Here is a 60,948-nt window from a genome sequence, read left to right as displayed (position 1 = left end):
CTGCTCATCGTTTTGAAGTGCCTCTTCAGCATGTGAGTCATGGAATTCTGACCGATTCTTTTTCCAAAGTCCTTATTTCCAAAAACAATGATGGGTCAGCCAAGGGGCATGGTGAAGTTTTCATTATCTCTGTCTGTGACAATGACTTCATCTTTGAAAGTATTTAAAGTGAAGGTAGATTAAGACACAAACATGCCCCTATGAGATTGAGACTAGTAATATAAACACTCTACCTAACAAAAGTGGAAGAAAATAGCTACCAACATATCTCCCATCTTGCATTTTTACCTTATGATATGGCTGCTTCTCCGAATGCATACTGTGGTCTGTTTTCCCTTTGATTCTAAGTGGAGCTTTGTGAAGCTAGCTTAGAAAACGCTCTGCCCTTCCACCTTGCTTTCTTGGAATATCTTAGAACTGAGGCACCATATCAGAATGTTTAAACCATTTCATGTGAAAAGAACCCACAATAACTATCATCAACTATGCATGTGAATGCACATGCAGACAATTCTTTCTCAATCATATTAGGCTTCAAGTCACTCCTCTAAAACCCCGATGCCAAGGAACCAAAGATTCCCATGAATGAAACTCCCATGAAGTTCACAAGAGCCGAAGGATGATTTAGTAGCTGGAGCAACAACATTTAGAAATGCTTTTACAGTCCTGATTATGGTTTTCATAGTGAAGGGCATGGATTACAATCATCAAAGTCCATACTGGAGTCAAGGTGAGAGCAGGCATGGGCAACCCAGTGTCTGCCCTGATAGAGCTACGTACACATAATTCAATTCTCTCAGCCACAGTGTGTGACAATCTGATAATATATTGCCAATCAGAAAAGCCAGTGTGAGCACTGCTTGCCAGAATTTCCATTTATAAAGCCACAGAATAAGAGCCTACATGTTCAAACTTACTCAGCCCTTCCTCGCTCAAGATGTCAAATTGATATCTTGTTTTCACACTGACAGTATACACTCCAGTATGGCCCAAGGCTCTTGACAGACAGAGTATCCTGAGGGTTTAGGTATCTTCTAGAAGCCAGTCAAGAGGCTATCTTTTATTTGGGATACACAGGGTTTAAATACCCAAAGTCTGTGTGTTAACCTCCTATGGCAAACAACTCTAGTTCATAAAAATGACACAAACTTCTACCTTGCTCTCTAAAATATGTACTCTTAAGTCATTATCAGACTCCCTTCTCTGAGGAGGTTCAAATGGATTTGCAAAAACACAAAACATATAGAGGCCATTGTCAGAGGTTCTTGCCAATAGTTCTGGTCAACAGCCACCATCAATCAGATATATAAAGCCAACACTAGCTTATTTTAGCCAGCAGCCAAATGACTGAGCCATTCCCAGCATTTAAGACTTCAGCTGACACTCCACAAGTCAGAGAACATTACTTTCTACTGTGCTCTGTCCCAATTCCTAGTCCACACATTTCTAAGCTTTCTTACATGGCTATTTTATGCCACTGGCCTAAGGGTGGTTTGTCAGAAAGTATTAGACCAGTGGTACTCAACCTGTGAGTCTTGATTCCTTTGGGGGTTGTATATCAGATACCATGCATATCCAATATTTGCATTACAGTTCATAGCAGTAGCAAAAGCATGCTTATGAAGTAGCAACCAAGTATTTTTATGGTTGGGAGTCCCCACAACCTGGGGAACTGTATTAGAGAGTCACAGCACTAGGAATGTTGAGAACCACCACATTAGAAGGTCCCTACATTTAAGGAACTAGAAATAGTACCTGCCAAGAAAACCAAGAGAGCAGCAACAGGCAGGACTGAGAAGAACCCCAAAGTGCCTCAAGAATTCTATAGGGAAGTCTAAACAATTTTTAGGAAAAAAAAGTGTCTGCAGAGAAAAAAAATCTCAAGAAGCCTGGCAATGGGAGTTTAAAGTCTGGAAAACATTACAAGGATCTGGAAAAGAAAAGCAATGTTAGACAGCGGCACTTAGTATGCAGTGGTTGTTGTCTGCAGTGATACATGGGACTATTCCACATATCCACATGCCATGTCACCACTTGTGGTGAAATGAGAAAAGAAAGAAGTTAAAGAATGATCTGCTTAAAGTGGAGTACTACTTCCTGTTTCTTTTGTTTGTTTGTTTTTATTTTTGTTTTGTTTTCCAGACAGGGTTTTCCTGTGTAGCCCTGGCTGCCCTGGAACTTACTATATAAACCAGGCTGGCCTTGAACTCAGAGATCAGTCTGCCTCTGCCTCCCAAGTGCTGGGATTAAAGAAGGCACATGGCACTACTGGGTTTCAGACCTGTGACAAACAGCTGAGGTAGATATTTTACATACAAAAGTGGACCTGGTCTCCAGGTTCTCCCAGTATCTCTCAGTCTGTACCTGGCATCCCCCCCCCCACACACACACACCTTCTACCCTGAACTTTCCAGCCTAGGGGCTGGGCTGCCTTTCCCTCTCAGAAGCTCTTCTCTGTAAAATACAGGTACTCAGAGTTTCTTCTCACGCCATACATGAGCTCTCTCTCTCTCTCTCTCTCTCTCTCTCTCTCTCTCTCTCTCTCTCTCTCTCTCTCTCTCTCCCCTTCCCTCTGTGTCCCTCTACAAGAGTCCTCTCCTGGTCTCCTTCCTTGGGACTGGTGAACCAGCCTGAGAGCAGCTTCCCTATAAACCTACCTTTATATATTCTAATCTGCCTTGAATTGGCTCATTTCACTGGAGGCCAAATAAGTTAACACCTAGTATTTTGTTGATGGTGTTGTTTGTTTGCATTGTTTTGGACTTTTGTACTGTTTCTTATGCTCAGTATTTCCTTATGGCAAATGACTTTCTTTAAGTTAGGAATTAAAAAAATGACGTCAGGCTATGAATATTAATTTCGTGAGGAAAGGAGACTAGGGTAGTAGGACCCTTTCTTCCTCCTATCTTGGGGCCCCTTACAGAGCTTCTAGCAGTGCCATGTTGAACCAGAGTATTAGGAGGTTGGCCACTTCCATGGTCCTTCCCCGAAGCCACTATGAGGACAGAGCAGGGAAGATTTTGCCATTTTCAGTGGGAGACAAGTAATGGTTATTAGCTATGACGATGGTGTACTTTGGATCTGGATTTGCTGCTGTTTCTTTTGTAGCAAAGAACCATCTACTTAAACATGAGTATATTTAACTCTTTTCTTTAACTGAATGAAGACTATTTAAGAGATATGATCTGAAGATTGGATTACACTTGAGAGCTATGGATAAAATTATAAGATTAAAACTGTAAATAAACTAATGAGATAAATAAAAATAAACAGTGACTCCAAAACCAAACCAAATCCAGTATGTCAGTTAAAAGCCTTCCTTAAGAAAAGACTAACCCAATATTAACACAATGTAACTCAGAGAGAAGGCATCCCAAGGATCCTGAGTGCGCTTCAGAGAATCTGTGTTGAAAAGAAAGGGTTTCTGAGAACAGAAAGGTTCTCTACGAGTACTGGAGTATTGAATGTGTTAATCCATGGAAGCCTCACACTGGCAACACAACTAAGAAAGGATAATCTGGAAGAGACTTGTGATTGTGACTTAGACCCAGTAGAATTATGTGCAAATACACAAGGACTTCACAAGGTTTCTCAAAATTATAACAGCAAGGACTGAAAGGGACTGACTCACTATGTGAACACAGAGGACTTGGACAAACACCCGACTTCTGAAGTCAGGAAACAAGCGAATGAGAATTGGAGTACTTTTGACAGGCAAAGAATGACTCAGACAGAGGTAGAACGATTCCAGAGGGAATGGATGGCACTAAAGAAATAGTGTCTTCCTGACACAGCAGGATTGATGCACATAAGCGCTCACAGAAACTATGGCAGCATGCACGGGGCCTACACAGGTTAATGCAGACTGCTCCCAGTGTTGACAATGGGTAAGCATATCCTACAACAGTTCCCAACCCTAACCAAGAAGCTATCTCCAGTTGACAACTGTCTGCAAAAGAATGGTTAGTTTTCTCCACTGCACTACCCCCACGCCCAGTAGTAAATGTCCAACATACAATGAACTTTTGTAGATTTTTTTTTTTTGGAATGTTCCTTAGTCTGGGCACTTCTATTGTTTGTCTTATTGGTCTTTTGCTTGTATATTGCGATTTCTGATGCTCTGTTTTATGGCTATTTATTTATTTATTGCCAGCTTTCTGTTTTAGAGAAAAAAAGTCCTGGAGTTGGGTGGGTGGTGAAGAGGGGAGTATCTGGGAGGAGTTGGTGGAGGCAAAACCATGATCAGAATATATTATATGATTTTTTTTCCAATTAAAACAAAAATGCCCAGTAGGTTGAACCAATACCTTGAAGAACACTAAGTTGTAGTAAGAGGTGCTTGAAAGCAGTGTATTGCTTGCTGGATTTCAGAACTGCTACAGAACAGTGATTAATGCACCCTCTTTTGCAAGCAGATTATAGAATTGTGCCACTAGTGTGTGTGTGTGTGTGTGTAAAGGACAGATGATTTTCTCTTTTAATTCAGAGCCTTTCAGATCAAGAATAATCATATTCCAAGAGCCACTGCTAATTAACCACACCAGAGGAGATTCATCTACACCCAGACTCGACTTAGATGTTACATATTAGAATTTGAGCTGTGGAAATGTAAGACACTTGGAATGTAAATGTCACTGTTTTTGACATTGGGGAAAAATAGGAGCTTCTGTGTTCACAGTTGGGGTGGTAGAAGGTCACATCTCACCCATTTCTCACAGTCTTCTCTCTGGGACAGTCATCAAGAAGATTTTGCCTTCTCTCCTTAAATGTGGGCAGATCTTTATGATCATGTCAAGCAATAAAACTCTACAGGTGAGGCAATAAGGGGAGGGGAAATCAGATCCTAAGTGTATCATGAAGTCCACTTCACTTACTCTGGATATTTTCTTTTGAAACCCGGGCAGCAGGATGTTAAGAAATCCCAGCAGCCCTCAGGAACCAGCCCTCAAGCACCACTTGCCAGTCAAGCTGAGTCCTTGTGAGGATCTCCACAGAGTCATGGGCTAATGCCACATACAGACATCTTTTCCTCTTACTGAAGGTTTATGAACAAAACAGATGTTTTTGGTTGCTTAAATCTGCTGCTTAAATTGGTAATACAAAAGCAGAGAAAAGATTCTGGTCTCCTGAACAACAATGTCTCTTTCTCAGTGGGAAATGATGTTGCTTCACAGAGATATTTGGCAGAGTCTGAAGACATATTTAGCTGTCATAACTAGCGTATAATGTTGCGGGCGTCTGGTAAGTTGACTTCAAATACGCTGTTACACATTCTACTATACAAAGGACAGTCCTCTACAATAAATGTCAACTGTTTCAAAGCATACTGATTAATGTTTTCTCTGAAATAATAATAAAAAAAAAGACAGGTAGTCAAATTTAATTCCAGCCAAAGACAAAGATAGATCATTTCTGTATGGCATCCCAAATATTTCATCCTCCAAATGAACTGCTTTTCATAAAGAAAATATCAAATGATTCCTCAATGGAAGATTGTCACAGATAACAACATGTAAGGAAAAACCAACCAGCCACTGACACAAAACTTCAGGGAATGAGAATTCATTGTATCTAGAATGGAAGACCAAGAAACAGCTCTCCTGGAGCTTAAGTCGGCTCTGATGGGAAGAATGGGAATTCTTCCAAGGTGTAATTATGCTGCAGGACAATGTGAAACAGAACCCATCGCTTTTGTTTTTCATATTGAGCTTTGTTTTGTCTGGCCTGCATATTGTTCTGCCAAATAGCAGCCAGTTCATTTGCAGTAGGTCAAATAGCAACCTCCAAAGTTCATAACCAGCCAGAACTCCAGAATGTGACCTTATCTGGAAATAGCCTTCTCAGATACACTTAGTTATGATGAGGTCATACAGATGTGGGTGGGCCTTAAGGCCAATGACTCGTGTGTTTATAAAAAGAGGAAAAAGATTTGACCATAAGCATACACAAAGAGAAGATGACCACATGATGGGGGAGGGACAAATTGGAGGAATGCCAGAGAATGACAGGGATTCCCAGCAGATAGCCATAACCAGGAAGCCTAAGGGACAACTTCTTCCTGGAGTCATCAGAGAAAGGACAGTTCTTTTTACCACTTTGACATTTGCATTGTCAGTTGGTTTACAGAACTGAGAAAATACATCTCTGCTGTTTTAAGCTACCCGGTTTATAGTCATTTATTCTGGCAATATTAGTATAAACTAACACACTCCATTCTGCATTATTTGAGTTTGGGGTATATACTTAATCATTTAGTGAATTATTAGGCCCTGGAGAAATTGCTCATTGTGTGCTTGCCACCAAACCAGATGACCTGAGTTTAACCTCTGAGAGAGAACAGATTCCTGGAAATTGTCCTTTGACTTCCACAAGCACACAGTGGCAAACAATTATAACCAACCCCCCCCCCGCACCCCCCAAAAAACCTAACAAAACTTACATATACAAAAAACAATATTTTTTTTTTTTTTTTTTTTTTTTTTTTTTTTTTTTTTTTTAGATAGTGTTTTTCTGTATAGCCGGGTCTGTCCTGCAACTTAATCTGTGGACCAGGCTGGTCTTGAACACAGAGATCCATGTCTCTGCCTCCCAAGTGACAGGATTAAAAGTGTGTGACATCAAACAGACTCTCTCATATCTACTTGTTTTATTTTATGTTACACATATAAAACCAGAGTGATGCTAGTACTATCAACAAAATGAATACTAAGTACTCTGTTATGCTGTATTCTACATGTTCAATTTCATATGTTGTATTCCCACTTGCTGTACAGACTACCCATATTGTCACGTCATAAGGGGTTAGTGTACTCTTCACTTCTTGTCCGTTGGTCTTGGAAAGTGCAAGTCTTTATGCTTTTCTCTTTCTATAAACATCCCCTCAACAACTAGGTTGTTTGAAGCACATTCTGTACAGATTTCTCAGGAAAGCTTGTAAAATTTTCTTCCAAGTTCTTGGATGATAGTAAAAGGTTTTTATTTTTTTTTTGTTTCTTTCTGCTTTGCTCCTGGTGTGTGTGTGTGTGTGTGTGTGTGTAGAGTTGATCTCCTTTTGTATTTACAGGGGTCCCAGGGATTGAACTCGGGACACAAGGCTTATGTGGCAGGCCTCTACAGCTGAGCCACTACCCAGGCCTAGATCCTTTATGCTAGAAAGTCCATAGCCATACTGAGTCCACAACATCTTGCTTGAATATCTTTGTATTTTCTCCTGCTCTTGAGGGTTGTTGTAGAATACAATGATCATAGTTTCCGTTTGCCTATAAATCAAATGCTTTTTCAAACTATGCAGATACTCAAAGGATTTATTTTTCCCACTGTTCAAAGATACATCCCCATTGTATCTTTGTGGGTTTTTTTTAAATTGATATTTTCAGTTATTTATTGTATTAGTCCAACATCTAGCTTCAAATCACATTATTATTATTATCATTATCATTATCATCATCATCAGTCAAGTTGTCTTGATTTATAGATTGGGTCACTTGTTCTTTAGGTTTGGTTTTCCCTTCCTGGAATTTGGATTATTACCAAACAACCTCCAGCTTGTCTTCTTTCAGTATCTCTTACTTTCTATGGAATACTCTAGCCTTTTAAAAATTTACTTTTATATACATATATATTTTTTTGCCTGGGCTTGGTGCCACAGGTCTGTAACTCCAACAACTTCGGCTTCTTGGGAGGGAGAATAGGAGAATAACAAACTCGAGCTCTTTCTGGCCTATAGAGTAAGTTGAAGGCCACCCTGAGCAAGATCCTGTCTTGCAATAATAGAAAAAGAGCTGAGACCCGGCTCAGTGGTGCAGTGCTTGCCTCATATTTGAGTGTTCTGTGTTCCAATGACTCTCCACAGTTTTTAGATACATGTTTTTATTCCTGTAATCTTTTCACATTGTCCCTCATTTATATAGCACAATTTATGTTTAATTCTTTCCTGAATCTTATCACTCAGGTTTTATAATCATAATTCATATATATCATATATATCAAGCTTTTATATTCTTAGATCTTATTTACAATAACAGGTCACTGGCTGGGAAGATGACTCCACAAGAAACAACACCTACTGCCAAGCCTCATGGCCTGAGCTCAGTCCCAAGCACATAGGAGATTGACACCAAGAGGCCATCTTCTGACTTCACATTTATACTGTGCACCAATACCCATCCTATCACCACCAGCAAAATATGCAAGTAAATGTAAAAACTTTTTAAAATTAAAACAACAGCTCACACTGTCTTGTTCTGTCTCATGGACATAATTTTTGATCTTCCCTCATTATCTGTAGGAATATTTTTCTGATCTCCTCTTCCTCTTCTTCCTCCTCTTCCTCTTCTGATAAATTTGTAGAATTTCTGCCTCCAGAATTTACTGCCACTCATTTTAATGAATTACTCATTTTGTATTTGTAATCAGGCAAGGTTTAGATCTTTTCCATCTTCATAAAACCTAGTTTTAGTTTTTATGAAGCCTTGAGAAATCGAGCTGTGTTTGGGGATTTCCCCTCTTAACCAAGCACATGCAGTGTGATTAGTGTTACCAAGAGGGTAAAATATAAATTTATTAACATTCTTTAAATATTTTAATTAAAATTTAAATAGCCACAGGCAGTTAGGAACTACCAAACAGGACAATGTTTTTTTTGTTTGTTTGTTTGTTTTTGTTTTTCATTTGTCGCTTCTCTGACACTCATCATTGACCTTTCAGTAATTAGTTTCTTATTAGGGATCTTCATTCAAAAATAAATAAATAAACAAACAAAAGGAGTCCTGGGTCCCAACCATCTGCTTTGAGACAGTGTAAGGGCTAGATGCCTTCAACTCCTCAAATTTTCAACTGCCTAGAAAATAAACAGATGAACAATTCTTCATAGTAATTAACCAGAGAACATTGTGGTGAGCTATCCACCAGCACTGCTCCAGCATTTCCTCTCTTCCCTACAGGAGAAATGCTCCTATGTGCTCTGGGCCTCTTGGGACTTTGGCCTCAACTCTGGAATTTTGTTCTTTATGAAATAATTTCTTAACTGATTTTACTGTAAAAACTGTAGATTATTTGTACAAAAATATGCACCTATATAAAAATAAATTGTTAAAAGGCTAGAGTATTCCAGAGAAAGTAAGAGATACTGAAAAATAGACAAGCTAGAAGGTGTTGGTAATAATCAGAATTCCAGGAAAGGAAAACCAAACCTAAAGAACAAATGCCCCAAACTATAAATCAAGAAAACTTGACTGATAATGAGGGAAGATAAAAAACTATGTCCTCGAGACAGAACAAGACAGTGTGAGCTGTTGTTTTAATTTAAAAGAGTTTTTACATTGCCCTGGACTTTTGCCAGCTAGTTGATATGTTTTTTTACACTAGGTCTGTTAATGTACTTTTTCAAATAGATTACGACTTCCCCTGTTACTGGCTTGTCTCACTCAAATGCTTTATATCATATATTATTGAGACAGGGCTTTTACATTAAGGAGCAGATCATGAACATCATGGAATACGTTTTTAACTGAAGGAAGGCTCACCTTGGAGCCCCAGCCAAAGACAAATCACTGCTGACATCTCCTATAGTTCTCTCGCGACCCTTCTCTGTGCATGGTACTTTTATTTTCATGACTGTGACAATACTGGATGCACCACTCCATGTTCTCCTTTTTTTTCCTATGATGTAACTGCTGCAAAAATTGCTGAGTATCGTAGTTTTGCAGCTGTGCTAAACCTAGATGCGGCTCACCCATTCCTCACGAGTCAAGCTCTAGTGTCTGGGGCAGTTTAAAAAACATTCTACATGATGGTTTGTTCTGAGATAAAGGGGGGCCTGTTTTCTATTGAAGAATGTCTCCTATAGGTCAGTCTGCAATGTTATTCAGGCTTCTAATGAGTTACAATAGCCATAGCAGGCTCCCATAAGCATTCTCATGACAAGTGTTGAGAAATGTTTGTCTTCTCCGAGGAGGCTTACAGAGTCCACATTAACAATGGAAGACAAAGATGTAGTCATATTTACCTGGAAATCTCACCTCATCAAATACAGAAACCTTTCCAATAATACCTTTCTATATTTATGATGTGTTTGACACATATTTTATTATATGTACACATGTGTGGAATAGTTGCGCACAGCTGTTGGATCCAAATTCAGGCTCTCTGAAAGCAGCAAGTGGTCTGGATCACTCTTCCATCTTTCCAGCCCCATATGTATCTATTTTGGTGCACATGGGCCTGTGTACATATCTTCTGTATCTTCAGGCCCTGACCTTCCCTCTGGTTATTAGACCCAGATTCTATTTGCCTTGCAAATTCGTTACATATAAAACTGAATTCATTGGCTATCTCCAGCTCCCCTGCCTTGCCCTCTTGTTTCATAGAGAAGGAAGGTGTAAGGTCTAGACAGCTGCAATAATACAGCACTGTCCTAAGATGTGAGGAGTCCTAAGAGAGTCTAACAGATTTCTTTGCCTCCTCAGTCCAACATTACCTCCTCTTTAACATCACTGGCAGGTCCTTCTAACTCTCCAGCCCCATCACTGCCTCATTTGGCCCTCAACCTAATTCATGTACATTCAGCTTGGATGACTTATTCAACCTCCCCTTCTACTGGTTTGCCTTGGGAAGTGTTTGGAAACTCCTCAATCCTTCCTTCCTGTGAGATCTGCCCTATCACTCACTCCGGACTTCAGATGGTGTGTCCGGCGGAGGCCTCTGCACTGGCATCCGCCCAAGTGAATTAGATCAGAGGTCTGAACTCCCCCAAGTTGGGACAACAAGAATCTTTCTATCACCTGGTTTGGAAGCCCATTTCTGGGTCTTTTGTTTGAATAAAGAAGATACCAACATGAGAGCTGAGATGTCAGAATGTGTAGAAGACAGTTCTAGGAGGAAAAGCACCAAGGCTGGTGTAGGAAAAGCCATGAGACGAGAGTCTGTATGTCTCCAGAGAGGAGCTTTTGACTTCTGGGGTTATGTAGTGCCTGCATCTACTCAGATACATTTTAGCTGTTGAGTTTTGCAGGACACTTGTCTCCTGAAATTGCTACCTTGTTATTAATTTATCAAACTAGCCCATCTGGATTTCTGTTACTTGCAATCAAAAGGTTTAATTACAACACAAGATTCAACTAGATGAAATCCTGGGATGGGAAGGGAGTAGGTGGGTACACATCCCGCCACTAGCTGATGAGCTATTGGCATCTGATAGCTTCTGGGAGAGGAAAACTCAATTTTCTTTAAGGATGTGATCCCTGGTAAGTCTACCACACGCCAAAGCTCTACTCCTGAGAGTAGCTGGAAAACACAAGGCCGACTCTATGGAGAGGGTTAGAGGTGACAGTAATGAGAGGGGTGGGGGAAGGAAGCATGGATATTTGACTATTTTCAAAATACATTACATGAATGTTTTGAGGAATTAATAAAAAAAAAGTAGTGTTAAGTAACACTTATTAATCTTCAGCCAAGGAATATTCTTCTGAGAAGTTTTGAGAAACAGCCATAGCACCCCCTCCCCTAACCTTGCTTGTGTGCCTTCTATGTCTACAAACTCATTGTCTTACAGGTCTACCTCTCTGTCTGTAAACAGCATTGCTCACCTATACACAACATAAGAACAAATGAAACTCCCTAGACCTGTTTACATTGCTCAGGGCCCATGACAGCACAGAGACCCAAGAACGAGTCACTCCATTCCCTGACCAGAAATTGTAATTAGACAATCTACTGCCTACATTTAAGCACAGAAAATTACATATTATTATTGTAGTACATATTGGTCTACAAGAATTTTTAGTGTGTTTTGTGTGTGTGTGTGTATGTGTGTGTGTGTGTGTATAAAATCTAGTATATTTGTTTATTTTTCTAAGGATAAAGACATTCAAAACAGAACACTGACATCTCTATTTGATTAATTTCTCCTCTGCCAGAGAAGGTCATGTGTTTGGCTGATTTTCCATTAGTTTTGGGGTGGAGCCAAGTGAAACATTCACCACAGAACTCCAGGAGGCACAAAGGAAGCTCTAACTGTTAAGCAGCATGTGCTGCACAACTCACCAACCACGCACTCCCCAAAAGTTCGCAGTGACTTCTGCTAAGTGCACCTCACACCTCATCCCTTTCTCTCATTTCACACTGTGGCTAACTCTCCTTGGAGCTCCTTTCTTTGCTATATGGCTTTCATTCCTTCACCCTGGTCTTCTCTCCTCCTTTGACTAGCTTTTTCACCTCCCTTCCATGCTGGTCCTGTCCAGCCTGGCTTATTGGTTGTCATCCAGATCTTCTAGTTTACCATCCTCCAAGCTGTTCTTGTTCCCACCCGTGGCTTTTAATTGATGCAGGTGGGAAGTTAACTTCCCCAAGTCACCATTCCAGCATAGGCTTAATCTCTAAGCATTGTAGTGTGGTGTGTTGACATCCCAATTTCAAGCCAAATGTATTCAAAACGATACCTCTTACCAATCCATCTTTGCAGAGACAAATGCACAGCTATCTAAGACCCTGCCCTGTTCCACAGATTCCTTTTTTCTCTAAATCTTCCAGAGATAATGATGCTAGAAATGCTTGTGTCTGTCTACACATCTACCATGGACTCTATTTAGTCATCTAACCATACCAGTTCTAGCTCCTGACATCCCTGCTAACACTTAATGACTTGATAAAAGACTTCAGTTCAGTTCTCCTACCATTGATCTACCCTCTTTTATTTTCTATAAATTATCTACAAATGGATGATAATAATCCATAATTGGCAAGATGGAAACTCCAGTTAGAAACCACTAAATTCCAATGTCTGCCAATGTTAATGCTACCCACACAAAGTGGTACCGGGAAGGCTTGCAAGGAAGAAAAGGAGGAAGACAAACTTGATGGAAAAACAAAACAAAACAAAAAACTAAAAAAACAAACACTAGCACTTCCATATCATTTTTTTTTCTTGTTGTCATCTCTGCTATTTCACAAAAAAAGGGCCCCAGGCTTATGTCACACTTGCTTAATGGCTATTTTAAACTGATTTTCTGGATATCTTCTATCTGTTAAGCTTTCTGGAAAAGCAGAAATCATACCAGATCTCATCAGGGTGTATTAACACCTACAAGGGGAAGACTCTGTAGGCCCAAGTCTGTTGGGTGATTTGGGAAAATGCCTTAGAATACTTTATTTCAATTGAATGCAAAGATATATATGTATATATCAAGCTATTTTGATCATTCCATTAAGTGGATACTGAAAACATACGTATGTTAAACCAATGCTCTGTTAAGCAGTATTAAGTTCTCAAGTAAAACAGTGTAGAAAGTGTTGGCTAAAGTGTACTTTGAAGTGTTTTAATTACCAAATTTCCAGGTGTGAAATGAAATGACATCTAGACCCAAGTATCTGCATTACATGGAGATTTTATTTTTACCATCACATGTATATATAGAAAGACATACATACATATGCATATGTAGATGCTGGACTAGGAGGCCAATAACATTTTCTATGTAGTAGGAACTGAAGAACATTGCTTGGGGCTGGAGAGATGGTTTTATTGTTAAAAGCTCCTGCTGCTTCTGCACAGGTCCTGATTTCAATTCCCAACCTGCAAGTCAGGAGCTACCCGGAACTCCAACCTCAGAAGATGCTACCTATTCTTGACTCTAAGTGAACCTGCTCTCACAAGTACACATGCTCACACACAGACACATCATTAGCTCCCCCCACCCTCCCCCCCAAAAAGAACATGCTTATTTGCCTAAACCAAAATGCTTCTTTTCCTCAGTTCCACATCCTGGAAAATTTACTGGGACTCAAGCTCTGTTCCAAATGTGCTAAGGTATTTGAGAGGTACCAGTACCTCAAGACCTACAGATCCCTGCAAGATGTATGAAGTAAATTAATCCCTAGAGTCTGCCATGTCCCAACAATCCAAAGTGAAGTTCTTCATCGCAATAGCTATTGAAGGAAAGGATAGATTGGGCTCTTGGTGGCCCAGGCTTTTGTGAGACCAGAGTTTGAAACTAGACTTCTCCAGAAGCATGAGCCGTCTCCCCTTATTCCACTTAGTTGGTCTAAAAGGCAACCCTGTTTCCCAAACAAGGACACCACTTACTTCTACAGTAGTTCCTGTGAGCGTCACCTTCTAGTGTTGAGTGCTCACAAAACAATGTAGTGGTAGTCTTCGTTGACATTAATGTGAGAGAAGATTCCTTGGCAGTGTTCAGACCCTGGAGAAAAGCATTTGAGAAACCGGTATCTCTAACATTCAATAATGAAACCAGGGCCCAGTGCTCATTTCAGGGATGCCTGATGTGCTATATGTCTTCTCTTTGCCTCCAAAACCGGCCAAGAAGTTGGTATTGGGAAGATCACTCCTCTTGGCCTGCACGGAAAGTCCTCGGACACACAAGTCCAACTACCTACCGAATTGTAAAGGTCTGGGCCTACTCTTCAGCTGGAGGAAAGGGTTTCCCTGCCCAAGTCCCGTGCTAGGCTTTGAAGAAACTAAGTCCCGGCGCACAGGTCACTCCGCAGGGCCCCGCCCCTTCGCGGCCCCGCCCCTCACCTTGGGCTAGCGGCTCGCTCGGGCCGCGAAGGTGCGTGCGGCGCGCGGTGATTGGCCGCTACCCGGCGCTGCCCCGCTGCCATTGGCTGCCAGGGCCTCTTTGTTCCAGGTCCCAGCAGCAGCCGAACCGGGCTGCGGAAGTTCGAGGGCGCAGGGTGAGTAGCTGAGGCAGCGACGCCGGAGTTCCCGCAGCGGAGATCGCGGACGTGGGATTGAGCCCCTCCGACGCTCAGCATGGACCTGGAAACCAAAATGAAGAAGGTGAGTGGAGCGGACGGCGGGCGTGGTCGCCTCACCTGAGCGCGGGAGCTGGCCGGGGTTCCGGGACCAGATCCGGTGGGTGCGGCTGGAGGATGACTCCGCTGACCCCGATCCCTTGGGTGACTGTCTCTGCGGAGCCGGACCCTGCGACTCGCTGTCGCTGCGCCTGAAACTTTTCTCAAAACCTTTGGGCCACGCCTTCCCCCAAACCCTGGGTGAAGTCTAGGCGAGGTGGTGGCTGACACCGCTTCCTGCCTGGGGAAGCTGCGCTCTGGAGAGCCTGTGTTATTCAGTGATGTGGCTTTGACATCCTCCTCCCCGGCAGTCTGGCTGCCCCAGGCTCTCTTAAGTGGCTGCTGACTAGTGACACTTCCTTCACACCCGCGCCTGCTGATAACTTCTGAAGTGATGACTTTTGGGGGAGTGTGTGTGTTTCACTTGTGGATTGAGTGCCAAAACACTGTCTCCTTCTTGCGGAGTTACTTCTCAAAGAAAATGTTGTTTGGCCGCCAGCCGCGAGCAGCGGTCATTGCAGGTGCTCTGCGGCCCCGCCTGCGAAGCACCCTCAGGACTCTTCCTGGTGTCCAGGCTAAAGGCCCTACCTGAGAAGCTCCGAGATTAGGTCTCTCAGGTCGCCTGGGAGAAAGGGGTGGGGAACCAGTCTATGACTCAAAAGAATGCTGACGTCACATTCTATTGTAACATTCGACCTTAAAGGTCTTGTTCTCCGGAATTGCGCCTGTTTACTTTGAAGTAGATTTAAGTTAGTGGCCATTTATCAAATAAGGAAGGAAGTTGTGCAGAATAAGAAAGACAAGTTGAGAAAACTTTTGTCTGTTGCTGCTTAGCTGCAAATAATCATCTTCTAAGAGAGAATTTCTATTTTTGTGCCAGAATTGAATTTTTCAAATCGTATGGAAATGTAAGGTATGAGGTTAGGAAGCTGTTGATCAATAAAAATTTGAAAATAGGAAACAGTACCTTGGTCCCTTCTGATTAAAATCAACACTCAGAAGGGAAGGGAAGAACAGGAAATAGAAGATGCTTTCTAGTCTCTTCCTGTTTGACATTTATTCTTTTAACATGTTTTTTCATTACCTGTGCTTGCCACTTAGAAAACATCTGATGTGCTGTGTGGTCTTCCGTTGATGAACACAGTGAGCTAAATTGAGTTTTTGTATGAGAACTATTGTAGGCGTTTGTCCCAAATGGGAGAGTGTCTTTGCTTAGAAATGCTGTTTTGAAAACTGCTTTGTAAAAGCAGGAATTCCTTGAAGGGAGGGATGGATAAATAAGCAAATCAGAGGATTGTTAAGATAATGACGCTATGATTCGGGATACTATCTTGGTGGATATATCTTACTCACATGTTTGTCAAACGGCACAGGATGTAGGATAACAAAAGTGCAGTGTAATCTGGAATTTGAACTTGGGAAACAGTGATATGCCAATGTGTCTCATAAATGGCGGCCTCTGAAACACAGTGTTGATAGTGAGGGAGCAGGCTGGGTACGTGAAGACAAAGACCTCTGGGATCTTCATGCCTCTGCTCAGTTTTGCTGTGAACCTAAAAACTTTTTCTTTTAAAGTACTCTAAACAAAACAAAACAAACTCTTTGAGACAGTAATTCTTAGAGAAAAGTCCAAAGTTAAGAATTAAATGGTTTACAAGAGTTAAAATACATGCAGTATTTATGAGTAGTTTTCTGAAGTCTTGTCTAATAAATAAATCTTTTCAAATGTGGCATTGCTGTCCTCCTCCATTACGCCTTTACTTTAAAAGGATATCTTTTCACCCAAGAACCTTTACTGTATCTGTAAGCTTACAGCCCTCCTTCCCACCTCAAGAAAAAAAAAAGATTTCAGAAATTTAAAAAACATGTGACACTGTTAATAAATCCTTGTTTTATGACACTGTCATTTCTGGTGATTCTCAGAAGGGTTCTCTATCAGCAAATGACTAAGAATCCCAAACAGTGACCCATTTGACTGCCAGCTATGCCCTTGATTTACTTTCCTAAGCTGTGTGTGTGTGTGTGTGTGTGTGTGTGATGGATAAAAGGTTCCCTAGTAGAAAGCGGTTTGAAGATTCTGGGAGTACATTAAACCATAATCTCAAAAGAAATATGCATTTAGGAATTGCTTTTACTTATAAGTTGCTTTCTAACACACTTAAAGAAATATTCCAAGACTTTCTGACTCACCTCCAAGGCTTTTTCCCTCTGCTTTTGAATCTAAATAGTTGTCAGATCCTCTTAAGGACACAAGAAAAGCCATAATTTGAATGTACAGTTGAAAACAAAGGCAGTGTGGAAATGGAAATATAGATGCATTTAAATCAAAATCAGTTTGACTTGTAGCTTGAGATGTGTGGTTATTTTCCCCTTCCAAAGCCTTTACATTTTATTGTTGATTTCAGAAGGAATTTTCTCCAGGCAGATGGAAAATCTTATTTATTTTCCATTTCATGTCCTCTAATAAAAGAATTAAAGAGGGCAGTCTTTACCTTTCAGTGACCTAAGTGGGTTTTACTATTGTAAGAATTTTGGCTGATAAAAGGGAAGATTTCTCCGTGTACCCACCCTGGAGTGGATTGGCAATTATCACAGGCGCTGGCTTTCGTAATTGCTGTTTTTCTGTATTTTGTTTTGTTTGAAGTAAGTGAGCTGTTGGAAGTGAGCATGTGGAAGCTGGTTTGTCTGCACGGAGTTTTGTTTCAACAATATTTTAGGGAAGAATTTGACTTTTATGTTCATACCATATCCTTTGAAGCACTCAGCTGGACCCTGTCCCTGTATCTTGCATCCCTTTTACTTTGTATAAGTAAAAAAAAAAATCTGCATCTGATTGCAGAAGTAAACAATGGCTGAGAGGTAGAAACAGCCTCATTTTTTGTGGTGAATGGGAAAGCATGCCGCATCAACAGCTGCTTTCCCTCAGAGCTACTCTCTCTGAGAAAATGAAATTTTATTCTTCAAAATATACCCGAGAGAGAAACTCTAGCGGTTTCCATTATGCTGCCTAGAGTTGCTTCAGGGCTTTCATCTTCTGTGCTAACATCTAACATATTTTTCTTGAACTTCTTTGTTTCTTTAACTTTACTTTAGGAAGAATGAGATGCATCTTAAATATGAAAGGCCACTAACAACCACAAAAAGTCCCTCTCTGCCATTCGGGTTTATTTTAAAAAACCTTTAATTATTACCCAGAAATGGATAGGAAGTCCAAATGAGTGGCCTTGGAAAAACTTCAGAACCACAGAGATTATTGCATTGGATAGAGAAAGAGCCTTTTCTTACAGGTAGTCCCTTAATTAAGCGGGGGGGGGGGGGGGGAAGCAAGTAGGTAGCAAGTAGGTAGAAATCTGGGTCATCAAATCTAGTTAGCATCTCTGCATGGATCCTTTCTTGATGTAGAAAACTGTTGAAGCAAAAACTACAACTCTCATCTTAAAGAAAAAGAAAGGAGAGAAGGAGGGAGGAAAAGAGGGAGAGAAGCAGAAAAGGAAAGAAAGAAAGAAGGGAGGAAAAGGAAAGGAAAGGAAAGGAAAGGAAAGGAAAGGAAAAAGGAAAGGAAAGGAAAAAGGAAAGGTAAGGTAAGGTAAGGTAAGGTAAGGTAAGGTTAGGTTAGGTTTATTCTGGAACCATTTTGAGTGACCATGGCTGAGGAACCCAGATTTAAGTCACCCTTCATTCAACATTCTAATGTGGAAGCAATTTTATGATGTCTTATAATTTTATAGAGCAAACAAAGTCATAACAAAAAGCAGTCACATCAAGATGGGGAGAAGTTTCCTGTAGGCCCAAGAAGCAAGATGCTGTCCTTAGCTTGTGAGTCGCTGCGAGATAATAATCTGCTAAGTTAATAGATTTCGAAAGGTTTCAGTTTATTAGGTGTCAGATCAGACTCAGATGGGCTGGGAATGGCTGTTCCAGAGAGCTAGAACTAGCCCAAGATAAGGTACCTTCTGGGCCTTCATTCTGCCCCTCCTACTCTCTCCATTGGTACTAAAATTCCAGTCACTCAGTCACTTTGCAAACACAGCTTGTTTCCAGAAGTTTTTCTTCAGAACACACTGGAAACACATTTTCTTCAAGAGTCATTGACTCAAATTAGAGGAGAGGGAGGCCTTGGCTTTAGAGGTAGATGCTTAGACTCAGAAACTCAGAAGAAAGGAAAACAGCTCTTAGCTAAGCCCCTGTTTCTCTTCCTGTTGCTGTAGTAAACTACCTCAACAGAAATAACTGAAGGAGAAAGCTAATAATAGCTCAAGAGTACAGTGCATCATGGTGGGGAAGTCAAGGTGTTTGGAGCTTGGTGGGACTGGTCGTAGCAAATCCGTGATGATAAAACAGACAGCCACAAGTATACACTGCTCTTCAGCTCCCCTTTTCCTTGTCTACAGACTAGGATACAAGCGTAGGGAGATGGTGCCACCTTCCCATCTTAATTAACCAAATAAAGGTGACCATCCACTGGCCTACTCAGAGGCCCATCTCCCAGGTCATTTTAGATCTGCTCAAGCTGACAGTAAACACTAGTAGTCACAACTATATACTCCTTCATACATAACATTGTGTAGCGTTCGTATTTCAAGTTCACTACTAAATCTTACACTTCAAGATCTGTCTTACTGTAACTAATGTACCCTCTTCTAGGAAATCTCCCATATTCCTACCTACAAGAAAAACCAACTGATTCTAAATTCCCAAGCATATTTGTTCTAACTCTTAAGATAGTCAATTTGTAGATGACAGATACACTTATAGCTTCAATTTTTTACCCAGATATTAAGCTTGAGAGATAAATTCATATTTTATAGCACTTTGATAATGTTGGTTCTTGTTTGAAACTGTCTTATGAGGGCCATAGTGTCATTTTTGAGGAGGAAGAAACCCCAGTTCAGATTACTTAATCTGAAATTGGAAGAGCCTTACTATGAACTTGAACCATAACCCTTAGAATTTATCTTCCTCTTATCATGCAGTCTACCTTTGGAGTCTTTTATCACTCGGCTTATTCACTATGCTGAAGTAACTATGTCATACAAATAAAGTAGGATGCATTTGTATATTTGTACTCGATTATTTAAAGAAGTTATGTTTGAAGAAGTGGTTTCTCTATCAGTAAATTTACCATCTTAAACCCTATCTTCCCTGCTGGGGTTTGTACACTTAGTCTACATTTAAGGCATACCTGTTAGTGTAAGTTGCCAGATGGAAGTCTACAAAAGTGAAAACCTATGAAAAGAAATTGCCGGGAGATGTTTACAGGCAAAGAAACTCCAATAGCATCCCTCGTTATATCTTCTAGGATTCTTCCAACTTCTCAGTTTGTGTTGGAAGCAGAAGAGCAATGCTCCCTTGTCCGTATTCAATGTGGTCCTGAGCAGTATTGAGCCTGTGTTGGGCTTTCTGCGGTAGGATGTCAACCATAGCATCTGCAAAGGTCCTGGCTAACTCTGGAAGTTCTCTACCTTCTGAACTTCATAGTTGGTAGAAGTCTCCACATTTTGTGGGTAGGAAATGTGTTTTTCAATGGCAGATGCTCCAAGTTTTACTGGCATAATAGACCAGACAGCTAACAGCAGAGAAGAAAACAAAACAAAGGAAAACACAAGACGCCCTTATGTTGAGGAAGCTATTACAGTTCATTTCCCTCCTGCTTACAAAAACTTTGGTTCAAAAGCACTGAGAAACACTAAAATGATGAGCTGTCCCTTGAATTTGTTATGGAACTACTCAGTAGATTTAATATTGGGGCCGTCACTGTGTGGGAAACAGTCACTTAGTAGGAATTTCTTGGAGTTACCCTCCACGTTCTTTCTCTGAGAATTAGAATAGTGCGTAGCTTCATGATAAAATCTGAATACAAGGTCTTTGTACAAACCAAAGTATACACTGTGCTTAGAAATTAGGAAAAGTCAGTAAACATGCATGACATGTCTCTATCTGGAAAGACTGTGTATTGGACGTAATCCTTTGATTTTTCTCAGCATACCTTTCACTTCATACGAGGCTGTAATAGATCTGAATCTAATCTACTATTTGTTTTCATTATGTTGGTCACCTTGGATCTCAATTTTTATGTTCAGAAAAACTCAATAGGTGAAAGAGATTAATTCTAAGGTTCAAAAGCCCATGGCCCTGGCTCTGAAAAGTCATTGCCAGCAGTCTACCAAGTAGAGTACTCCGTGACAGTTAAAAATCCCACAGACCACAAGTGTGCATGTGAATACATATGCACATGCACACAGAAAGGGCTAGAGTGTGTAACTTTTATATATCAGTGAATTCCAAAAGGAAACTAGTGACATGGGACAAATGAGATTACATGGGAAGTGTTACTTTCTTTTGCATATGGAGAAATGAAAAACAAAAGATCACCCACTGTTTTAAGCATCATGTCTCAAATAAGATTTGCCTCTTAAAAAATGTTTTTAAAACTTTTATCTGGGGCTGGTGCAGTCTGTGATACTATAGGACTGAACAAGAAAGGCATGGATTTTACATTCATGAAAGAGTAATAGAGCAAGAATAAATAAAACTAAATGACAGATGTCAATCAGCAGAGCTAGGATTATAACCTCCTGTCAGCCTTTAAAAGTCATCAGTGTCCTGATCTCTAACACCGTGGGGAGTTTGGGTGCTGAGTCTTGGGCATCATTGCTAATCTTGCAAACTTTGGAATTCTTGTTTTCTTTGTCTTAAAGATTGGCCACTGGGAGAGAACTTAGTAAAGCAGTTTCCTATACCAGAATGTGGAAACACCCTTAATGAAGTGAAGCAGTAGTCATTATATCCTTGCACTTCTGAAGTAGCCACATTCAGTCTTCTTGATGACAAATGCCCCGTGAGGAGAGTCAGTCTTGGATTCCTGTTTGCTGTGCTCAGAAGGTTTTGTTTGGCAACTACTGCCATGGTAACTAATATGATTTTTATTTTTAAAAGCCCATTAGATCATTAATGTTCAAGGCATATAGGAAACTATTTTTTTTTTATATAAGGTGGGGAAACATTCAGAGAAATTATATGAATTGTGATTAAGGAAATCACAAAGAAAAAAAGCCCCACAAAAATACAGAAACAAGACTAATCAAATGAAAAACAGGTCACAAAACAGCTTTTTCAAGATTTAAAGAAAAGCAGTGTTGCTGTCCTTGGAGTAAATAATAAGCATTCAAGCCCTGTGCTAGAGACTGGAACAGAATGTAAAGATTAAGTTTTTCAGTAACCCAACTACAGCCTTTGGCTCTTCTATAAAACAGCTACCTCTGATTTTTATTTCCTGAGCTTCTCATCCACTTAACTTCCTGTTTAAATAATTACCTAGAGCAATAAAAGATATGGGAAATCATAATGCTTACTGCTTTTATTTGGTCCCCAAAGTAAAAGGGATTCTTTACCATCTTCAGTTTTTCTGATCCTACCCCAGTCTGAGGTTTGACCGGGTTTGGGCAAGGCTTCAGGGTGGAGTGTTTGGTTTAAAGCTAGCCCATGAGAGACTGAAGAGATGGTGGCTTCTCAGAGACAGAAAGATTGGATGAAGCACTTGACTCATCCTCAAACCAGGAGTGATTCAGCTTGTGTGTGTCTTTAAAAACTATAAAAAGGAGTTTCCAGGAGTTTATTGCATAGCTTCTTATCTGAACAGTGGCAAGCTGAGCACAGAAAACTGGGCTGGAGGCCTCGAATGCTTCTGTGGAGAGTCAGTAATAAGTCAAAGCCACAGGAACTTTTTTTTTTCTTTGTCTGATGATAAAGTGATATTGTGTTTCCCTGCGAATAGAGTGACATTGTGTTTTATTGCAGAATGGTCAGGCAGATGTTATGGTAGACTTTTGGTTTTATATGGACACATCATCCTGATAGCCTGCTAGAATGAGTCACTGTGATGGAGGGTGTGTATTTTTCTTTTATAAGGTTCTGGCCTCTAGTAAAAGTAACTGGGACTCCTCAAAAAGTTATGCTTTGTTTTACATAGAGGATATTTAAAGTGGTTTACATTTAAGATGATAGACTCTAAACTAGGTTTTCATCCACATCACTTGTTGAGTTTATGTAGTCTAGAATACTAGGGTGTAAGCACTGGGAAGAAAAAAAGGGTCCGGAATAAGGGGGAAACAAGACAAATATGTAAATTTACCATAGTGCTAGCTAGGCTGGAATGAATTGAAATAATAATATTTCTTTGATCCGGTAAGGAACAATATTTTAAAAAAAATCTATCATGGGCTGACTTGCTAAAAACAACAACACTGAGTTACTAAAATAAAAACACACTAAGCTACTAAGCTGTTTTTAAAACATTGTTAAAAGCTGTCTAGTCTGAATAGGAGAAGATCAGCCTAGTCCTACTGTAACTAGATAGGCTAAGGTGGATTGATCCATGGGAGGCCCCCTCTGCTTTGGAGGAGAAAGGGAGGAGGGAATGAGAGATGAGGGGAAGTGAGAGGAAGAGGAGGGAGGGCAGCCTTGGTCAGGATGTAAAGTTAATTAATTAATTAATTAATTAATTAATGGGAAAAGGTTGTTAAAGGCAAATATATAAGACTGTTTAAGTGCTTAGTGGCTCCTGTAGTATGTGTCATACCACCGGTGTGGACTAGTATGGACTGGGGAATCATGGTGTGCCAACCGCCACATTTTGAAGAGCCCTGCAATAACAGGAATGCAGACACTTAACTGAGTCCCTGGACAACAGTAATTAACTTTCACTGGGTAGACTGGGAATATCCTGTTGAGGAAATTAAGTCCTGTACAACAAACACAGTTTCATTAGTCAAAGAAGGCGTTTCACAGGAAGACTAAGTAGCATGACACAAAGGTGCTGGGCGGGAAAAGTCAGTAAGTAACTCCCTTGCTTGGAGTTCACCCTGTTTAACAGCTTCTAACTGACCCTTTGAAAGTCATGGAAACTGCAACAATTTGTAATTTTCTGGGGGTCAGGTTTTAATTGAGGCTACATTAGGTTGAGCTGCAGCATCCTAGCCCACTGCTGCGGGTCTCTGTCTCTTTGCTCTAACGTTGATTTATTTGCTAAGTTATTTCCATCTGCTGGTTAAAAAAAAGAGGGCACTCCAAATCGGCCTTGGCTGGACTTGGCTTTCAGCCGTGGCTTGGCATCACTCTGCCACTAAGCTTTTGTCTTCATTATATCTGTAACCAACTAAGGGCTTCTTTGCTCTTCAAAGACCAATAGGCAAAGTAAGACTTAGATTTCAGCAGCTCTGAGCTGGGGTGTTAGCATCCACAACTTACAATCTTAATCTTCAGTGTGAGAGCTCTGCCAGGGGTCAAGCATTGCCAGAGACCGAAGAGCTAGTTAGCCAGTAAAGAGCATACCAGCTCCTCAGCAGCGAAGGTAGTAGCTTTCAATGGCTTTCTAGAACTTTCCCAGTGGCGAAGACCTACAGCCCTTCTAGAGTTTGGCTTTTCACAACCCTTCATCTTTGCAGCCAAAGCTCTCTGTACCTCTTCTTAGGCTAAGTTTCTCTCAGTTTTTGCCCCCTGCTTGTTGGTAACTCTTGAGCTGATCTGCTTATTGGTAACTCTTGAGCTGATCTCAAATTCTTGGATATGCCTGAGGCCAAAAGCCTGTCCAGTTGTCCAAGTAGTGCATTCTACCTGCAGTGAAGACCACAGGTGGACTACCAAATACTCTTTATGAGGTTTTATCGAGGTCTGGGCTGCAACATCAGTGGGTAATCAAGGGTTCTCCTGGATCGTCCATGGACCACTGCAAGGGAAGGAAGAGGGGCGAGCAAATCCTGCACACACACTGTCATGGGTGGGCTAGTTGCTTCTCTCAGTAGGACAGAGGACTGACAGAAGATGCCTCAGTGTTCTGAGCAGGGTCATCTGAAGCTTTCACAACAGAATCAAAGACTCCTGAAGCAAAGGTGCAGTTGGAGAAGCTGGCAAGAGATTTGCAATACTCCATGTAACTGGAACAATATGTACCTTTGCCTAGTTGGGTTTAATTTCTCTGGGTCATCAGACCAGTTGTAAGGAGAAGCCATGAGGGTGTGTTTTTGTATATGTGTCTAGGTTTGTTTTGTTTTGTTTTGAGGCAGAGTCTCACTCTACTAGGCTAAAACTCACTACACACTTCAAACTGGCCTTGAATTCAGGGCAGTCCACCTTTAGCCTTCTAAGTTCTAGATATATGAACAACGCTGCTTGATATTTTTAAGATAGGCTCTTATTGTAGCCCATGCTGGCCTTGAATTTTTTATGTAGTCAATAATGACCCTGAACACCTATGATTCTCTTGCCTCTACCTTCCATGTATCAGAAGCCCAGATGTCCTCCACCATGTCATGTCTAGCTTTTAAAACAGCTACACCTGTTAAGACAGTGATTTGAGAACCTTCTTATAGGGTCTGAATTGGAGTTGAGTAGCTGTGGTGTCACCTGAACATGGTGGGACTGCCATTGTGGGTGCCCTATGTAGCCCTGTAGGCCTCCTGGACCATCAGTCCAGGCAGGCTGTGGAACAATGGACAGCATAGAGCTTCCTCCCTAGGTAGCCTTCACCTCTATCCCACCTGGATTACTTACTCGGTTCTGTACCAGCATCACTGAGACCAGAGATATGAAAATAGTCTGACAGCTGTCAATCAAGGGCCCATTAAGCAACTGAACTGCCTAAGTCCCACAGCCTTACTGATAATGAGGAAGACCATCAGGGCATAGTTAACAAAGATCTTACACAAAATTAAATTTATGTAACAACTTCTAACTTCTGGCTAAATCTCCTTAAAGAGGGTTGGCACCTTCTGATCTGCCTCACATAGATCAGCCAGGACAGTAAAGGGCAAGCAAGAACACCATTAAGCCTTCCTTGTGAGAAGGTAGCTGCTTATCTAAGCCCCAAATGAAGGGAGAAAGAAGTCCAGGCAAGCAACGGTAGATGCTTGTATCTATCATTGTAGATGCAAGTGGTACATCTTTAATTCAACATTGGGACTGAGGGTTCATTTCTGAAAATGTTTCCTGTGTTGAGAATCTGCACTGCAGTAGTATCCCAGGCAAGTACTGACCACTGCTCTTTCAAATCAGATAGTCTTTGGGCCTTTGTTTCCAAAAAGAAATTAGCCCAATGTAAGGGAAGGGCAGAAAAGACATATTTACCCCAACGCCACATTCTTACAGTGCCATACACAAGGCAATAGAACTGTTCTTTCTTGTGACTTCTTAGAACCTGATGACATCAGTACATTGACCATTGCCTGCCGTACTCTTCTGTAACACGGGCATTTAAAGGAAGCAACCTGGAGCTTACTTAGTGTTTCCACACACACATTTAAATCCAAGCTTTGCTACTTGCTTGTTAGTTTGGACAGGTTCCCCCACTAATAAAGTAAATGTCCAGAGACCCAGAATTGTATCAGGGTTTTTAATGTAATTTGGTGTCTGTTCTTGGTGCTCGATCCCTCTAGGTATATACAACTGATAAAGTTACTGAACCGTCTAAAGTTTAGAGTCTAAACATTACTATCTCCTCATCCTCAACTGCCTAGGTTACTGAGAGTACCAGTGTACTAAGAGTAACAGCATAATTGAAACTAACATTTTAACGCACTATGTCTGTAGCCTACATATAGAAAACAAACAACTATCATCATCATCACCATCATCAAAACTCAGTGTACAGGGAAGAAAAGCATGCAGAGATCAACACACCATTTACTAAGCATCTGACGGGATCATCAAGAATTTTTCGATGACAAACTTTAGCAAATTATCGCTAGCTGGTGCTTTGCTGAACACAAAGAAATACTTCTTTACAGCTCAGCAGCCTAGGATATGTTACATTACTGGATTTAAGTATTTTCCTTTTCAGAGCTGGGTTAAGTTCTTGACATGAACTACTGATTAGACAGTGTCAAGGATCAGGGTTGGGGTTAGTATGTCTCTTTATTAGTTAGTTACAAGAATTCCATAGTTCTTTGCAGTCCTTCCTATTAAAAATGCAATGTCTTCCTTCCCTTTGTCTGCACTGCTGTTACTTCCTTGGCCCAATATGAGGTATTGAATGGGCTAGTGTCAGCTCCAGGCTTGGGCTTCAACAGACCTTGCTTGTCTCTCTCTGCTTCCTTGGAGGTCTGATCCTATTTTGGGAAGTAGCCAGGCCAGCCTGGAGGGAAATGAGAGGCCACGGAAACAGATGAGAAATCTCAGCAGGAGCTCCCCTGAACCCTTCACGTCCTGAAGTGAACAGAAGCATGGCTGGCTGGTGGCCCAGCTAGCTGACCCCAGCTCACACCATTGTTGAAGCATGGACAGAACAAACAGAAAGGATAGAATAAACAACGCTCTTTACTGGTGAACTTGTAGGTTTTTAGGCAGCAAATCATGGCTGGGATGGAGTTTTATCTCCCTACTGTAGTGAGAGGTATGGAAGGAGTCAAGATGGTGATTTTTTTTCAACTCTGAATTACTTATACAGTCTAATATAATGTGAACAGCGAGTGGACCATAGCGTCTGCGACATCATTCGGGACTTGGGAATGGCCCCTCTAATTTATCTTTAGTTTCTTTGCTTGTCCCACCAAGGTAAAGGGAGATTGAATTAGCATGCAACTGAAATTTGATAGTAGCTGTTAAGTAGAGAGTATATGCATGCTTGGGAAGTGACCTGATGTTCCTGAACCATTAAGCAGATGTAAATGCTGGCTGTGTGTCTTCTTTAAGGGGGAACTTTTGCAATAGGAAGTCTGTAAATAAAGAACACAGTGAGCTAAACCCTCCCCTCATTCCTTTTCCTCTCAAGCTTGGCTCCCCACACCACCACTGAGCCATGCCCCTAGGACTCCTCCAACCCAGCAAAAGTTAGATAGCAGCTCTAAATCAGTTAAGGCAACATTTAGCATTTGGTTTCGATTTTGTTGTTGTTGTCCAGAGCACGGGATGGTGCGGAAAGTCTGGGTATTAGTAAATTAACAAAACCAGGGACCCAGCTGGCAGTACTCTCTACTCTGGGTGTCTGAGTTCCTTTACTGTGCCATGTGAAGTGATTTTTATTCTGTATTCCCTACCCCACCCCACACCTCACCCCGGGGCCCTCTCCTTTGGGTCTTACTCCCAGGTTATCTTGGATTTCCCTACTTCCTCTCCAGCTGTCTCAGCCATTACTGCAAGCCTTTTATTCTTCTGTTTGGTAAAAACATGCCTGTCCTTTCCTGGTTCCTATATACACTCCAATTAGACAGGTGGGGAATCACCCATCAATCACTCTGCAGAAACCTTCCCCTTCTTTCAGTAATGCAATATAATGGGACACTCCTGAAGAAATTATGCTCCAGACCACGCAGATGTCAAGAAGGATGGCAGTATTCAAATCCTGGGGTACAGTGTCTTCATCGGGCTTCTCAGTATACTTCTGTCTGAGTAGTCCCATTTGTAGCCAGCCGTGGAGGAAGTGACAGATACAAGGCCAAATTAGGAGTGTTCACTGCAATCCACATTCTTTCCAGGCACGCCCACAGATACCTTTTGGACTCAGGTTCTGAAAAGCCCTTTTATAGCTCATAAAGAGGGTTTTTCAGGGCGTGTTGCCTAAGTGCATGCCATTGCAGAGTCCTTCCATGGAACCAGTCTTAACTAAGAAGTGATTTCAGCAGCAATCATGTACCTAATACTATCTGATTATCTGTGACTAAATTGGCTTTTGAGTGCTGGATTAACACTATATATATATATATATATATATATATATATATATATATATATATATATATTACAAATAAAGAATGGTTGGCCACAAGTACTCTTCTCCTTTAGTCATGTAGTAACATTCCAATAGGACTGAGGTCCTGTGCCTGTTTCTTTATTCTTGATCACAGTTTCAGGTGGATTTCCTGTAAGAAAGCTTATGTGAACTCTTAAACAAACCATTTCAGTCTCTCTCTCTCTCTCTCTCTCTCTCTCTCTCTCTCTCTCTCTCTCATGTGTGTGTGTGTGTGTGTGTGTGTGTGTGTGTGTGTGTGTGTGCTTAAGTGAAAAACCCTGGTGTGTTACAGACTTGTAGAGATATTCTGATAAATATATCTCTGGAAGTTTTCTACCAATCCAGCCTGGCATTGTATATAGTATTTTTAGAAACAGGTTTATAACAGTTTGTACATGTATATATAATTGAATATGAACTTATATTTCTTGGGAATGGGGTTTTGAGAATTTAAAAAAAAAAATGTCATTCTCTGTCCTGAGTTTGGGAAGACTTTTCTGGTCCTGAGAGAGTGAACAACCAATCTACCGAGAAGAAAATTATCTACGGGGATGGAGCAAAGTTTTGTTTTAGTGTGACATTTGAGTAAAGAGATTTGATAGAAAACAAAAACATAAAGAAAATGAAAGCAAGGTGACAGTAAATCCCTGCTTGTACCCATATTTATAGCACACTTCCTGTGTCACAAATCATTTTGTCATTTCGATGGAACGATGGACACCAAACAGGGTGATTCATGGGAGACACTTAGAAGCATGCCTGGCAGTCTGAATGCTTGCTGCTGTTCCCACTGTGATCTCTTGCCGGCCCATTCCTGTGAAAATAGTGGAAGTTTTGGGGGATAGGATACTATGTTAAAGATCATTCGATTAGAGCGATTAAATAAGTAAATCCTTCTAGCACTGCTAGAATTTCAGCTGCATGGCCAGCAGCTCACAGTCACTGTCACAGTGCAGTTAAGCAGTCAGTAATGAGATTTCTACCAAGACCTGTGGGAATCGGGGGAAAATAAGGGAATAAAGAAAGGGTATCCACATATTAGACATTAGGATTGCGTCTGTAGACTGGATAGAGAGAGATGGGGAGAAGGAGTGGAGACCCAGGCAAGGGCAAAGCTCTTGGGGAACACGGTTGCTGGAGGAGGAAGGGGAGAAATGAGGCAGTGGCAGGTTTTAAAGTAACTTCTCTGACATTGGAGAAAAGAGGACTTTATTATCTCACTAAAAGCATTCAATTCGAGGAGCGTTGCAACTGCTGGTAGGGGGAATTATTGAAACAGCAAGGTGCAATACAGAGGGAGCAGTCAGTTAGAATGTGATACTACATTACCATGAGGAGATTGAGCAAAGACACTGGATGCCGAGCAAGCAACCTGGGGTGTTTAGAACTGCATGCTACCACACAAATTGAGAAGACTTCGGGCCCTCAGTGAGGTGACTAGGCAAATAGGCCCAACCATCATGTTAGTCTTTCTCTCATGTATTTTGATGAGTGACAAAGGAAATTTTGATATTCTAAAAAAGGCAAACTTAGAGATTTTATTAGTGGTAATTAATCGTGAGTCCTAATGACAATTAGTTATTTTATTTCCTCATCTGAGAAAGTTGGCAAGGTCTATAAAAGGTGAGGGTGTTTCTCTCTTCCTGTTTTAGGCCAGTGTTTGACTTAACTTGCCACTCTCCCTGTTTTGGGGAAGCATATATGTCTTGGTAGAGATCAGGAAACAGGCAATGATCTGAACAACTACAGCACTTTAAGACCTTGGTCTAAGATGGGTCAAGATTTATTGATTGGAAGGGAGTGAGGCTTCACAGAAACTACTCAGTTTCTATAAGATCCAATCACTGAGAAACATTGTTTAGAAATGTTACTCATTTGTCCAAATATATATATATATATGCACATATATACATATGCATACATATAATCTTTGTATACACTTGCACATATATGTACCTATGTATCCAATATGTGTGTAAATGTATGCACATACAGGAGAGAATATACCATATTTCATATCTCTTATCCCGGGAAACTTCATTCCACGGTGATTAACAGTCTGAGTAACATTTGCTTATTTAGTAACCGCAGACAAGTCATACTCCTTGGGGAAATTTGGTTATGAGGCAGCACGACTCACATGATCTCACCCTGAACACTGTATAATATCTTCCAGATCCAAATTGTCTCCAGATCAATCCAGACCATGTTTGAAATACCAGATGTTTTATACCCCTTCCTCTTCCCCCCTTTTTCTCTTTCAAGTATATAACATGCAATCTCCCTGCTCTGGATCAAGAGGGTCACCTGAAATGTTGCCAGCATATCTGGTTTCTTGACATTACAATTATGGAGGAATTGATACCACTTCCATTTCTAACTCTAATATGAGCAGAGAGAAGCAGGGGATTGGAGACTCAGGTCATGGAAATGTAAGCCAAGTTTCTGGAGCCTATATTTATGGTTATTTAATCTGTCTTGTTTGTGACTAGTATTCAAGATAACTATTGTAGAGGCACTTTTATTCTTTCAGAGGACCTTGATAGGTATTCTCAAAGCCCAGTTATGATTTCTCCGAATATAGTCAATCCAGAGGACCTGTTGTTTTCTTGAACAATAAAGGAGAAAAAAAAAATTAATCTGTCATACCCTTCTATTGACACTGGCCAGAATGTGTTGCTAAAATTATATAAAGTAGACAGCTTCAGAACTTGTGGGCTTATGAAAACCATGTGTTTTTAAGGCACCAGTGTTGATTCTGCAGGGAATGTGATCACACAGTTCTGGTGACATAAAGTTATGTGACAGAACTGAGCTGTGTCACTCGACAGCTGGCCTTGCTTGTGTCCTCTACATACTTTACAGACTGAGGTGATGGTGGCTTGCAGGAGCTGATCATACACTGCCTTTCCCAAATGATGATTCCATGCTTAGCAATTTAGCTTGGACAGGTTGCTAAGTGGCTAACTGAAGATAAAGTTACCCAACATATGATTTGCAATCATAATTTTAGAATTTCAAAAAAGTTGGAGTCAATCCGATTCAGATTCAATTCTTTCCTTGTCTAGATGAAACTCAGAGGAGAAAAATGTCTTCAAAAATCAATGAATGTAGCTGGTGACACTGTAGGACCAGACTACAGTTTTCTTGACTCTTCTTCAATGGTCTTTCTTCATCTTCACAGTTCTCTGCTGTGTTTTTTCTCTAATATGTATAACTATAAAATTCTCATCATTTTCTCATATTACTGTTACACATAAGCACACAAATGGTAGTGTTCAGGAGTTCAGGGATCTGGATTTTATTGTCTCAACAGTGAGGTTGCCTTAGCTGGCCAGGACCTAACATCTAGGCCTTCCTCTTCATTCTTCCACCCCGTCCTACATAGCCTGGAAGGCATCCTGTGTATCACTATCTTACACCATCCCTATTAGTCCTCACTGAGAGTTCTCAAGCACAGAGAGTTAGGCACAAACTAGCCTGTAAGACCTGGGTGTCCAAACATAAGACTCCTCTCTTTTGTTAAAAAGAGGACTGTGCCCAATTGGGCTTAAGGGCAAAGAAAGGGAAGACCTGTGTTGAGGATTCTGGGTCCTATATATTTTAGGGAATCCTGAACATGGAGTAAACTGGAGAGAGAAATTGCTGGAACTATTAGGACAGAGCTCATGAACTGAAATTCAGAAGCGTTGGGGCAGCCCAGGTCCTCCGGCACTGTCCCTTGAAAGGTAGAGCATAGACCTTAAACAGCTCATGGGTGGATGGTTCTGGCTCTACAAAGTAGAATCAGTACATTTTCCTTCATCTTATTTCTGAGAGGGAGGCTGACACTCTCAGAAGCCTCAGGGAGGAACAGATCAGAAGAAAGCTGACTTACACTTGTAGAGCTATGTCCTCTCTAGACAATGTTATTGTATCAAGTTTTAGAACTGCATTCCAGATTATAACGCAGTCTGGAAGCAGATACATCTGCTGAACAAGGAATGAGAGTGTGGAATGCAAATCCTTTTTCTTAGAGACTTGTGTTTGTCATAATTGAGGTTGAAAATTCTTACCTAATTACGGGGCATATGATAAGAGATCTTAACTGAATCTTAAGTTTTGTAGACCAATACGTGGATATGTAAAATCATTTCTGTCATAGGCAAATTAGTTCATTGCCAGCCTGGAATTCTGTCTCATGGCTTTGGTTGCTAGCAATGATTCTGAAAATTAGGTGTCTTTTTCTGTGTTTTGTTTTTAATTAGGACTTTGTCTTTTGGGTCACAGGATATAGTGTATATTGATGTAACCTATTTCTTCCCTACACTTAACTTCTCTGTCAGAGACATTGTTGCACCTTTCAAAGTCTGAGCACTCAGAAAAGATGAAAGTATGTGTGTTTTGGGGAAAAAATAGTTAAGTGTTAATTTAATTAAGTTCCAGAGAAGCCCAGATACATGAGCACATGTATCTTAGTGTTCACATGAGTCCAAAAATCTCTTGTTCAGCCTATCTGGTGTAGGTAACCGTATTGTTGAGAGTTCATGTGTGTAGCTTCCCTGTCACACCTAGAAGGTACTATCTAGCAACAGGCATCTGGTCCTCTGTCTTTTACAATTGCTCCCCTGCCATGTTCCCTGGGCCTGTTGGAGGTGCACCATTGGGTTTGGGTATGCCATAGCCAGCTGTCCTCTGCATTTGTCCAGTTGTGGATCCACATAATAGTTTGCATCTGCTGCAGAGAGATACTTCTTGGATGAGGAGTGAGAAATACTCTTGTCTATGCGTATAAGAATATGCATTTAGACTGCAGTCTACTGCTTTAGGAACGTGGCGGTAGTAGGTCCTTTAGTGTCCGTGACCTCTTAGCTGTACATAAAATTGACATAAATCTCTATTCACGAGATGAGTCTTAAGTCCAAGTAGTCAGCGGTTGGTTACCCCTCAAACAAAAGTACCACTATTGCACCATCGTGGATAGCTTGCCAGTGGATAGTCAGTGTAAAATCTAGACATTCAGCTAGATAAGCCTGCCGGTTGTTTTTCTCCCTTGTCAGCCCTCATAACACCTGTGGGTGCCATGAAAGCTAGTCTTCTGGGAGGAGGCTTCCAGGTGAGTTCCAGAATGTATTGACATTTTAATCCTGCACAAATTCTGAAACCTATTTGGGTTTCAATATAGTCATCTGTAAAGAACAGAGGGAAATAGTGCCTGCTTCCTAAATGTTGTGTGAGGTTTTGTAAGATTTAAATGGTAAGTATAATAGAATACTTTTTCTGGTATTCAACAAGTATCTGTAGTTGCTGTGATTTTACTTTCATAGTATAAAGTATCCCTTGAGTCGTAATTCCTAAACTCTTACATACATTTGTTTGCTTTTCAGTCTCTGCTTTCTGTGTCCTCCCTGAACCTGTATTTAGGGCACAAAAGGGGCAAAGCCATGAATCCATGGCTTTTGTGACTTTCAGTATTTGTATTCTTTTATTAAATTGTATTTTGCTTCTCTTCCTTTCATTATAAAAGCAGCAAGAATATAAAGAATGCTGCATATGTTCTTGCAGCTTCCATTTACAGACCTGGTGTCAGAGTTGGCTAAACAGTGTGAGGCTCATAAAAGATTTGTTTGAGAGTTACATCAACAAGAGCATTAAGTGGAATTAAAAGTGTGATTTATTGAATTTTTAAAAATTTTAAAAATGTATAATAATAGATTCCCTTTTGTTCCTCCCCTTACCAGATGGGCTTAGGTCACGAGCAAGGATTTGGAGCCCCCTGTCTAAAATGCAGAGAGAACTGTGAAGGATTTGAACTACACTTTTGGAGGTGAGCTCTTGAAACCTGGTAGTCGTAGTCGTTCCCCCCTCAGGCAGGGCCCTCGGAGAGTGTTCTCGGTGCTCTCTGGCAAGTTCTTGGGCACAGCTCCTTAGCTACTGGGCTTCTCTTTTATTAGAAGTTAATGCAAAGTGACCTGTTCTGTGTTCACATCATGAAGTAGGTTCGCTGATAACTGTATGCACAGTTGGTTGACTTCTTTGCTGTCTTTCAGATTTCCTGTGATGTCCCAAATACAGAATATGCCTTTCTGAGTGGCAGAGGAGTCTGTGGTAACCCTTCTGGACTGTCAGTTATTAACTTGTTATTAACAGTGAGCGCCTTGTGGCTCACACCTACTGTTCCAGTGCAGCAGCGTGCGTGCGTGTTCCCTTGCACATCCATGTCCTAGGTGCCAAGAAACAACACTGTTTAATTCTTAAAAATTTTCTCAGAAGTAGTTTTATTACTGAGAAACGTTGAGGAACTTGAAACTTTAAAAGTTTGTTGCTATTTTTTTGAATGAAGTGTATGTATCTGAAAGACAGAAGATAATGGATCCTAAAAATCTAAACAGAGGAAGCCAGCTCCTTCAGAGAACATGAACGTTCTTCCACATGCCTGCTGGAAGTCTTAGTCAGCAGAGTATTGTTAAAATAAAAAATAAAAATCAACTCTACAGAGGACAATGATTCCCCTGTGGCAATAAACTTTTTTTTTTTTTAATACTAAGGATTGAGCCACAGCCTCACGTATGCAAAGTAAGCCTTTCCACCGAGCTGTAGCTCCAGTCCGCACTGATCTCTATTTAACTCCTACTTCCATGTTTCAGATTACCATAGACACTAAAATAAACATGTTTCAACAGCCATTATGTCTGTATATAGTGTAATCTAAGGGGAGAGATGATAAAATCTGACGTATTAGTCTCCTTTAAAAGCTTGCATGTTTAGTAAGCTCTAGGTACCAGACATAAATGCTTTAAAGAACAATGGCAAGAGAAATCCATATTTCCACAAGTAATAGACCCGTTCCTTATTTAAAGAGCTTAGAATTTTCCATGGAGTTGGTAAATTCCAGACTGAAGTACCTTCATTACCTGTAGGGGTAATACAAAGATAATATTATTGAACACAGAATAATTTCTCAGGATTAGAATGAGGTTATCTACAGGTGCTACTGAAGGGCCAGAATCACAGACACTCAACCTTCACCATAAATCTTGTGTCTGCTTGCATTCTATTCATTTTATACATGGTAAATTCTGTGACTAGACGGTGTGTTGTATTGTTTGGGGAAGAAGGACCGATGTTTGTCTATCTTCTTTATTAACTGAATGCATGGATGAGGAACCCAAAGATACCAAGGTGACTGGTTCACCTTTCACTTCTTCACCACCTTTCCTTTGTGTCTACCGGGTGACTTTTCAGAGGGACACATTGCCCCCTGCTGGGCATAGTGTTTCAAGCTTAAAATAATCCTTTCAGCTATGTAATTTCCCAAACTGCTCATGAGATTTTTCAAAAGCTCATTCCTAAGGGAGATTGCATTTTCTGTAAATCAGGTTCGTTTAGAGTGACTTGTTGGTCTGCAGATTGCTCTTCTATAATCTGATAGTTTCAAACTCTTGAAAGGTTGGCCAGGCAACCTCCGTAGCATGAAAAGCCTTTCTTAGTTTTATCAAACAGGCTGCTTTGATAAACTGGCCCTAGTCTTAGGGTCCAAGAGTCATAAATACTAGAGGTCGGCGGCCATCAGCCTAGCTGGAGTTTGTATGGTTCCTCCATACATTTCTTAGAAAAGCTGTAATCCTCCTGGCAGGGGTCCAAACACTTTTCTCCAGTATAATTCGCATCATTCTCCAGTCTCCATAATTGGAAGACCAGAGGCAAAAGGCCTTTGACGTCTGGGTGCAACTGGTTTTATTTTTTAAAATACATTTCAAAGTATTTACTTATTCATTTTATTTTACATATGTGTGTATTTTGCCTGCATGTCTGTCTGTACACCACATATGTTGATGGTGCCCCTCAGAAGTCAGAAGAGGGTGTAGGGGCCTGTGAAACTGAGGTTACACACAATTGCTAGCATCCATGTGAATGCCAGGAACTGAACCTTCACCCTTTGGAAGAGCAGCAGCTGGGCTTAACTACTGAACCATCTTTCTAGCGCCCTTTTGGAAAAGTCATAGAAACATATTCTAGATCAGTAATCCCGAGTGCAGACACAGATGTCATCTACAAACCAGAGCCTTGGGGTCTCCAGCCACTGAATCACCCCCATCTTCACAGTGAACTTTGACATTTAGGACTCAGTCCTTACCATCCCCATAGTCACAGAATGGTATTTTGAAGTGCTTGGATAGGTGCTGTTGTGTATTTTCAATTGCCTGAGAACCCTCCATACACAATGAACCTATTCCTTTCATGACATTTTTGGCCTTCATTGGCAGACCTCAGCCTCTGGCCTCTACCTGTTTATCTAGCCTTTCTCACTTTCCTTCTAAGTATCATGTAGTCCCAACTATGTGTTCCATGTTATTCCCCCAAATCCTCTGAATTTCTTACCACATATGCGCATGCTTGGACAGATGCTACCTTTAAGCACTAGAAACAGAAATTCTAAGATCGCGCAATACTATTACCTACTGTATTAGTCAACTCTAGCTGCTATAAAACAACAACAGTAACAACAACACAAATTTAGTGCATTAAACACAAGTGTATTTCCCCAGCCACTGTGAAAGCTATACATTTCTGTTGAGGGTCCACTTTCTGAGATGTAGACAGTCACCTTCTCACTGTGCACTCTCATGGGCAGTGCACATATACATGGGAGAAGTCATCCATGTATTATATGTGGCCTTCAGTCGTATCAGATTGGAACCCTTTTCATATCATCTCATAGAACCTTAGTTACCCCTGGAAACTTTAACCTTAACTATATTTCCATTACACAATAGGAGTTCAGCATATGAACTGAGGGGTTAAAATGTGATTCGTGGTCCCTCCTGGGTGCTTCCACCCATTTCCAAATTAGAGATTATTTCTCCTGAATACTACAAAGTATTCTGGTTTTCTTCCACTTTACCCTTAAGCCTCTGGCTAGTGTCTTCCATTGCCTTATTGCCAAGGACAAAGGAGTCCACTTGTCATAGCCAGAGTGCTGTGGGTGAAGGAGTATGGATGCAGAGAGGTGAATGGAAGTTCAGAACGTGTCACAACCATTCTGGGAAACTAAAAATAAGTCTTTTCACTTATAGAAGTTTAGAGGGAAATTTCCAGCTCCACTCAGCAAACCTCATTCCAAAAGCAAAACTTGAAAAATGTTATAATGATTTGTTTGTGCCAATGGGTTTCTATTAAGTATAATTTATGAACCACTTCCAGATGCTGCACTTGTGGAGGGTTTCTGTTTCTGGGTAACCACTTATGATTAATTCAGTGGGTAAAAAGACCACCTGTTTATTACCCGAGCCACCATTCTTACACGTTACAAGCTGGGAGGGAAAAGGACAGTGTAGCCCATTCTGTTCTTGGCATCTCAGAAAGCCACGATCAAAGCGTTGATGTGTGTTTTGTCTAACTGCTCCTTCCTGCTGTTTGTAGAATCTGATTTTTGTTGTTGGACAGCTGAGGTCCCTGGTTCCTAGCTGCTTTTCAGATGAAGTTCCTGTCATCTTTGGAAGCCACACACGTACCTGACACACAAATACTTTCATCTTTAAGTCAACAGTAGTTAGGGCCCTTTCTGTGTCTTCAGTCCCCCTGACTTCTGTCTCCATTCCTTTTTAAGGGCTGCAGTGATTAGAGTAGATCTGCCTGGATGCCCCTCCCCCATTTATCAAACAACATCAGAGGTGAAAGTCTTAGGGTTGTCCTTAGATTCTGCTTATCACAGCACTTTATGTTCCTGATGCTCCCCAATTTTCCTCACACCCATCGTTTTCTGTGAGGAAGCAGGCCTAGGAAAGTAAATAAATACCCTATGGAGACCGGGCAGAACTTGAACCCAAAGCTTGGCAGAGTCTCCTAAGTGTCCTTCTTTGTGCCACCTTAGAAAGGGGAACACATTTTCACTTTGACACCCGGGCAGCTTTGAGCTTCACCAGCTGTCTGCTCTGATGTGTGATTTTGGTGGCATAGACATCCTTGTGATCAATGGCATCCTTTATCTGTGAGGGCTTCCCTTCGGTGTGCTAGAGATTCCAAGACTAAAGGAAAACCAGAGCCTAAGAAAGCTGCGATCTACCCACCAAAAACTATCTATGGGACACACTTCCAGCAATATGCAGATATAAGTACTTATGAAATGTCTGACACAGTCTCAAGATTTTAAGGCACTTATAGCCAACTTTTTTTTAAAAATACTGGATATGTAGTAAGACCATTACAACCATAGGTCATTCATCATATAAGTAACAGAACTGTAGTTTCATCTTAACTATGTTAAAACAGTTACATTTTACAAAAGACAAAATTACTTCAATTGCAGTGTACACGTACTGCAGAGTTTCTGATTGATTTAAGCCTGGCAGAAAACTGAAGACTCCTGACCATAAATGGAGTAACCTTTGTGTTGAATTCTGTAACAGAGGCCCATGTTCCTGCCCATATATGTATGTCCCTGTTACAAAAGGGCAGCTTCCAACCTTTTAAATTATGGTTTGTAGCAGTGCCACAGCCTTGTTCTTAGATCACCGGGACAGCTGGCAGTGTGTTGGAGCTCTTCAGGTTCCGCAACTTTCAATGGAAAAAGAATAATTTTTATGTACCATTGCTACAAAAATAATTTCTCTCTCAGGTTAATTGGAGTTTCTTGACTGCCTTCAGCTTGAAACTATAAATTTCTGTCTTTTTCTTTGTTAAGGGTTTAGAAATTCTATTCTCTTCCTTGGGTTTAACTCAAGAACTTATAAGTCATCACAGTCTAGAGTCTGAATTTGTTCGTTCTCTCTCTCTCTCTCTCTCTCTCTCTCTCTCTCTCTCTCTCTCTCTCTCTCTCTCCTCTCCCCTCTCTCCCTCTCTCCCTCTCTCCCTCTCCCTCCCCCTCCCTCTCCCCCCCCCTCTCTCTCGTGTGTGTGTGTGTGTGTGTGTGTGTGTGTGTGTGTGTGTGTGTGACACTTTTAGGTCCTAAGTTTTAAAAAATAACATTTCAAACAAGAGTCCCTCTTCCCCCACATACACACCTTAGACCTTCAAATTCTACTTCTCTCCGTTTTAAAGTTAAACAGGATGATTTTAACCTATCTTAATTCTGCATCCAGCTAGCTATTTCCCCCATGGACCTGGTGATGTAGGCTAGAACTGTAAGAATTGCTATGAAGTGATTTAAGAGCGGTTTATAACTCATACAACACAGATTTCCACAATGTCCAGATTGTGACACCTGCTCAGGTTTTACAGGTATCTTGATAGTGTGGTGGCTTGTGCCAGGTTGTCCTCTGCAGGCATGGAGCTGCAGTGGGGTAGCCAGGAGGGTGTGCTCACTCCAGCTGCAGCAGTGATGACAGTCCGGCTGAGAAAGGGTACAGCCTGCCCTTTCTGGGTCACATTTTACCAAGTGTTCAGTCCCACATTTATCCCTGAGGGAATGGGACTACAGAATAGCCAGACAACATTCCCAATTTAAGACTGTTCATTAATCAGTAATGGCTTTTCTCTACTTAGAAAACTGAGCACCGGGGATAATGGGACACATATTTATTTATTTATTTATTTATTTATTTATTTATTTATTTATTTATTGACCATAGCTGTTGGCATGTTGTTTAACCTGGGGCGATTTGCCTGGTAAAAGGGTAGTAAGTAGGTAAAGGGGTAGATACGAAAAAGAGGCTTCATCCAAAAAATGAATCCTCTAGAGGATGAGCAAGCCATGTAATAAAGCGATAGAGGTGGGTCGGTGTCATGGATCAATGCATACTTTCTACTTAGTACATTCCCAATACATGTAACTGTACATACAATATGCTAAAACTCATGTTTACCCACCAGCAAGTTTCATCTGCCTTACTATTATGTCTTTTACTGAACATGAAAAAGCCCCAAGCTCCTTACTTTATGGCTCACATATTTACTGATGAAACGTAGGTCACCAGATCCAAAGGCAGAGAGTCACCTCACATCCCTGTGAGCAGTCGCTTTGCTGATTAGTGGAACACACACCAGAGTCCATACCCTCATCTAGGTCTACTTGCCTGTTTTGAGACCTGGACTCCTCCCTTACCTCATTCCCTCTCCAGAATACCTTCTGGTATAGTTTTAATCTTGATCTAACCACCCTGTGATGGTTTTATAGATAATTCCATTGTTTTGGGTAACTGTTGGCAAATAGCACACTGTAGAAGGGTGATGTGTTCCTTTCCACTAGATGGGGGTATGAGATAACCAGAAGTAAGAAAGGCTCTTTTATAGCTGTAATAAAATTCGTTATACAGATTTTTACCAAATAAAGTTTCCTGACCAATATGTGTACAAGAAAAGCGATGAGTTCGTTCATTCCCCGCCTGCCCCTCTTCCTCCTGCCTCTTTGTCCCTTTCCCCTGCCCCTTTTGTTCTCTTCTTTCTGATGAATTCTTATCACTCGTAGTTCATTGATTTTTCTTCTCACTGTTCTGAATAATACATACTGGGCAATATGAATAGAATTGGAGATAGCAGGGTTAGTCTAGTGTCTCAAATTCTAAAATGAATATACTAACTGTGAATGTATGCTCAGTGTTGGATGGATTGGAGGTGGGTGTTCCCTCCCCTCCCCCCAGGCTTTTCTGTGAGCCTCCTGATTCTTACCACAAGGTCTAAAAACCTATTGTGATCTTGAGAGACGTTAAATGCTTTTAGTAAGGAGAGGTAGCCTTTCACACGATTAGTTTCCCCTAATGCTATTAATATAGATTTAGAGTTCTAAGTTGTGATTTGGAGTTGTATGACCCCTTTTTATAACTTCCTTAATAGAATACTTCACCCAGCACTTGTCCTTTCCTCCTCTCTGGTCTGTGCATGTACACTCTAAAGTCATTTTGTTAGTGATCTGTGTAATTTAGCACACACACTCAACACTATCTAATGCTAATTTCCATCTGTAGTGACCTCCTGAGCAATCTGAAGTTATGCAGTGCTTTGTATAACTTTTGTATGTATCAAATGCTCAACCCCACCGTCCTATGTTTCCCTTCCAGCTTAAAACATTAATGCCTTGGAGTTCTGCTGTCACTCGTCCTCCACTGTCACCTTTTCCAGTTTGTTCCTTTGCCAGGCACCGTTCTGCATCCTCAGCCCTTCGTGCCATGCTTTCCCCAGGAGACAAAGGTGTTGACACAATTCATTCACATTATGCACTGTTCCCTGGATATCAAGATTGGAGGGGTTTGTTTTGTTTTGCCATGTTTCACCAGAATACACTAGATTGTTGTGTCTTGCAGTCTACTTGATATTATTATCCCCACATCCCAGGCCATCCAAATACCACAATAGTTTAGTGTTGAAATATCTGTGGTGAATTAATGAGTTTTATTACAGCTGTAAAAGAGCCTTTCTTACATCTGGGTGGTCCAGTTAGTTGACATTGTTCTCAACCTTCCCCACCCCTTACCTCATATCTATTTCTCTTTTGTGTTTTTAATCCTGATAAATTAAACATTCTTTTTACCATCTTTTTCATCACCAAAATCCTTGTTGTCTTTTTGAGAATCTGTCAGTAAGCCTAAGTCATCCACAAGCTTAGATTCGACTATAACATGTGAAATTTTTTTGTCTCCACTGTCTAATGACCTGTTTCCAGGGTGTTACATTACATTATGTAATATATAAATTACATTATGAAGCAGCCACAGTGCTGCTGTTATTAAAAACCACAGCACAGCTAACTCCATGCACATTTTTTTAAGTTTTATTAATCATTTTATTCATTTACATTTCAAATGATATCCCCTTTCCTGGTTATCTCTTCATAACCCCTTCAATCCCGTTTGCCCCTCTGCCTCCCCTTTGCCTCTGTGAGGGTGCTCCTTCACCCATTCACCCCTTCCCTCCTCACCATTCTAGCATCCCCCTGTGCTGGGGCATCAAACTTCCACAGGCCCAAGGTCCTCTCCTCCCACTAATGCCTGACAAAGCCATCTTCTCTTACATATGTATCTAGAATCATAGGTCCCTCCATGGCTCTTTGGTTGGTGGTTTAGTCCCTGGGAGCTCTGGGTGGTCCAGTTAGTCGTTATTGTTCTTCCTATGTGGTTGCAATCCCCTTCAGCTCCTTCAGTCCCTCCCCTAGCTCTTCCATTGGGGTCCCCAGGCTCAGTCCAATGGTTGGCTGTAAGTATCTGCATCTGTGTTGGTCAGGTGCTGGTAGAACCTCTAAGGGAACAGCCATACCAGGTTCCTGCCAGCAAGTGCTTCTTGGCAACCTGCACAGTTTTGGAATGAAGTGTAGGTATCTGAAAGACTAACATGCTACGTAGCCTTCACATATGTTTTATCTGTAATCCAGTCTCTGCATGGTAGGTTGTGTGATATTTGAAACGATAGGTGTGTTCATGTTATTAATTATCGATGATTCAGTGCCTCATAGTTGCTATTATAATGGAGGTCACACTCTGCAGAATGTGCCTGCAGGTGCCTCCCTCTCCGGCTTCATCGGCTTCACACTCACTTGCTCCCAGCCTTTTCTGGTATGAGACCTGTCGAAGAGCTCTTTCCTAATTTAGGGCTGCTGCAAATGCTGCTTCTATTCAAGCCTTGGGAGCCTTTTCTCAGCCACAAATACATGCCTGCACACCCCCACACATATGATTTATGCATCTTTTCAGCTCTAAACTTAAATATCACTTTCTTTGGAAATCCTTTCCTTACCAGGTTGAAGTAAAAAAAAAATCGGAGTGTCGTGGCAGCCCTATTTTTCATTCTTAACACAAATGCAATTCAAATGTCCACGTGTGTCTGTCATCTTCTCACCAGGAAGTATATTTTAGAAGCTCAAAGGCTTGACCTGTCATTTCCATCGGGTCCGGTCTCAAGCATGCTGCTTAATACATGGACATACATGTAGCTTGCATGTGAGAATGTCAGCTGCTAGAGAGATTAGTGGAAACGGGTTGTGTTGTTAAACTCAAATAAACACCATTAGAGGATCATTAATTCATTTGTCTTATTTTGGAGACAGGATGTCAATGTAGCCCTGGCTGGCCTGAAACTAATACCAGCCCAGTTTTCTTTGATACATCATGGAAGACAGGATAGTTGGTGGATAAGACAAGGGAAAGGAAAAAAGGAAAGAACTAAGAAAGGAAATATGAAGATGGGTAAGGAAAGAAAAGGAAATTGAAGTCAGAATGGGAAAGGAAATTGAAACAGGCTATAGGGTGAAATGTAGGATTGTGATTGTTTTATGGGAGAATGTATATGGATGTCCCGCTCACTTAAAAGAATAACTCGGGGAGGGACAATGAAATAATAACCAGGGAACGAATGAAACATGAAATTTCCTGTTGTGCTACTTTAGGTGGCATTCATTCATTCATTCATTCATTTTGGTGTAAGATTGAGGAGTCGTGGACGAAGACCACATGGGTTATAGTCACACTGGCTGGGCCTTTTGGACATGCACTTCTTATCTAATTTTTCAAAGTCATATAAAGTAAGGGTGTGTTCTCCTGTGTCTCTCTTGCTTATGTTTATGAATTCTCATCCCTCCCCTATGAAAGAAACAACTTGCTTTTCTGTGTTCTATGCAATACCTTTTTAAGGTGTTTTAGGAACCTGGAGGGACTGCACATGCACCACTGGCTAGGTGTACTTGGTCATTTTCTGCTTTTTCCCAAATCATAGGAAAATATGTCGTAACTGCAAATGTGGTCAAGAAGAACATGACGTCCTCCTGAGCACTGAGGAGGACCGGAAGGTGGGGAGACTCTTTGAAGACACCAAGTACACCACCCTAATCGCTAAGCTGAAGTCAGATGGAATTCCCATGTACAAACGCAATGTTATGATCTTGACCAATCCAGTGGCTGCCAAGAAGAACGTCTCCATCAACACTGTTACCTATGAGTGGGCGCCCCCTGTTCAGAACCAGGCACTGGTCAGTACTGGGAGGGATGAGGAAGGAGGCTCTTTAAAAAAAAGTGCTACTAGATAGATTGTTTATCTAGGGCAGCTTCTTTTGTGACATGGTCACCCACCACACACCTGTTGTGTGTTGCTTGAATTCCCATTATTTTCACTTTGGGTACCCATCCCTACTTTTTAAAGCATGAGTCTACTACATGCCCCAGAGACTTTTTCTAACTATCTAATTTACCTTATTTTTTTTTTAGAAAATAGTCTAAAAGTTTTAGTAATTACATGAAAATTAGAAAAAAAAAACCCAACCAGATGTTTTATATCCATCTAGCAGGTGTTCTTAAGATTTTTCTTACAATGAGACTCTTAAGATTTTTCTTACAATGAGAAAGGATAAATAATGGATTTCTTGCCTGTATTTAGAACTGAACAAAAAATGTTTCCAACGTTATATTTCTTTTACTATAAAAGGCAAAAAAGTGTGATTTGCATCAAGCTCTTTCCATTATTATGACTAGCTAAAGCATTGCAAGGTCAGTTTAGGGCATTTCAGTAAATCTTGCAAATAATGTTTGCATATGATGAGCAAGCCAGTGATCTATGCTGCACTGAGAGCGATGCACCCAGACTGTTTGATGTAGCCACACATCTGCTGGTTTAGCACATAAACAGTAGTAATACAAAGGCTCTTTAAAACTGGATGCAGGGAGTTGATTTCCTGGAGAAAAAAAAAATGTGTACATTATACTCATTAAAACCTGTTTTGTTATGTGTTAATATCTTTAGATGTTTATAGCAAAAGGATGAAACTCCCTTCTTCTTAAGTAGACTTGTTTCTTGTGTGTGTTATAAAAGATGGAATAATCCCATTCCACACTGGTCTTTCTGCACTCCAGGCCAGGCAGTACATGCAGATGCTTCCTAAGGAGAAGCAGCCAGTGGCAGGTTCAGAGGGGGCACAGTACCGGAAGAAGCAGCTGGCGAAGCAGCTCCCTGCCCATGACCAGGACCCTTCTAAGTGCCATGAGTTGTCTCCCAAAGAGGTGAAGGAGATGGAGCAGTTTGTGAAGAAATACAAGAGTGAGGCTCTGGGAGTGGGTGACGTGAAGTTTCCCTCTGAGATGAATGCTCAGGGTGACAAGGTGCACAACCCTGCCGGTGACAGAAACAGCACGGCAGCAGTGGGTTCCAAGGAGAAGTCTGCAGAATCCAAGAAGATCCAATATGTGAGTCACCACCGTGTTGAGTTGCTTTATGTTTTGTGAATCTTTCCCTTTCTTAGAACTTGTTTTGTGTGTGTATTGGGGGTGGGGGTCATTCCTCTGTTTCTAAAAGGATTAGGTAAGGAGAAGAAAATGAGAATTCAGTTTGACTTACCTTAGAGAGTTACTGTGTTTGAACGTTTGGGGCATCTCTCTACAGCCAGACTTTCTGATTATTACGAAGAAGAATTTTGAGTTTTATGTATTCACAGTAGTCAGCATTAGCTTTTTAGCTTCTTACTTGAATACAGCATACCAGTCTGGCATCTGTTTATTTAAAAAGTTTTTTGAATATTTTATTTGTTATTTTTATGTGTATGAACTTTTTTTTTTTTTCCTTTGGCTTGGCATCTGTCTGTGCACCATATGCGTGCAATGCCCATGGAGGCCAGAAGAGGGCGCTGGGTTCCCTAGGACTGGAGATACACACAGTTGTGAGCTATACCATAGAAGTGCTGGGAATCAAACAGAGGCCCTCTAGAAGAGCTGCCAGATCCTCTTACCTGCTGAGCCACTTCTCCAGTCCCAGCATCTGTTTCTAAACATAATCCTTGTGTTAATTGGTTATTTTTTTTAATGTATCTAATACCTCTAGTTTAATTACATTGACTAACGTTGAGTAGTATCGTCAATGTGACACTGAACACTGAGTAGTGATGACATCACTAAACATCTTCACTCACTTTAGCAAGGACTACATCGACTCTTTGTACCTTATAATGATAGTTGTAAGGAAATATCTGTCAGTTTCTGTTGCACATTTTATTAACCCCTACATTGACGGAGCTGACTTACTCGTTTCGAGTTTGATTTAATAAGTGCTTTGACAGTGTCACACGTGGATATAATACATTCGGATTACTCCATCCTCCACTGAGCTCTTATCTTCTTCTCATTCCCATTAAGCCCCCGTGTCCCTTTCTCGGGTTCATGTAGCTTTGTATTGTGATCTACTGAGTTTAACCCAGACTGTGTGGCCAATAGATTAGAACTTGGCATTGGAGCTTAGTGGGTTCACCAGTGAGTACACAGATGAAGACAACGACTGCCCCTCCTCCAGAATCTGTCAGTAACCAATAGTTAAGCAGGAGGGGCATGGCCCTGTGAGGCCCTCCCCAATGCATGATGGACTGTTGACTAGCTCAATCTCATGCAGGCCCAGTGCAGACAGCCTCTGGTGCTGTGAGATTCCGAGTACAATGGTGGAGTCATGCCCAGAAAACCACAGCTCACAGTTCTTCCCTCCCTCTGCCAGTTCTTACAATCTTTCTACCCTCTTGTTGTCCATGATGTCCCCTGAGTGGTACCCATGTCCTCTTTAGAGCTGGTCAGTCACCCATCACTTATCCTCAGTGCTCCCTGAGCAGTCTGAGCTCATGGGACATTCATGCCGATTAAGGCTGACGGTAGCCTTTGGTTGTGAGCTAAACAGGAACATTTAGAAGGCGGTTTGTTGCTCTATCAATGCAGCTGAACGACAATAGAAAGTTCCCTGCTAGGGCCCGAGACCTCCTCAGCCATGGATTCTGACTGGGTTTATAGTAGTAAGCATGGATTCCCTCTTATGAAGCAGGCAGGCCTCAGATCCAATCGGAGAGTGTATCTTCCCACATACATAGGAATAATACACTTAGGGTAATCTATTTGCTTGCAAGATCATGACTACGAGTCAGACTTCAGTCTGGGCAGTTGTATTGGCAAGGGTATTTCAAAGTCTCTTTCAGAGAGTTTCTTTTTTTGTAATGACTTGAAAGGAGAATCACGATGCAGATAAAGCATCAGGTCTGAGCTGGCTGTAATGTATGTCTCATGGATACAATCAAATATCAGTTACTAAGGTGTGATTCTCCACATTCACTCATAGCTCTTAGGTAATCATTTTTGAGAGAACTGACATGAAAATTGAGGTGAAGACAACTATGAACCTTTTCCCAATGAGTGACTTCCATTTGGGAAACAATGCTGTGTTGAACACAGTGGGGAAAGAGGATGTGTTCATAGAAATGTTAGGTCCGCATTGTCATTTCTGTAAAAACGGTTGCTCGGTGTACCCCAATGCAGGGGACTGAGGCTGTCAGTGCTCTGATAACTGTTGTCTGGCTTCTTTCCCCTAGTCCTGTTACTGCTGCAAACACAGCATGAAGGAAGGAGACCCAGCCATCTATGCTGAAAGGGCTGGCTACGATAAGCTCTGGCATCCGGCGTGTTTTATCTGCAGCACCTGTGGGGAACTCCTGGTCGACATGATTTACTTCTGGAAGAATGGGAAGCTCTACTGTGGCAGACATTACTGTGACAGTGAGAAGCCCCGCTGTGCTGGCTGTGATGAGGTCTGTTCTCCAGGGCCACCCCACTGGCAGCCTCTCCCTTATGCCCCACAGGTCTCTGCCATCCAGGAGACAACAGGCATCCTACAAGTACTGGTGCTGATGGTGCAAAGCAACTTGGTTATTCTTGGTTATTTTTCGTTCTGGGTGCCCTGATTACACCAATGAAAAAAAACGATCAGAAACAAAAGATTGATTTTGATAACAAACCCAAGCCTGATGCTACCACTTTCAAATATTAAGTCCCCAAGAAGGCATCTGCTCTTGTAGGTTTAAATACCCGCCTAAAGAAGCTGGGTGTGTTACTGTGGGGTAAAGAAAACAAATTCCTGATGGGTTTTGTTTTTTTCTCCTCTTGCTAGCTGATATTCAGCAATGAATATACCCAAGCAGAAAACCAGAATTGGCATCTGAAGCACTTCTGCTGCTTTGACTGCGACAACATCCTGGCAGGAAAAATATATGTGATGGTCAGTGACAAGCCTGTGTGCAAGCCCTGCTATGTGAAGAACCATGCTGTGGTAAGAAGCACAGGGCCACACTCACCTCAGCCTGTGCAGTGACTTCCTTTTCTGCCTCTCTTTACATCATCTAAAAGTGGGAAGCCAAGAGCCAACCCGTACAAAGAAAACATGTGCTTCCTTCATAGGCTGTTTCAGTCTAGGCAGCTCAGAAGCCATAAATGCACAGACTGCCTTAAAATGGCTCATTCTGCCTGTGCATTTGCCATATATGAACCTTGGTAATAATTTCTGAACTAAATAAAATTTCTTAATAGGAATGGCTTTATTCTTATTACCACAGATCAGATTCCATTTAAAATGGCTCAGCAGTTCAGATCTTAAGTGACTTGCCTGTCACTTGCTGCAGCTATCTAACTCAGATGACATTTCCGAGGTGCGTTACCTTCTGGGTTTAGTTCTTCCTGTTTGTCTTTTGCTCACTCTCACCTAGGCCTTGTTTTATATAAATACCCGTGTGGTGTTTCTGCTTTGCTAGTTCCCAACTCCATCCCTTTCTTTCTGGCTAGCCTATCCTGTGTGTACATGTGAGCGTGCGTTTGTGTGTGGGGAGCAGCTGCCTTTTTCTCTATCTTCAGGATCTCCACTTAGGAAATGTTTGAACAACTGACTTGTTTTTCTCTTATTTCTCATTTGTTTGGGGCCCACATCAGGCCTCTCTCCTCTCAGGAACATGATAGTCAATATTATATGTAGTAATATATTATATAACTCCTATCGTTGGTAACCTTCTCTATAGAAGAAGGCTATCTTAGTGCTCTGTTTTTTTAGCATGTATGATCTTACTTTTTTATGAACTAAGTATAAATCCATGAGGACCTGGATATTTTGCTTTTAAAAGCCACCGTCCTTGACCGTGGCTGATGATCCAAAATGAAGTCATGATCTTAAGCCTTGGTTGACTTGCGTGTCAGAAGTCCCAGGTACCCATAAAGATTTCCTTAGTCAAGGTCTAAACAATGAAACTGCTTTATTCAGTGTTTGTAACCTCCTCTCCATATTATTGTGTCTAATCAGTGGACAGAGAAGTAAATCTATTTTTAAAACAAGCAGTTTTGAAAAAAAAAAATACCCAATCGTTTAAATCATGTCATCAGTAAAGTAAACCATTGGCTTTGCCTACTATTAAAACAAGCTGTCCTTATCTCCTCCGGGCAGGATCAATGGGCTGCAGAGCTCTGGAGACTATTTAACTCACTGTGTTCATCTGTGCAGAGATTTTAGTATTTAAAAAAGAAGTGGAAGAGAAAACATTTTTAGACCAGAAGAAATGTCCTCAATCTAAACAGGACATTTCTGATGTAAAACTTACCCGGAAGGAGGAGTGAGATGGGAAGGTACCTGGTTTGTCCCCATGTGCTCACCAGGCTTCCACTGGCCACCCAGGATTCACATCTGCAAGGCTCACAGTGTTCTCCAGCCAGATCGCCCATGACGACACAGCATCAGTTACCTCACACCTTGGGTTCAAATAAAAGAAAGCAGGAAGGGTGGAAGGAAATAGCTCTCTGGGCTGCGTGAGGATTACGTCACAGGAAATGCACTGCCAGGCACACTGTGTTGAAGGGTATAGTCCCCATGCAGGCCCTCCATGCATATGTACCTTTGAGTTTTCTGGATAAGCAAGGATCTGCTGGTCTTACCTGGAGTCATATATGTAAGATTTTAGGATGAATGGTGATGGACTGCATTTGTGAAGCTGAGCTGTATGGAGCCGCCAGCCCTACATTCAGCACGCCATTTGGATATCCACTTGATGCTCTTTGACCTAAAGAGTTCCCTTAATTCCACATGTAATTGAACAGTTCTGTCTTCCTTTGTCACTAAAAATGAAAAAGCTGTGTCCTATCTAATAACAAATCAATCCACAATTTATGTTACAAATCAGAAAGAAAAAAGAAAGTAAATCATATGGAAATAAAATATTCCATGTGAAATGGCTCCTGTGTCACACAATTTTAAAGTGTTAAAAGACTAATATGAAGCACAGAAAACCAGAACATTCTACATGAGCTGCTACACCACAGAAATTCCATGCAAAAGCAACTGTTTGCATCGTGCAGCTGTAGACTCAGAAGGAATTTTCAGCTTTAACATTGGGTATCATTTGCATTCAGGACTCCTATCTGCATTATGCAAAGAAAGTTGTCTGTTTCCCAGCCAAGAGGTAGTTGATTGACCTGTAGATACAGTCTCTGTAATAAGAAGCTATGTAGCTGGAAAGTATATAAAAAATATTTTTCAGGTCTGGAGGGGCTGTGTCATCTGGATCGCCTCATTGCGCAGCAATGGCCGTCCTCATTGCAGTAACCCCCAACCAAGAGACAAGGGGTGCTTAAGGCTGGTCAGTGCCATATAGTATGCCCTCAGTTCTTGTAAAACAAAGAGTTTAGATGTTTCACGTTTTGATTCAGATCATATAGGAACAATGCAAATGACTCTAGTGCTTTGGAGCTTTCCATGAGGTAGTCTTCTGCTATAACATGTACGGTTGTTTCTTGTTCTCTTCATGTGTATGTTAAGAATGATATTATGCATATATTTATCTCACTTGTATATTGGAATATAACATACACAGGATACTGAATGTGGGCTAGGAATATACCTCTGTTCAAACAGTACTTGCATAGAATGCATGATGGCCTGGGTTTGATCCCCAGCACGACCTAAATCACCCAGGATCGCAGCACTTGGGAGGTGGAGAGGGAAGTATCAAGAATATAGGTCCAGCCTAATACCTTTTCCAAGACAAAACAAAAAAGAGTGCTGCAGGGAAAGAAAGTAATAAAGTTCATGGCATAGATCATAGATAAACAGTGACTAAACTTATGACAGAACAGAAGCGAATCAACTACAAGTTGCATCTATGACGCGAACCATCATTCTTTCTCAAAATACTGTCTGTACTTTTAATCGAATCCTTAGTTACTTTGAGTATGATTTTAGTTTACTACTCTCTAGAAATTAGTGGGTGTTAATAGTCACATGTGTTCCTGTCATAGGCATGACACGTCCGTGTCGCAGATATGTTACCACTGCAGAGTGTTAATGAGTGAGGGGAAATAATCTTATAAACTTCATTTGAATTATTTTGGTGAAATCTACTACAATTTGACTGGAACCAAATGCAGTGCTTTGGCATTTTCCATCAGAACTTCCCGTTTCCAACAGCTCAGGGACATCTAGGAGCACTTCCTCCGGCTTAGCTACCTGCTTTCTCACCACGCTCAGTATATAGGTCCCCGTTGACTACAGTGTTTCACAAAGATGTCACTGTCACCTGTATATCTTTTATAGCCTCTTAAAATTTACCATCTACAGACTCAAATTCAGCTTGCCCTGAGGTGCGGGTGTGGCTGGCGTGGTCAGTCTGTAACCCTCTCCTTCTCGCTTTCTTCCTGAGCAGGTATGTCAAGGATGCCACAATGCCATCGACCCGGAAGTGCAGCGAGTGACGTACAATAACTTCAGCTGGCATGCGTCCACGGAGTGCTTCCTGTGCTCCTGCTGCAGCAAGTGTCTCATCGGGCAGAAGTTCATGCCTGTAGAAGGGATGGTTTTCTGTTCAGTGGAGTGTAAGAAGATGATGTCCTAAGAGAACACCAAGCAGTACTGACCCATAGCTGTCTACAGTGGTCTGCATTTCATGATAAACTGCAGTTTGAAAAAAAAAATAAAAGAAAAAAAAATTCCTTAAAAAACCAGAAGATTTTGTCCAATATTTTTCTTTTTTTTAACCTTATGAATTCTGTCTGTCTTAATTTTAAATGACTGCTTTAAGCACATGATTTAAAAAAACAGTAAAGAATTGTAGCTTTTCTTTCTACACATTAAATCTTTGAGTTTGGAAGCTTGAATTTAATCAAACCGTAAAGCTGCATAACCCTAGTGCCAAATATATACACATATATATATTCACTTAAAATTAGTGTCCTGGGAGAGATGACCGTTTTAACTTCTAAGCTTATTTCACATGGGAAATGTAAAGGACATTACATGTTGCCTGACATGACGCTGTACACTTAGCCTGCCTCGTTGATCGGATTGATGTCGTGACGGCATCAGCTCAGTTAATTCCCTTCTGGCAGACAGTGTGGTCCATAATGGATGCCCCAATGCCCAAGCCTTTGCATCCCCTGTTGAGGCAGAGGGGCCTGTCTCACTGCATCTCTATTTACTTTACCTCCCAGTGTTCTCTTTTTCATCTATGACCTCCATCTGTGGCCTTGAATATTTTATATGTATGTGGTTGGAACAATATGTGCACTTTGCTCTTAGAGATTACCTTTTTTTTTTTTTTTCTAGACCATAAAAGTAGGCCATTCATTTACGGTTTTTTTGTTTGTTTGTTTGTTTTTTTTAGTTTTTTTAATTTTGGAAATCCAAAGAATATGTATAGGTTTTGTACCCAGGGAATTCTACCTTGTGCTAATATCATCTTTCTGCCTTGACTCAATTTTGCATGATTTACAGTGTTACCAGATGGATACTCTCTTGTGCTACCTCTGATCTTGCTGTAGACACAAAGGCTATGTTCTTTGCCTATGCACTCCCATCCTTGGGTGTTTTTAATGTTTTCACTTGTATGCTTTCATAAATAACTATGCACTATAAATATTAAATGGAATGACTTATATGTTATTGACAATAAAGTCTCTTTCACTTTAATAATTGTCTTTCTATGTCCTTTTTGTGAGTGGAAAAATTCTTCTGCAGTTAAGTACCATGGACAGCAGGGGGCGCTGTCTTCAAGAGTAAAAATATCCCTGAGAAAAGTTTAGGCCGCTGCTGATTGATTTCTCCTTACAAAGAATGGGTTTCAATGATTTAAACTAGGACTTTTTAGTAATGCTTAGGTTATGCAGGAGTCTGTCATTCTTTTAGTGAAACTTTAAAAGGAGAGTCAAGTGTTGCATTTTTAGTTGTTTTGGGAGGAAATTTTCCTTTGTGTGTGTGTTTCTGTTTTTGTTGTTTTTGTCTTTGAAATGGTGTATCACTAGGTAGACTGGACTAGCCTACCTCAGACTCGATTTTGCATCAGCCTCCCAAGTGTTAAGATTTCAAGTGTACCCCGTTATTCCTAGTTATAAATAGAATCCTTTAAAATTTACTAAGTATTTTTTGGTCTGGATTCTAGATTACTAGCAGACTTCCTATGTGTGTATTTTTGTGTTTTTTTTTTCCCTTTAATCTGAAACTGGGTTAGTTGTTTTGTTTTGAGATAGGGTCCCATGTATCTTAGGGTGGCCTCAAAACCACTACGTAGACAAAGATGACCTTGAACTTCTGATCATCTTTGTCTCTTTCTTCAACTGCTGGGACTACACCAGTATACCTACCCTAGACCTGGTTTGTACTGTTTCTTGGTCAAACTCAGAGTTTTGTGCATGCTGGACACACATCCTGCACATCCCCCACCCCCAGTCTGAATTTTTACGTCTTAGTAATTATAGTTTTTCTGACACATACTCGGGATGTTTGGTTTGGAATTTTGCTTGTTTGTTTTTGTTTTGCTTTGTTTTGTTTTGAGTTACTGTTGAATACTGCTGCCCTGTTAGAAGCACACACACACACACACACACACACACACACACTCTCTCTCTCTCTCTCTCACGGAGTAGGCACATTTAAGTACTTAACAAGCACACTGCATCCCCTCTGCATTCTGGCTCCTCTGATGGTGAAAACTACCTTTTGGAGTTTGAACACACAGAACGTTGTTGACGGTTGTCATCTAATTCAGCATACAATGTCCTGGTGACATACACACCACTTTACTCTTATCTTCGACTTCGTTTGCCTTAAATAGCGGCAGATATTCTCCAGTCCATTTTGACTATAAAGTTTAATGCTTTCCCCAAGCCATTGGCAAAATGAGATTAAAGCAGAATAGACTCTTCACACTACCACAGCCGACTCTTCCCAAGTCCGCCTGGCTGTCCCTATGCCTCTGGCTAAGGCAGAAGAAGGCTGGCAACTAAGTGTCATTCACTAAGAGAATAATTACATTATCTATCATGGAACAAATGAGGTGTGGGTGTTGTGTAGATCCACCAGGTCTGGCTCTCTGTTCAGTAGTTAGTTTACCCTTACAGTATAAGACCGTGGCCTCCTTGGCTAAGAGGTTCTCAGGAAATGACATGTGTGTTGTTAGTTGATGTCCTTGTTTGCCTCTGTTGCTAAGATAAACACTGTTATCATAAACAGTGGGGATTTGGCATATAGATTAGAATCCCTTATTGCAGGAAACTCAGGCAGGAACCTAGAGTCAGCAACTGAAACAGACTTCGGAGGAATGTTTCTTCGGAGGAATGTTTCTACCGGCTTGTTCGTTTTGGCTTGCTCAGTTAGCCTTCTAACAGAGCTCAAGCACACTTGCCTAGGAATGACACCACCCACAGTGGGCTAGGCCTCTATCAATTAACAATTAAGAAAATGCCTCACACACAAACCAGAAAAATAGTAATGATAAAATGCCTCAGAAAGGCCCACAGGCCAATTAGATGGAAGCAATCTTTCAGTTGAAGTTTGTTCTTCCTAAGTGACTATAAGACACAGGCTTTCGAATTACTTTATCTTATAAAAGTATAATGCTGATTCTATGAAATTATTTTTTCTCTGATATTCAGGATATAATTTGTTTCCTGTTGCATAGCAATTTTCTCTCACTTGGAACATTGCCTTAAGGAAGGAGAGAAAGGCCCTTATGAGATGAAAGAAGGTAACAAATTTTATAAGTCTTAGGAATCTGAAATAAGATTTACCAGGACCTCTTTTCTAGACTCTACAATACTGGTTCTCAACCTGTAGGTCTCGACCCTTTCAATGGGGTCTCGTAAGACTGTCTGAAAACATAAATATTTACATTACAATTTATAGCAGTAACAAACTTATAGTTATGGAGTAGCAATAAAAATAATTTTATGGTTGGGGCTTACCACAACATGGGGAGCTGTACTGAAGGATTGCAATGTTAGGAAGGTTGAGCGCCATTATTCTAGAAGCAGTAAGCAAATGCTTGAGGAAGCTACTGACCAGTGAAGCAGCAGTGAGGTTTTCCCCTACTGTGGAGCAATAGAACTGGGACCAAGAGTTCTCTTGCTACAAAAGCCAACACTAACTTCCAGGGGAAGTTGAAGAAAATTTATGTTTTAAACTTGGATTTGTGTGTTTCTTTTCCCAAATGTGAACAATGTAGAACATTTTTAAAAAAATTCTAATTACCTGGGTATTGATAGACTCATAATACTTTTTTTCTTATTAGAGCCTCATTCTAGTTCATGTCTCAGAAGCAGAACTTAAGAGTTTTTTTTTTTCAATCTGGTACGGCATGAATTTGACAACCACGTCATTCTAGTTAACAGTAGTAAAATGCTCACTAGGAGAGCACGTAGAACCATTGCTGGTACTTAAGGCAAGACTGGAGATGTCCTCTTTCTCCACAAAAGCCACCGTCTTGGATATTAAAAGGCATGACAGTGATCTCTGCTTTTCCTGTCCCCTGAACAGCAATGGGAACTCAAGAGGAGAGGGTTCAATGAGGAAAGAGAAGGGAGAAACTTCTTGGGGTCCAGGAAATTCAAAAGAAGATGCAAACTCGGCATCAGCTTCTGCTCACTATTTGTGAGAGATGCTCAATACCTTCCCTGGACACTCATTGATCAGGAACTCCTTCATGGAGTCTGCACGTACACTGTTCATCTCTATACAGAACAATCCTGGACAAATGATTGTGAGAAATTGATGGGTTTTTTTTTTTTTTCCAGTTCTACTTAAGGAATTCCAGTAGCTCGGATGGCTTGTTGGCCTTCACATATGAGACATATTTTTATCATTTTTTGTTTGTTTTTAACTTTTTATCTTTTCTGAATTTCACACCATGCCCCCCCCAATCCCACTCATCTCTTTATTCCTTCACAGCATCTGCACCTTCAGTCCTGGGGGGGCTTCTCTATCCTTGCAGTTCCCCACTAAAAGAAAACAAAAATAAAAATAAAAAATAATAAAAAATTAAAACCTCAAAATAAAAACAAAACAATTAAAAAAAATAACCAAAACCATCTCACTGTGGAGGCTGTAGTTTCACAGTGTGTCACACAGATCTCCTTTTGGCCAATCCGCTTTACTTCCAGATAGTCATTGCAATGAGTCTGGTTCAAGGCCTCAGGCTTCTGCTACACTGTCAATACTGGATCATCACTGGGACTCCTCTCAGATCTCCTCTTGCCGGCCTGTGTCATGGAAACTCTCCAGCTTTGGATCTGCAGAACTGGCCCCTTCACATGCTCCAGCATTTCATCTATGGGGTAGATGTTGGGGCGAGCAGACTAAAAGCCCTGGCTCTGGGCCTGGGTTGTATAGTTGGTGATCCTACTAGCTTTTTTGTGCTGGAGTCACCAGGCTAGGTCTACTGTACTGCCCAGGTGAGGTGCGGGCTTTCTGTTTATTTTTAAATGAAATACTACAGATTGTCTCTTTTTTTTTTAATAAGCCCTGGCTGTACCACGATGACCTGTGACTGGTCTTTAAACATAGATTTCCAAAATGACTCAACTGTTTCAGATGAGTTTCACCAAAGGCAAGAGATTCAGGGATGAGTCATCCTTCAGCAATTTGTACCGTGTAGTGTTTAAGATCTCCCACCTTCACTATGGTAACCAAAGAGACACCACTACCCAAGAACAGTTTTAAGTCCCTGTCTCAGAATGACCTGGCATATCTGAACTTGTCTTATGAGTTTGTCTGTGACTCCTTAAAAAACTTAAGACTGTCTCTGATTGCATTTAAAAAAAAAATCACTTACTAGACATTTCTTACCTGTAGATAGAGGTTTTAGCACACAACCTGACAAGCATTGTGGTTTGATTAATAGTGTGTTTTGGTTTTTTTTTTTTTCATTTCATATATTTACCTGTGCTTAAATAACTGTGGCTAATTATTCTGTCCTTTCATGGGAAGCATGTCATTGTAGCTTCTATTTAATCTGATAATATATTTTGAAACAATCAAAACAAAATGCCATTAACCTTTATGGTTATTTTGAATGGCATTTTAAATGACATTTATAAAGGCTACTATTGATCTTTATTCAATGTTGCATTTCTTCGAGGGTATCTTGCCCTTCACCCAATAACAAAAGTACCTTCTACCCAGTTACCATTGCTAGTCAATATTATCTCGTGTAGGCATGTTGCAGTCGGTTCTCCATAAATAACGTCTGACTGAGGGCCGGGATACCACGGAATAGTTCAAAAGAAATCTGGGTTTAAGAGTCAAAACAGACACCTGGGAAAATCCCACGGGATCTCCTCTCCAGTTACAGCTGGATAGGAAGGAAGGTAGGGGTATTGGATTTTAGGAAGATAGAAAAATTGGCCCAAGTGTTGTATGAAAATCCATGTGTTTGTTGAAGTCAACACCCAACAACAACAAACAACAACAAGGGAAGAAAGCATGAGCCAGGGACTGACATTATCGAAGAATATGGAGAATTTTTCTGAAGTTTAACAGAAAATAGAAACTCACATGGACACAAAGAACCCACATCCCTGCATTATGTGGGGCTAATCACACAATCCACCAAACGTCCTAGCTTGAAGTGTCCTTTTTCTCCTCTTCCATGTACTTATCAAATGCCTAAGTAGCTTTGTCTAATTAGTTTGCCCTTTCACTGGGAGCATGCCATTAGAGCTGCTATTTACGGTGATAATTATTAAATATTCAAAACAAAATGGAATCGAGTGATTGGAAAAGAAATAGGGGTTAAAGTTTGAGGCACTGTAACATGCTTTAAAAAACTGTGACTCTGAAAAACCAAAAGGAATTAGTACAAACAAGAGAGACTGTATGAAGAAGTCACCTACCTACCTCTCAGGCACTGCAACCAACCTGACTATTGGGGATTGGGGAGGGGGAAGGGGTAATGAGAATGGAGCAGGGAGTGGATACCAGAGACTTTGAGATATACCTATGAGTTCAGTTCAGCCATGAAATGAAGAGGCATTGGTTATAAGGAAGTCACAGCAGTTAGATTTCAGACTAGAAAGAGGCCGGAGTTCAGGAACAGAGGGAGTCGGATGAGGAGACTAATGAGGCCGAATGGGTGGCTGGTTTCCAAGTGAGCCTGAAAAATCTGGATGTTTGGGATTAAAAGGGGCTGGCAGGCATGCTGAAGTTCAGCCCCCATAGTTTCCTAGAAAAAAAAAGATGAGCAACCAGGAACACCTGAGCAATAATTGAAAACAACCGGGTCTCTGTAGACATAGACGGGACTGCCAGCTAACCAGAGTCGTCTCACATGAGTTTGTGTCCTCTCTGCTAGACAGTTGCCTCTATCCTAGGACTTGTCACTTCTTTGGCACAACTCCCTAACTGACACCAGTGTAAGTGATAAGGGAGACAGGAGGAAAATGGATGTCTTACACTCTAGACAGAGGGAAAAACTGTTTCCAGAATTCCCCCAGGAGACCTAACCTACCCTTCTATTTCACTGGTTACAAATAAGTCATGGGATTATGCCATCAAAGGTAAAAAATAAATAGAGTGTCTATGACTAACTTAGCCTCTCATAATTTATACCCAGAGGGCTAGGTCTGTAGTCAACCAACACAGAAGTAGTTTCCTGAACCAGGGAGAGACGAAAAGGCTGCTGCATTTATAATCCAGCAACATGACTACAGGAGTTGTTTGGATTGATTCTCTAACCAGAAGATGTGCTGTCATGCATGTTTCTGAAGTTTGGAGATCGAGTTAGCTTGTGAGATGACACAACATCATTTGGGAACACAACTCTTAGGCAGGGATTCACTTAAATGGACAGCAAATATCTGACTTCAGAATAAGGGAGAATAGGACATCGTTAAGGTGGCTGGTTACTGGGCTTGGCTTTCCACCATCTCATAACTCCTCCTCCACTTCCTCCTCCTTCTCTTCCTCCTCTTCCTCCTCTTCCTCCTCTTCCTCCTCCTCACACTCCTCACCCTCCTCCTCTCCTCCTTCTTTATCCGTTTCTAAGCCATAGCTTCTAAGCCACGGGCCATTGCGATTTTGCCATAGCATACCACCTGCAGAACGGTACGCTCTAACCCCATGCATTCTTACCATGCAGACTGTCTTGGTATCTGAAACACGGATTTGCATAGTCTGTGCCTACCATCTCTACCACCATACCCAGCACTTCATTTTGGAACTGGCAGCCATCTTGAGGTTCCCTGTAAATTTGCCTCTGGGCTTCCTGTCTACGCTCTCACTCTCGATATAAGTCAATAATTCTCTAACTGGAGCATGCCTCAGAGTCACCTTGGGGACTTCTGAAGTAACTGCAACTCATTTCTCACACTCTCTGATTCAGTAAATCTTAGGTTCAGCCCAAGGATTTACCTTCTCCCATGTTTCTGGAGGAAGCTGGTGCCGATGATCCACAGTTTAGGGGCTCTTGTTCTGGTCTACCCTTTACTCTTTGACCAATGTACAGGATGGAAATAACATTTCTAGGCCACTATATAGAGCATCAAGTACTAATCCAGCCTCCTCCTACGCTTCCATTAGACTCACATTGTCATCTACATTTCGAAATGCTGACATGCTTACATCTCCATGACTTTTTCTAACTTGGCACTTTTGGAAAGTTCCTCCATGACACTACTTCATCCACCTACTTTAGAAACTGCTTTTTGTTTTGCTTTATCTTGTTTTGATTTGATTTTTGTTTTAATAACACAGGCCTGCTTGAACAAAGAGACATTATCAGGTATTCAAACAAACGAGCAATCAATGTCATCAAACCCCAGCAAAGATAACGACATGGTGACTGACATTGAGGTTTGTCAATACTTCACATGTGAGGGCATTCATAATCAGCAACTAACATCATGTCTTACACTTGTAAGTCAAATTTAAAAAAATTATAACATCATGTCTTATACTTGTAAGTCAAATTTTAAAAAATGAACTACTTCCATTTAATTGCAAGTGATGAGCTACAAGGATGAGACTTTCAAAGTCTTCATTCTAAGAGAGTTAGTGAGTCCTGCCAGCTCTGTCTGGCAAATATATACAGCATGGTTTTTCATACACACACCTCTCTTTTGGAAGCTTCTGAGTTTGAAGCGGGGTTAGAGAAGAGGGAAGCTGGCAGACAGCGAAGCGCTGCTGCAGAATCTGGGACATCATTCTGAACACGGCTTCCGTGCTGTGTTCTGTGTTCACCAACATGCCCTGCACCCAGCATTTGCCATCACCACAAAGCACCCTTTCCAATTTGGGCTACTATCTTCATTTCTTGTTATTCTGATATTTTCATATGCATGCATTGTTTGTACTTTGTTCATTTTTGCCCCATGCCACCATCTGTTTCTCTTCTGTCTTCTCTTCTCTCACTGGTCCCCCGCTCCCTTTTACCTCCCCATCTTATATACATATATCTACATGTATATGTTACTAAATGTAGATTCCCCATA

General features: G+C 41.1%; 1 protein-coding gene and 1 pseudogene across 1 annotated transcript; both read left to right on the top strand.

Moving 5' to 3' along the window:
* The first annotated feature begins 2,939 nt into the window (after positions 1–2,939).
* LOC117720444 (cytochrome c oxidase subunit 7C, mitochondrial pseudogene) lies at positions 2,940–3,143 on the top strand (annotated as a pseudogene).
* An 11,505-nt stretch (positions 3,144–14,648) lies between these two features.
* Positions 14,649–53,161, top strand: Tes (testin LIM domain protein). The gene is made up of 7 exons (XM_034519505.2): positions 14,649–14,794; positions 34,249–34,334; positions 44,147–44,399; positions 45,277–45,606; positions 47,757–47,972; positions 48,332–48,490; positions 51,897–53,161. The coding sequence occupies exons 1-7, from the start codon at positions 14,768–14,770 to the stop codon at positions 52,083–52,085; spliced, it is 1,260 nt and encodes a 419-aa protein (XP_034375396.1). The 5' UTR covers positions 14,649–14,767; the 3' UTR covers positions 52,086–53,161.
* Positions 53,162–60,948: the final 7,787 nt, after the last annotated feature.

Source organism: Arvicanthis niloticus, chromosome 15 (assembly GCF_011762505.2).
Source record: "Arvicanthis niloticus isolate mArvNil1 chromosome 15, mArvNil1.pat.X, whole genome shotgun sequence".
In the NCBI taxonomy this organism is placed as follows: Eukaryota; Metazoa; Chordata; class Mammalia; order Rodentia; family Muridae; genus Arvicanthis; species Arvicanthis niloticus.
Note: the sequence above shows the minus strand (reverse complement) of the source record. Positions and strands in the feature narration are given on the sequence as shown.

What these genes read in the sequence shown, in the direction of transcription:
- Tes (XM_034519505.2), top strand. Translation starts at nt 14,768, where the DNA reads ATGGACCTGGAAACCAAAATGAAGAAG. An exon ending in CTGTTCAGAACCAGGCACTG is followed by an intron (nt 44,400 to 45,276) that starts GTCAGTACTGGG and finishes TCTGCACTCCAG; the next exon opens with GCCAGGCAGTACATGCAGAT. An exon ending in GCTGTGCTGGCTGTGATGAG is followed by an intron (nt 47,973 to 48,331) that starts GTCTGTTCTCCA and finishes TCCTCTTGCTAG; the next exon opens with CTGATATTCAGCAATGAATA.